Source organism: Lygodium microphyllum, chromosome 7 (genome assembly GCF_053477565.2).
Source record: "Lygodium microphyllum isolate KBCC chromosome 7, Lygodium_microphyllum_v1.1.10, whole genome shotgun sequence".
NCBI lineage: Eukaryota > Viridiplantae > Streptophyta > Polypodiopsida > Schizaeales > Lygodiaceae > Lygodium > Lygodium microphyllum.
In genome coordinates, this window is record NC_141141.1 from 399880 (window position 1) to 471968 (window position 72089).

The 72089-nt window shown below is 41.1% G+C and overlaps 1 protein-coding gene and 2 pseudogenes across 4 annotated transcripts; all 3 read left to right on the forward strand.

Annotated features, from left to right (window-relative positions):
* The first annotated feature begins 17597 nt into the window (after positions 1-17597).
* LOC148033114 (ubiquitin-conjugating enzyme E2 22-like) lies at positions 17598-47715 on the forward strand. Of its 4 annotated transcripts, none has more exons than XR_015691262.1 (8): positions 17598-17746; positions 18189-18399; positions 18582-18726; positions 21104-21181; positions 21288-21400; positions 45917-46020; positions 46105-46760; positions 47448-47715. XR_015691262.1 is itself a non-coding variant. In XM_087680841.1 (7 exons), exons 2-7 carry the CDS (start codon positions 18397-18399, stop codon positions 46394-46396), a joined length of 735 nt encoding a protein of 244 aa, XP_087536967.1. In that variant the 5' UTR covers positions 17598-17746; positions 18189-18396; the 3' UTR covers positions 46397-47084. The 4 variants fall into 4 exon arrangements, 2 of the variants coding, with proteins under 2 accessions (XP_087536967.1, XP_087536968.1); XR_015691263.1 differs by lacking the exon at positions 47448-47715 and adding an exon at positions 47301-47419; XM_087680841.1 differs by lacking the exon at positions 47448-47715 and having other exon boundaries at positions 46105-47084.
* LOC148033115 (uncharacterized) lies at positions 39241-40259 on the forward strand (annotated as a pseudogene).
* On the forward strand, positions 42060-44055 carry LOC148033116 (uncharacterized; annotated as a pseudogene).
* Positions 47716-72089: the final 24374 nt, after the last annotated feature.

The window sequence follows — 72089 nt, forward strand, 5'->3', positions numbered from 1 at the left end:
AATCAAGTTGTATAAATAGGTTTGAAAAAGGAGACTGTAAAGAGATTTGTCTCTAGTATATTAGGCATTGATATAGGAGAGAATGAGGAGAGAACCAAGATTTTAAAAGAAACTATGAATAAAAGAGATATGTTAAGGATTCTTGGATCACTAAAAAATGTGAATTTTGGGAGGTTAAACTCTGAAAGAGTTAGTAAAAGACTTGAAAGGAACCGTAAAACCAAATGAACTAGTTGAGACATGTGACACTATAGGGGCAATAGTTGTATAGGTTATCATGCTCTCTCTAAATTGTGATTCAAAGACCTTAGATGTGATAATATAAGTGTATTTGGTTTTCCCTCGACCTCTTGTAGTTTAAGTTGCTAGGATAGCCATGAATAGTGGGATTTCAAATGTTTTGGGGGAGTATATCCATATTGAAGGGTCTATGGCCTATGAGAAACTAGAAAACAAAAAATATCTTTGGATACAACAAGATTAATAATATTTAGATCGATCTTATAAGAATGCAAATAGCAATGGTCCATATGTATAAATTTTACTATACAAGAATGTGGTAGTATTTTAAAGTTTTTGCTAAAGTTGAACAAAGCACAAATTCAAAAAGGACAAAAGATCAAAAGAGTCTGCATTTGTATCATGAACATGGCACTAGAATATAGTAACAGCAAGGAACACAAACAACATCCTAAGATTTAGTCCAAGATGGACATCTAGTGGGATTGGTGTACCTAAATCACTAGTTGAAAGTCATCAAACCTTGAAATGGTTGTTCTCTCATACATATATTCCTAATATTATTATGTCTCAAGGTGAAGGAGAAACATTAATAGTGGATGGGATTGGTAGCTTCAATGTAGAATGGCATATCAATACTAACTTAAAGGCTATCAAATGTGTGTTGGGGATATGAAATGGGGCCAATGCAAAACACCCTTGTATTTATTGCATGGAAAGCATATTGAAAGCATGGGGTCTACATGTTTGAGTAATTTACAACCAATAAGAAGAGTCCCAACTAGAGAATCTATAGATTTAAGAAAATTCAAAAATAAGAAGGGCACATGAGATCCTATTCTTCCAATCTTTCTTAGGAATGTTTATATTTGTACTTTGCATATAGAGATTAGAAATAATTGATAAGATTCTCAGATGGCATCTTGACTGTGCATATTCAATTAAGCCAATATCCTTATCAAATGAGTACATTGATAAATGTGAGTACTCTCGAGAATGGGGTTTCATGGGAGGCAAGTTCACTTGAGAAAGGATTCATAGCTTTAGGAAAAACAAGACATGACCTATTAGATGTCTCTATGGAAGATACAAAGTCCATAAGATTTCTTGGAAATCATAATGTAAAACAAGTAATCATAGTAAGGGAGTATTGAAGAGAGTTGTCTAAGATTACAACAAATATGATCAACACACCTCGAATTGCATTTCTACAAATGGAGGTTTGGAGACATCTCAACATATTTCTAAAAGTGCTCAAGCAATAATATACATCGCTCAAGTATCCATAAGAGTAAGATCTTCAATTACAAGTCTTATTTGGGCAATAAAGAAAGCATGCAAGAAAAAGGATATTACTTTCTATTTGGTAAACTAGAGAAATAATTCAATCCATGTATTTTTTAAATAAAATATCAAATGATATAAACCAACTCTTGCTTCTTATATGATGCATCACATTCTTCTAATTCGTGTGCCTTATTTTGTGGAAGAGCATAGGCCTTTAGTAACTTATAGTACCAAATGAATGGGAAAATCCCACTATCAAGCATGCATATATTACTTTTGTAGCACAAGACATGATGGAGAAGTAAGAAAAAGCAATGCTCTTCAGGAGATATTCAACTAGTTTTTTTGAAGATAGCTTCAAAAATTAAAGAATACAACAAATGTTTATGAAATCTAAATAGCCAAAGATACAAAGGGCTAGCTAGCTTGAAATAGCCTTTACATCCTCTTAAGAAAATGGTGAGAAGAAAATGTAAATATATCAGGATACTCATGAAAAAAGAAAAGGTATTACCATTTGATTTTCATCATTCTCTAGTTTAGTTGGATTCCATAAAGTAATTGATAATGTTTTTTAAATGTCTTTGAGTTCCTTTATATACTTTGACTCTTCTCTCCCAAAAATAGAAATTCTGAGTCTTTCTTAAAGCTCATGAAATTCCTTATCTGTAGTTTGTAATTCTTCTCAACATCTTTTGCTTTGGTCAAACACATACACAAGGCCTCATGTGCATCAATGAACTTGTCATTGGACATTTGTGTATCTAGTAAAAGAAATTCATCTTTACACTCGTGATCAACACCAGTAATGCCATCATAATTTGTAGTAGATTCCGCAATAACTACCAAACAATAGTTCTCTCTCAAATTGAAGAGAGTTTCCTTAGACAACAACAAGTACTCCTTGTCTTTGATTGGAAAGATCGGAAAAGGGGGTATAATAAGGCTGGAGGATGACTTGGATACTTCAGGGACCTCAATAGTGCTTCCTTTAATAATAGTCTTGACCTTGAAACAAGCAACATCTAGATTCTTTATAACATATACCTCCATTTGAGGGTCAACCTAGTCCTCCATATCCTTGTCATTCTTCATCTCCTTGAGCAGACAATAACTAGAGGATTTCAGTGTCTCTAACTGCTACTTATCAAATTTGACTGGCTACTTTACAAGAGCATGCACAATGAATGCAACATACTTCAACATAAGCCTACATTTCCTTGGGTGGGTGACTTGCCAATGGGTATGTGAATAAAATCCTTTGACTCCACTTGCACAATTGGACCTACTAAATCTTCAAACTCTACGTAGTTCTTGCAAAAATCTTTGTAATAATTTACTACTTGATCCAAATCCCATTCAGGATTGAACATGTCCTTGGCAATCTCTCGTTATCTCACTCTCTTTTTTCATCTCCTTCCTCTCTCTCTCTCTCTCTCTCTCTCTCTCTCTCTCTCTCTCTCTCTCTCTCTCTCTCTCTCTCTCTCTCTCTCTCTCTCTCTCTCTCTCTCTCTCTCTCTCTCTCTCTCTCTCTCTCTCTCTCTCTCTCTCTCTCTCTCTTTGATCAAGGGTTGTGAGTGCATGCATAGTCTCAAAGTTCAAAAGTCCAGGCCTCACATGCTTCACCTTGTTTCTCTTTATATTTCTAAACAATACTTCTACTCTATGACACATGAGAGAGAGAGAGAGAGAGAGAGAGAGAGAGAAGAAGAAGAAGAAGAAGAAGAAGAAGAAGAAGAAGAAGAAAAAGAAAGAGAGAGTGAGAGACAGGTGAGAAAGAGAGAGAGAGAGAGAGAGGAGAAGAAGAAGAAGAAGAGGAAGAAGAAGAAATTAATAACTAACCTATCAACAAAACCAACTAACCTATTAACAAAACTGAGACTAATATGAACAACACACACACACACAAAACTAATAACAAATAAACTAACAAATACAACAAAACAAAATTACAACCTAGAAGAGAGAGAGAGAGATCACTAACCTAGACAATAGTCATCAAATACTGCCCAAAAGACCAATCCTTGCAAACAGAACTTGTATGCTTAAAAACATTCACCAAAACACCAACAAAGAGTAACATACTAAATTAAATTACACCAAGCAAACTAACCTACCATCTCTCTCTCCCTCTCATAACTAATCAATATAACTAACCCACACACTCTCTAACATAAATAACAAAAAAAAAATCAATAAACTAAAGATTAATAAATAAACTAATAACTACGCTATCACAGTGTATAGGTTTGAATGTCACCATAGGGGTTTGGCAAGAAAATTGGACAAGATAGATAGAGATGTGTCTTCAAGAGATAGGTAGATTACAGTGAATGTTTAAAGGTGCAAGAGGTACTTCACGGTCAATCACAAGGGTTTGAGAGAGAAGAATGTATGGGGTTTCAAGACCTTAGACTCCAGAGATGGTAGAGATAAGAGAAGGGTTGAAGGTTTCAAGCCAAGTTCTTGAAGATGTTGATAGAGCTCCCAACTGCATGTTCTTAGCAAAGATCACAAGAATATTATCTCATAAGTTTTAACTCAAATCAAGCTTGTTTTCTTGACTGTAAGAGCAATTCAAAAAAACAAGTACAATATACTATCATGTATTATAAACAACTCTGCATCCCATCATTCACACATGATGCCATAGTATGAATCAACTTTGCATGATTACATTCAATATAGACTGTTAGGGAAAAAAGCTTATGAGTCAATTACAAGGCGTGTAGGGCAAAGAGACTTGCTTCAAGAGAGTTTTAAATTAAATTCCTGATAAGGATAAGTTACCACAGCCAAGAAATAAGAGAAAAAATTCATCTTAATTCAACTCAAAGCATCTATGAATGATCTACAAACTTCGCCCTACCATGGGGGCACATAATACTTGCATATTTTGACAAGATGTCTTCTATAGAGTAAGAAATGAATTAAAAGAACAATGCTGTAGCTAATTCTCTAAATATGGCTGAATATATTAGCCCCAAACTAGCCCAAATATCTTCTGAAATTCACCTCTAATGATAGCATAAACTTCCCCTAACACAGTGTCGATGCGTTTGGTGTCAAGAGTCCACCACGAGATAAGAGACAGCAGGGTGAAGGAAGACTCGGGGAGAGGAGTAGATGGAAGAGAAGGGGTTTGAAGAAATTGAAGACGTAGAAGAATACTCCCAAAAAGAATTAGAAAATGTAGAAGAATACTAATAGAGATGAAGCCTGTCAGTTTATTCATGCATTATGAGAAGATAAAACTCTAACATACAAAAACATGTATAAAATAATACCTTCCCCTATGCTACTCAGATCGCCAATCTAATGCCTCCATTGGCTGCAAAAGGGAGGGTAAAATACTAGCATACCTAGCAAGAATTATGCCAGATCACTCCATCTCCCACTTCGGAGTGCTATTCACTGCCTATAGACAGCAATCACACGTCGCACGATTTCATCAATCTCTCTTTTTACATACAACCCTCTCAAATTGGTTGAAAGCTACATGCTTTCTTTTGCATGTCATCCTAATCTAGAAGTTGTGTTTTATGGATTTTTACAAGAGATAATATCTAGAATATCAAAAATTAACTAAAACTTATCCAAAAATCTAATATTTTTGAACCATGTACACTAACACTAATGTCTAAAATGGAATTGGCTCTCTAAATCAATAAGAAAGCCATACTCTAGATTTTTTTTTACACTGTGTGTGCCTAGCGGCATGACATCCACTCCCTCCTAATCTACACATCCTCTAGCATGTGCCAAAGTCTTACGGATCTGTAGTGTCAGAAGAAGTATCTTCTGCCATGTCAATGTCTTCATCTTCTTCCTCTATGTCTTCATGCTCTTGAATTATACCCAAGTCTTCTAACTCATATGTTGAACTTTCTCTTTGTTTGAAGAGCTTGATTCTTTTTCTAGCTACGGGTATCTTTATGCTGGTCCCATCCAATTCAGCCAATGAATATGTGGCATTGTCATGAATGACCTTTACCACATACGGGCCAAACCAACGCTTTACCATCTTCCTAGAAGCACTGAATTGATTGTCTAGGCTGCTGTCATAGACAAGCACCCACCCATTTTCTTGAATTGCTCTTGGTTGAAGTCGATGTCGCTTATCAAATCTTCTTTTGTTCTTTAGTCTTTATGTCTTTAGCTTCTCAATAGTTGCTTGAACATCTTCAGGCCTTTTTTCTAGCTGCCATATGCACAAAGTCAGCAACTCTTCTCTACTGATTCCTTCCTCCCAAGGTAGAAGACTCCATGTGAGAATAGATTCTTCAATTGGTATAATTGGTTGTTGTCCATGCATAAGTTCAGCTAGCATATAGCCAGTCACTGTACTGTGAGTAGTCCGGTCAACCCATAATACAAAAGGTAGCATTTTAGGCCATTCTTTGATCTTTTCTCTACAAGACTTTGCTAGAGCTTTGAGAATAGGCTGGTGTCCTCTCTCACTTGTCCCATTACCTTCAGGGTTGTAGGTTGATGTTAAAGCCAACTTAATACCCAATCGAGCAAAGAAGTTGCGTGCCTCATCAGCATCCAACTCTCCTCTATCTATAGTTACTTTACCCACACAACCATATCTACAAAACACTTCTTCAAGCAAAAAATGACAAACAGCTTGAGTGGTCTTGGTTGTTAAGGCTTTGCCTTCAACTTGATTGGTTAGATCCTCTTTTGCAAGCACTAAATATCGCATATTTCATATTCCTGTAGACATAGTTACAAGATTAATAACCCATCTATAATGTATAGACAAGGGATAAGTCGGTTGTAACCAATCTTGATGCTTGACCATAGAATACATCTGACACGCATAACAGGTTTCAACAAAATGTGCTATGCCCCAATACATGTTTTGCCACCAATATTTTCCTTTGACTTTACTAAAGGTTTCCCATATGCCTTTATGGCTAGCGCATAGGATTTCATGATATTCCTTCATTACATGTTGTTGCAATCTTTTGTTACCTAAATCTTGGATAGGTACTCCTTTCTTCTTCTTTGCTGCTTCCATAGATGCCCTTCTTTAAGAAAAAAGCCATAAGCTTTCCTCTTAATATGCTTGAACTCTTCATTAGTCCAAGGCTCCTCCTTCGTCATTGTGCTCAAATATTGGCCAATCTTCTTCATAAACTTCTTCAAGGAAATGAACGAGAACTTGAGCAATGCAATGAGCATGCTGGCTTCTAGTTGACCACCCTTCTTCCATAGATAAATCTTTGATCTTTGTTGTTGTATGTTGATTTATAGCAATACCTTTTCCTGTTCTTACTCTACTTAATGCTATACCATTAAAAAGATTAGCTTCACTAGCAAGATTCAGCTTTGGGTTTGTATATACAGCAACTGAAAATGTACCTTTAGTAGCCATGGAATGAAATTCAACAAGTATAGATTCTTCAACTTCATCTTCTTCCATAAGCTCTTATTCATTGTCATATATTGCACGTGATAGCATGTTAGCAACTGGATTCGCCTTTCCTACAATATGCTTTAATTTGGGGTTGAGAGATTTAATATATGCAATCCATCTTAGCATAGCAGTGTCGGGTGTAGAGCAGTTAGCAATCATGCCCAAGAGTGAAAGGCAAACAGTTTCTACCACTACGAAAGCACCTATAAAGTATTCATGATCACATTTTAATGCTGTTACAACTCCCCACAATTCCCTTTTTACTTGAGCATACCTTCTTTGACATGCATTGAGAACCTTTGCTCCAAAACGAATTGCATACATGTTACCTTCAAGGTCTTCTTGCCCAACAGCTGATGCCAGGAGGCATATTCCACGGTGGATTCCGTGAGGATTTACGGTGGATTCTGTAAACTTAGATGACCGGGGCTCATACACAAAGTGGATTCTTTGTGCGAGAAGTTGATGGGGACGCCTGTCCTTTTCGGGCGTTTCATTAATTTAGTGTGTACATGGGTGATTCCATAGCGGGTGATTCCGCAAAATGCATATTAAATTAATAAACGTTTATGAGTTTAGAGTGCGCACTCGTAATAAATTAAGGTTAGGATTTATTTTTAACCAGTTGATTTATTTATGTAGCTGAAGACTGCTAGGTATTCACTTTTGTCGGTTTAATTGTATTATTTTACTAACGATTGTGAATGCTTCAGTTGATGTGTAGAGATAGCAGCAGTGGTGGAGGAAAGCATTGGAGTCTAGCGAGTATTCGACCTATGGATTATATTTTGATAGGCGCCACGCCTATATTTTGTCATGTCTATTGAGGCATTGATTATTGATTATTATTTTGTATGCGCCTATGCGCACAGATATGTTATTTCTATTTGGACATTGAGATTGGGCGTGCCAGACTCTATGGGCACCGTCCATTAGCTTTATTTCCTATTTTTGTAAAAGGCAAACTCAAAAGCTAAAAGCTTGTCATATTTTTGTAAATTGGGCTATTATTGAGCATGAAGATGGAAATATACATAAAATACATGCTTTGTGAAGCGTTCACACAAGGCATGGGGGGAGATTGAACCCAATTGGTCTCTTGCTCTTGTCGTTCATGCTTTTTACATTGTTTTTTATGCAAAAAGGTAGAGTTCATTGTTCTTGGGGACCTTCCGGGATTCACTACGTGAGCATACTGTGACCGATCTGCGCACTAGTGGTATCAGAGCGGAGCTGAGATCAATAGCTTCCAATCGCTACCCATCTCGTGCGAAGGCGGAGCTCCTGGAACGATCGGGCTCTACGGTCAATCTCATCGCGAACTGTCGATACATGCAGACTTCTGGTGATCAAGAACCCCTGTTTCTACTCTCAGATCGCGAAGGACCAGGCTGTACAGGTGGAGGACCACTCCATCATCTCCATAAACAAGTCATGGATATACAGTAAGAAGCTCCATATCTATCTTCTCAAAAAGCTTAGTCTTAAAGCTTAAAGGCTTAAGGAATTTAAGAAGCTTCACAAAAATCCTCATCGAGCTGTAAGAGGACGTCCGAAAAATCCACGACGTCAAAAAACGGCTGCCCACGTCCTCCACGATCTGCGCCGTTTTTCTCAATTACCCCCCCCCCCCCCCTTCCATAAACTTAAGCTATTAAGCTTAAGACATTAAGCTTAATCAAGTCATTCAAAGCTCTTAACTCCAGCAAGTCAACAAACTTCAGGTCCTGCACTCCAGAAATCAAGTCTTGCAAGTCGACTGTGATCAAGTTCTGCAAGTTCACTAAGTCTGCAACTCTGCAAGTCGGCTAAGTCTGCAACTCTACAAGTCACACTAGTCAACTGGAGTCAGAACTAACTAGTGCTCAAAACTCCTAGAAGGGTTGTTCCTACGCAGAAACTCTGAACTGCAAAGTTGTTTGTGGCAAGGTATTCTACCAATACGCAGGTTCGTTGAAGTATTTTCAGCATATGAAGAAGGAATTATCGCAGATTTTCTGAAAATTGAGAAAGAAATACCCAAAAACACATAGCCTTGTAACCCCGAATTTGAGCTACGCTCATCCCGCTAACTTGATTTTGAGTGAGAAAGGTCTTTTGAGTTTTACAGGATGACGGAACCACATATGAATGATCCTATGGCTGAAGACGACCTACCTGAGCCTACATGGAACAAAAGCTGGATCTAATCATGATGCAATTGGACGAAGAACGAAGGGCTATGCAAGCATTGCAAGTACAATTGGCAAAATTACAAAGAGCGTCTACCAACAAAGAAGAACCTCAAGCTGAAGATTTGATTCGACGTACCATTGACGCCACTCTTGAAGCTCAAACCATTCGAAAGGAATCAAAGATAAGTAAACGAAGTTTCAAATTCCGCACTTTCAATGGCATACGAGAAGGAAAGACTGTTTTATCATTCATTAGTCAGTTTGATGCCAGGAGGCATATTCCACGGTGGATTCCGTGAGGATTTACGGTGGATTCCGTAAACTTAGATGACCGGGGCTCATACACAAAGTGGATTCTTTGTGCGAGAAGTTGATGGGGATGCCTGTCCTTTTCGGGCGTTTCATTAATTTAGTGTGTACATGGGTGATTCCATAGCGGGTGATTCCGCAAAATGCATATTAAATTAATAAACGTTTATGAGTTTAGAGTGCGCACTCGTAATAAATTAAGGTTAGGATTTATTTCTAACCAGTTGATTTATTTATGTAGCTGAAGGCTGCTAGGTATTCACTTTTGTCGGTTTAATTGTATTATTTTACTAACGATTGTGAATGCTTCAGTTGATGTGTAGAGATAGCAGCAGTGGCGAAGGAAAGCATTGGAGTCTAGCGAGTATTCGACCTATGGATTATATTTTGATAGGCGCCACACCTATATTTTGTCATGTCTATTGAGGCATTGATTATTGATTATTATTTTGTATGCGCCTATGCGCACGGATATGTTATTTCTATTTGGACATTGAGATTGGGCGTGCCAGACTCTATGGGCACCGTCCATTAGCTTTATTTCCTATTTTTGTAAAAGGCAAACTCAAAAGCTAAAAGCTTGTCTCTTCCCCCCAAGAGAATCTTTGGCCTTCTCTTAATAATCGATAAAGATTTTTGGCTACCTGAGCAAAATGTGGTATCCATATGAGATAGAATACACATGCTCCAAGAAATCTTCTCACATTTGAAATATTTCTGCATTTTTCTTGCATTCTGCTGATGGCATCTATCTTGATTGGTGAAGGTTTACGTCTGTAGGGGCCACGCAGATGCCCGACCATTAGGACTTCTTCTACTCCAAAAATCAACTTAGCTTCAGAAAGGATAAGGTGTACCTCTTCTAGCCTTGTCAAAACCCTGTCACAATCGTGAATATGGTTAACTACAAATGTCCTACAACCATCTTCGTCAAGCTCCTCATTCTTTTCATTGACTTCACATCCCTTGATAGGTACATCATCAAGAAATGGAAGAGTAAGTTGTGGAATAAAGTCCCTTAAGACTTTGTGCATAGCATTCATCATATGGGCTACAGAGTTTGTTGCACCTTCTGGTAGAGTGCACATGCGGACCAATCCAAGAGGTGTCTTCATTGTTGTAATGTCCCAGCTTTCTAATGAAAGTTGAAATTGGTCATATCCTGAATATAGGTCACTCGTAGAATAAATAGTTCTACTTGCAAAAGCTTCAGCAAACTCATCAACAATTGGTCCCGAACCAACATTTCGGATTGTGACACGATTAACACGTTGTAGATCTTGAATGAATCGTAAAGATCCATTTTTCTTGGGCACGATAAACCATCGATTTGGGTAAGGTGCTGAAGAAGGTTCTAAAATCTTCATTCTTATCTTCTCATTTAGAAGTTCCAATAATTTGGACAAATGCGCCCTTGGAACAAGAATGGGCTTGAGGTTCCAATGCACATGTGGGACCGTAAAAATGACCATAGGAGCCACAATATTTGGATCCACGCAGCCTATTTCACTTGGCTGAAATGCAAAAGTTTTTCCATGTTTTTATTAGCATTTGCATAAAAGAGTGTTTTTCAGTGGTGAAAGGAAAGAATTTTCACCTATTTTGAGCTCTTTTATACCTTCAGATATGAACTTGTGACCAATGTTGGAAGGATCACAAAGACTTGGCTAATTTGCTACCCTATCAGCTAGCCCTTCACTTTCAGGAGGCAGTGGGACTGCCACAGGCTTGACTTTCTTATCCACCGTCTTGTATTTTGTTTCTTCTTGCGCTTCTGGCTTATTGAGTAAACCAATGTCTTCCTGCTCAACAAATTCTTGAATTGTTTGATAAAAATCCAATGTACATACTTCTACGGACTGATTTTCAGCCCGATTTTTTGTATGAGCAGCTGCATATATTCCAACCAATGTGTCAGTAGTAATCAGTCCAAAAGAAAAACCCAAAATATCTTCATTTTCAGCCATCATGTCATAGGTTTTCAGCTCCCTTTTTTACATGACATAAATATTTTCTTTCAGCTTTAGTCATAGCTGGAAGAGACTTATAACAGCCTATACTATTAGTTGTAGATACATAACAAATTTGCTAGAGACACAATTTTTATAGCATAAGGAGGTTCAATCTTTTTACATGACGCATTGCCATGGCCTCCTTTATGGCAGTGCAGGCCAAAAACTCTTGAATTCTCGAGCATTAGGAGACACAGGATAATCACACAGTCAATCTCTATTTTGATGATGGTTAATACACACAGTAAGAAATTGAACAACTCATTCATTATCCTTGCTTCGAATTCGAGCATAGGAAGAACCATCATCAAGAGCTTTTGTTTCCAAGCGGGCTTAAAAAATGTAAGGTGGCCCAAGTATGATAGGGTAACTACAAGAGTCTTGAACAAAAAAATGAAAATTGTCTTTTACAACTCCAATAGTTACCTGGACATTAGGACATGCAGCATATAACTCTCCAGAAGAGTTGTTTTCAGCTCTCATTCGCCAACCTAGATCAACATCTACGGGCCATCCACCACTTTCATAGATACTCATTGCCATGGCGTTTATCTCTGAGCCATGGTCTAAGAGTGCAATACATGGTGTTTCTTTTTCTCCAATTTTGACAACTGTCTCCGTAGTTGCTCTTGCCCAATGCGTACAGGAGTAATGACTGCTTGGAATGAACCGAGCCTCTTCCTCCTCATGCATGTGTTGTAGATGGCCTTCTTTTTGAGAGGTGGGCTGCCCAACTGGTTTGGACTAGCCGACCATTACATTTTTAGCCTTCACTTCTTTAATTTTTGCATCCATACTTTCTTTATCTTTAGCTCCAATTGTTGCCATTAACTCTTTAACTGCTTCAAGCTAAATTCCTTGTGCAGTTAGCTTCTCTTCATCCTCACAAAAACTCGAAGAACTTGCAAAAAAGCATGCACTGTTTCTTCAGCTTCATCACCAACATATCGTCTTTTTCTTTTGATTACATTAATAATTACATCATGGAATTCACGTTTGGCAATTTTGAGAATTTTGCCTAAGGTGAATTCAATTTTACTTCCCAGAATTTGTTCTTCTAGGACTCGTTTGAGATCGGTTGCAGATTCTATGTCAGACTGCAATTTGTAGTCTGGCTACTTACCTTTCTTCTTTCCTTCGATCTTCTTTATTTGTGGCGTATCTTCTATCTCTTGATGTTTCAGAGGGCCAGAAGAGGAAGGCCCTGGTTCATATTCTCTTCTTCTCTTTTCTTCAATCAAGACTTCTTTATGATTAACATCAGCCAAATGTGCAAAGGTGGAAAAATAATCTATCGGTTCTTTCCAACCAGTTATTTCTTGAATGCATTGACTGGCGTTAGCTAAATCTTCTTTGGCTACTTTACCACATTCCATTTGATCTAGTGCTTGCATCCATACTTTAGATTGCACATTATCTTTACATGCTTTCAAATTTGATTTAGTTGGTTCAATTTGCAGCCCATAGGTAGTTGCATCAATTGGTGCGTAGGCATTCTTTACAGCTAAATCTTCTAATCTTTTCTTCATTCCACCATTGCCAAAATTTGGCTCCAGTGTGGAAGACCAGTTTCAACTGCATGAATTTTCCATCTTTCCAAAAAACGAGCTTTTGTCCTTCAGCCTCACGGAAGGCAGAATACTCTCTCTTGTCATGTTGTTGGTTGTCACACCAAATACAACGCCTCTTAAAGCCTTCTCTCATGGGTCTTTGAGTTAATGATCGTCCTCGTTCTTCAACTTTGACATCTAGCTTCTCCACCTCGGAACTAATTTTTGTAAGATTCAAATGAAGGTCACACATGCTTTTAATGAGTTCATCCATGAAATCATTTTTAGAAGGAACAGAAGAAGAAAGAGTTGGTTGATTAGTCAAAGGAATAGAGGATTTTGAAGGTGGAACAAGCTCAATCAATGGAGTTGTTGAAGTTGAAGTAGAGCCCAATCTCAGTCGCATCCACTCTCTTCGAGCAATCATGTTAACTGCATCAGTAACATCTATCCATGCAGTCTTGACTCTTGATTCGAAAGTAGCATCTTCTAGGCGATTAAGAAGCTTCTCTTGCATAATGGGATCTGCAATCTTAAGGAATCATTCAATCTTCTAACCTTTCATACTTTGTTGGTCTTCAACATCAAGTTGTCCAAATTTACTCTTAAACTCACGGTATAAGGCTATTGCAGCTAAACCTTTGTTGGGTTTCTCAACCCAATGAGTGAAAATTTCTTCGTCATTAGACCAGAGTCTTCTAAGAAGATTTCTTTGCGTAGGGCTTTTTTGAATGTAGCCCAATCTGCATCTTGCTGAAAAAGACTATGGATTCTTTCTTGAAGACCATGCTTGTCTAGTTTGGCAAAATAGCGACTCCATGCATGTTGTGGTACACCAAAGAAGAGCATTTTCTCAACATACAAGTGAATAAAAACATAGACATTTTGACTATTAAATTGCTTTAATTCCCACCCAACTTCCTCTAGGGCCTTGATAGCTGTGGAATCAATCTTCTCTTCGTCTTGCCTTTATTGTTGTTGTAACATTTGGATTTGTTGTTACTGAGTCTGCTACAGTATGCACACCAACTGTTGTAGAGTATCTCCTGAAGAATCCCCCATCTTGGAGTTCTCTTACACCAACCTTCACGTTGGGTTCACCAATGTCGCATCGCGTAGGATTGAAGGTCACCACAGGGGTTTGGCAAGAAAACTGGACAAGATAGATAGAGATGTGTCTTCAAGAGATGGGTAGATTACAGTGAATGTTTAAAGGTTCAAGAGGTACTTCACGGTCAATCACAGGGGTTTGAGAGAGAAGAATGTATGGGGTTTCAAGACCTTAGACTCCAGAGATGGTAGAGATAAGAGAAGGGTTGAAGGTTTCAAGCCAAGTTCTTGAAGATGTTGATAGAGCTTCCAATTGCATGTTCTTAGCAAAGATCACAAGAGTATTATCTCATAAGTTTTAACTCAAATCAAGCTTGTTTTCTTGACTGTAAGAGCAATTCAAAAAAACAAGTACAATATACTATCATGTATTATAAACAACTCTGTATCCCATCATTCATACATGATGCCATAGCATGAATCAACTTTGCATGATTACATTCAATGTAGACTGTTAGGGAAAAAAGCTTATGAGTCAATTATAAGGTTTGTAGGGCAAAGAGACTTGCTTCAAGAGAGCTTCAAATTGAGTTCCTAATAAGGATAAGTTACCACAGCCAAGAAATAAGAGAAAAAATTCATCTTAATTCAACTCAAAGCATCTATGAATAATCTACAAACTTCGCCCTGCCATAGGGGCACATAATACTTGCATATTTTGATAAGATGTCTTCTATAGAGTAAGAAATGAATTAAAAGAACAATGCTGTAGCTAATTCTTTGAATATGGCCGAAGATATTAGCCCCAAATCAACCCAAATATCTTCTGGAATTCACATCTGATGATAGCATAAACTTCCCCTAACACGGTGTCGATGCGTTTGGTATTGAGAGTCCACCACGAGATAAGAGGAGTAGATGGAAGAGAAGGGGTTTGAAGAAATTGAAGACGTAGAAGAATACTCCCAAAAAGAATTAGAAAATGTAGAAGAATACTAATAGAAATGAAGCCTGTCAATTTATTCTTGCATTATGAGAAGATAAAACTCTAATAGACAAAAACGTGTATAAAATAATACCTTCCTCTATGCTGCTCAAATCGCCAATCTGATGCCTCCATTGGCTTCAAAAGGGAGGGTAAAATACCAACATACCTGGCCAGAATTCTGCCAGATCACCCCTTCTTCATCTCCCATTTTGGAGTGCTTTTCACTACCTGTAGACAGCGATCACACGTCGCATGATTTCACCAATCTCTCTTTTTACATAAAATCCTCTCAAATTGGCTGAAAGCTACATGCTTTCTTTTACATGTCATCCTAATCTAGAAGTTGTCTATAGTTTTATGGATTTTTATAAGAGATAATATCTAGAATATAAAAAATTGACTAAAACTTGTCCAAAAGTCTAATATTTTTGAACTATGGACACTAACACTAATGTCTAAAATAGCATTGGCTCTCTAAATCAATAAGAAAGCCACACTCTAGAATTTTTTTAAAACAGTGTGCACATAGTGGCACGGCAACGCTAAGCTAAAAAATTAAACCAACTAAACTAAAAATTATTATTCTCTCACCACAACTCTCTCTCTCTCTCACTAACCTGCCTACCTAAGTAACTAAGCTACCATTTCTCCCTCCCTCCCTTCACCCCTCTCTCTCCTCAGAGGAGCACATGATTATGACATGTCCACCATATGCACACATATGGGCTGACTTTAATATCCCTTTACAGGGGCCACTTCACCAGTTTCTAACCACTACTCCTATATCGAAGTTAGGGGTTCTCATCACCCACATGTTACACTTTCGGGAGAACCACATTGCAAAGATCGGCCTTTCAGCGTAGCTACCCTTTCCTATCATGGGGGAGGAGAATCGTTATATATTTGGAAAGGTCCCATGGGTCATAATTTGGCCTTCCGTGGGAGACGATAATAAACTACTCTACTCTACTCTCTCTCTCTCTCCAACAACCTAACTAACCTACTAACTAACTATCTAACACAACCAACATAACTAACCTACTCACACACACACTCTCACTCTCACTCACTCTCTCTTTCTCTAACCACCTAACTAACTAACTAATCAACATAAAATAACCTATTACTAACATAACTAATAACAAATAAACATAAATACAAACTAACCTACTCTCTCTCTAATATAACAAAACTCTCTCTCTCTCTCTCTCTCTAACTAACCTACCTAACTATTCAATTAACTAACCTACCATTTCTCTCTCTCCCTCTTCCCCCCTCTCTCTCTCTCCAACCACCTAACTAACCTACTAACTAATGCAACCAACATAACTAACCTTCTCTCTCTCTCTCTCTCTCTCTAACTACCTACCTACCTAACTAACTAACTAACTAACTAATCAACATAAAATAACCTATTACTAACATAAGTAATAACAAATAAACATAAACACAAACTAATCTACTCTCTCTCTAACATAACTAACCTCTCTCTCTCTCTTATATCACCACCTCCCCTATCTCTTTCTAACTAACCTCTCTCTAACACAACTAACCTCTCCCTCTCTCTCACCACCTCCCCCCTCTCTCTATCTCTCTGACCACCTCTCTCTTTAACCTCTCACCGCTCCCCCTCTCTCTAACTAATCTCTCTCCTGGTGGTGGCTCCAACGATGGCCTTTGGGCCCGTAGTGACTTGGCGACTACTGCCTGCGGCTCCTAGCTTGGGAGACTTGGTGGCAACATGGTTGGTGGCTCCTAGCACTCCACCGACTTCCACATCCATGAGCGACTTGGTGTTTGTGAGTGAGTTGGCCGCCAGCCTAGGAATACATTGAGAGAGAGAGAGAGAGAGAGAGAGTCACTTGTCGGCAACCTACCTTTGCTCCTCTACTGCCTTTGTTGCTCATGCCTCTACTCCCTCTACTCCTTGTACATGTGTGCCTCTACTGCCTTTGCCGAAGAGAGAGAGATGACGTACCAATAATGAGCAATCACCACCTTTCCATCTTTTTCATTAATGAGGAGGAGTCGAGCAATTCAAATTTCCATTGGTATATGGTTTGGTATGGGAGCTAGGTTCAAGAGCTCTTTGGTGCTTCGCTGCCTTCTAAACCTGCAACTCAAATAATAAAGTAGTATAGATGCTCCTTTTGCTGCTCGTGCATGCGTGCCTCTGCGAGAGAGAGAGAGAGAGAGAGAGAGAGAGAGAGAGAGAGAGAGAGAGAGAGAATGTACCAATCATGAGCAATCACCACCTTTCCATGTTTTTCAGTAATGAGGAGGAGAGTCAATTCAAATTTGCATCAGTGTATGGTTTGGTATGTAAGCTAGGCTCGGAAGCTCTTCAGTGCCTCCCGAATCTACAACTCAAATAATGCAGTACTATAGATGCCTAGCTATAGTAGCACACTAACTTGTGACCTACTCACGCGTTCTTTAGGCGTTCGTTCTTAGAAATCAATTTAGAAAGGAATTAGGGTGTTAGATAGACTTTAAGAAGTTTTCCAAACGAAGGAAAAGCAACAATAGATCGCTCCAATTTAAATTAACAAGTAACTTATTATCAGTTTTTTATGCCAAGGCAACGCCAAATAAGGGCCCACTAGTCTTGATCTATATAGCGCTGCTCTGCATCTTCTCCCGACTGAATTTAAGCGATACTTTTTCGATTGATCGAGCTCTGCTTCACGGCATTCACTCTGTTTCCTCAGGTGCATTTTGGTTGTTCTTTTTGGGACAAATTTTAAATTGGTAAATTCTGCGCTTGAAAATGGCAAGTAACGCACACCCTCGAAATGGAAATGGTAATGTCTGGGCACTGAAATTTAGTTAGCTGAGTCTCTTAATGACTCTGAGATTACAATTCTGAGTCCTGATTTCCCCTCTAGAAACCAATTCCCTAATTCGGTAGCTATCCCAGTTCAGTGTTAGGCAGACTGGAACACGGTCTGATTGATTGGCATTTGATCTGATTAAGCCTATCGTACAACACGACCGTCATGCTAGACGTAAGGCAAGTTTGTTAGATATCGTTAGCAGTAGGATGGCCAGATTGCAGAATGTAACCTGCAATTTGGCATTTTCTAACATCTTGAACACCCTTCCTTTTGATTCAGTGGGTGATTTCCAGACGATCTTTGTTAAGTGTTGCAGATAAATGGAGCCATTGAACCTAAAACGGGGTCACAGATGCTGCTTATGAAAGTATCACCCGCTGGATGGAAGGAATATATTGTATGGCATGCAACGAGTCTAAGGCCTGAGAGCTGCAGAAAAGTTTTCAGTTTTGGTCATGTTGCAACAACTTGCCAATATTTTGAAATTGGACGACAAAGCCTAGGGTCAAGTTGCATGTCCTAACATGGTATGCTTAGTACTGGGATTCATGTCTTTGTAAACTAAGCATGGTACATGAAGTTTCTTATGCTTGCTTGTGATTTTTGTATGGGAAAAGCGGGTCTCCTCATCACATATTTTGCATTCTGGCCTTGAAAATCTGCATATGTCCTGTAAAGAAGTTGTTAATCTTCTATACTTTACCTGCAGGCATCAAATGAGAATTTACCTCCAAAAGTAATAAAGGAAATTGCAAGGGAGTTAAAGAGTTTTGAGGATTGTCCTTTGGAAGACATTCGGGTATCAATAAATGAAGATAACTTCTCCACAATTCATGCAGATTTGGATGGCCCAAGTATGTATGAATAAACTATCTTTCACTGGCATGTTGGATTTTGGCTTTGTCACTAGGTTATTTCTTAATTGATTTACTCTGTGAAAGCTTTCTTCAAATTCATCCACATAGCATCACTATTGAGTATTTGTAGTCCATCTCCATTTTGGTGCCTAGTCATTAGGCTGGCTGATCAGCTGGTCAGATTATTTACGCCCGACCTTGTCAACCATTTGGTCTGACTGCTGTACACAGCCTATATATGCAGGGCATATGCACAATTCAACATCCACTTCATTTTCGTTTTATTTTCATCATTACATAGAGGCACACATTGCTACTTTTGTGAGCTCTGCACACCGACTTTGCGATTCTTGCAACAGGACTTTTCACATCAGATCATTTTGCTAGAGGCAATGTGCAGCCCTTCCCCAGCTCCAGGTGACTGTTGTTGGCTGGCATGGCTGCGTTTCAACATTTCAAGGTCTGCCCCAGTTTGTGATAGTTTTGGGTCCCCTTTTGTTGATTGCCCTGTCTAGTATGTATTTCGTTAACATGGCTGGAAACCAGTGCAAAATTGCTTCTTTTTAGGAATATGCTTCTGATGAGGTTTCTTTTTGGAAATGTCTGAAGGAGAGGGTTCTCTTTTCTTGGCCTTCTCATCTTTAGAGTTCTTGTCCTGTCTTTCTTTGAAGAAGTGGAAACCAAGGTCCCTTTTTTGGACTTGGTCATGCAATTTATAGAAGGTTGGGAGAGTGAGCATAAAGAGAACTTGGTACATATGATTAAAATATTGGGAGAGCAACTTGTTTGAGAATAGAATAACCCAATCATTGTTTGAATTTGGAAGGCTAGCAATGGCATACTCGGCAAGTAAACAATAATACTTTGATAGCTTGACTTTCAAATCCCCTTCCTTTATGGAAATTGGAGCTCATGGTTAAGATTGATCCATCTAGTATGTTCTCTAGCTAGAGAGCGGTGAGTAAGATGAGCCCAATGAGAGGGTGCATATGGAATACAACTAGAATGGAACTTAAGGAATCCTTGCATAAACTCAACTAAATTTTTAGTGGGTAATATCTAGATCAAGCTGTAGCCAAAACCCTTATACTAAGTTCTAAGATCTTGAGAAGTGAGGATTTGTTGTATTAAATTAGATTGGGCAACATAGTTGTTTGAAAGAGGACTCTTCACACTTGTTTGTCACCCCACAAGCTCTCAAGCTTTCACCTCTAACTATCACTAAAAGTTTCAAGCTCATTCTCTTCCTCTTTATCTACAGCTACCTCTACCTCTTTTATCCTCTAACTCTTCTCTCTCTTCCCTTCATAGTTCATCTACCTCTCTTCCCTTCATAGTTCATCTACCTCTACTTCCTCTTCTTTATCGTCCCCTAGGACTTGCAAACATTGTGGCAAGATCCAAACAATGTGACAAGGCTCCTCATCCACTAATCAAAGTTGGATGGAGAATCTAGCCCATGTCTCAAAAACCCTGGAGTGATGGTCGATGAGACCATCAAGAAGTATTCGCCCATTACCAAGATGATCAGCAAGGTCTCTACAAGCATTGTCCAAGATCAAGAAGATCATCTTTCCCAATAGATGTACCCCTATGGTCATCCTTAGTACTTACATGAAGTGTAGCTTTGGGAGCTCATCTATTGCAGCTACTTGTGCTTGTGAGGATACTCTTGTTCGAGAGCCAAAGCTTTATGATGACGGCAATCTCCTTAGTGATGGCGATTTTGGTGCGATCCATGAAACTCCTCTAGTGATGATCACGAGTCTCTCCATAGTGATGTCCTCAGACTTGTGTGATATGAGCTCATAGGTGATAGGTCTTGGGTCATCATATTGAAAGAAACAAATTTAAAGTTTGTACTTTTTTAATGATAGTGTGAAACATTGTAGTTCATACTTAAAATTTGCATATATTGTACTAAATTCACATATTGGACACATCATTTGAGTCATCAGGTAGTAAAAGGTAGGCCCACTAAAATGAATCATCATTGTACTAGCATGGGTACTGCTTAAAAAGTTGTAGCTTGCATGTATTAGTAAAAGCACTTGTGACAACTGTGCTCCAACTATGTGAAAGGCAAAAACCAGTTTGATGAACAACCAATATACCCATCATGTATGAGAAATTTGGCCGGACACCTTGTTAAGTGAAGTTTGATTTCATAGTCTAAGAGCTGATCTCTTTAAAGCTGGTGAAAGGGACATTTGTAGGTACTCAACCAATTTTGATAATACAATTATTGATAAAGGGGGAACCTATCAAAATCGATTTTATGATTTCCCCAAAACTATGCTCAATCTGAACATTGAAGCATCATGCGTTCATTCCAAAAGAACTGACTATAGTACATTTCTTCTGTTTTTGAAAGCTGGGACACCTTACGAAGGTGGTATTTTCCGGCTAAAGCTTATTTTGAGCCAAGGTTTCCCAGAGATACCTCCCAAAGGTATGTATCTGATGTTTCTATTATTCTACAATCTTCTTCTTAAAACTGCTCCTGACTTGTGTGCATTTGGTGTTTGTAATGCTGGTGATTGATTGCTTTTTAACAGGCTTCTTCCTAACTAGGATATTTCATCCAAACATTTCAAAAGGTGGGGAAATTTGTGTGAACACCTTAAAGAAGGATTGGAAGCCAACTTTTGGCTTGCGGCATGTTCTTCTTGTGAGTGCTGCAGAATTTTGTGCTGTTAAAATCCAATTTTGTTTGTTTATGCCTGAAATTGGCATTTTTTTGGAGGTCAAGGCCATAAAACTGTAGCAGTTAGCAACCGAAAAGTTGGGAATATGACAAATGCTGTAGTAGTTCTACTTGTGATTATTGTAATTCTTGAGGTGATGGTTATATTTTTGTCCTGTGGCAGGCTGAATATTTATGTGGAATTGTCTAGCATGCAAAGAATCATAAATTGTTAAAAATGTTTCATACTGAACTGAAAGATCTGCAGTTTACATATTGGCAGTTGATATAACCAGTTTAGAGTCAAAGAGGGATTATATGCCTATGCTACTTGTGTAATATAGTATGCAGAACCAGTGCAGTTTTTCAATATGAGTTTGCCAATATGATGGAGGGTGTTGGATTGTTAGCTGTTTTTAGCTTTCTACATGGATAGTCAAATCACAAAGTCAAGGGTGTCAATTTCGAAACTTTTGGAATTCAAGGGGTTTAATATGGTCAAATGTTGTATTTTGCAGGGTTGTATGTGTCCAAGCTGTTCCAAGGAAAGGGAATTTTTTGTTGTGTGAGTGATAACATAGAAGAGAGTGCACTATTTGTTGAGCTAAATTATCATTGGCCTTCATTAAACAGCCCCAAAACTCAAGTTAATAAGTGAATTCTAACCATTTCCTTTTAAGCAGGAGCTGTTCAAGAGAGTTTTAGTGTCCCACATGTAAACCCTAATTTGGGAGGCCCCAAACTTTCTATAAAAAGACAGCTTGCCCTCCCACTTAATCCAATCTCTATTTGTAGGTTTCAGGTGCTAGAACTTCAGTGTCCACACCCTGTTTCACGGAGGACATCTCAGCCAAAGCTGCTGCATGCTGTCTACGTCCATTTGGTGTCTGTTTCCAGCCTCCACCACGCTGCCCGCTCCTCCCACTGCTGATTCCAGCTATCGCCTGCCTCTTGTAGGCTGTGTTTGCAGCTGGGGGCAGCATTTGGGCTGCGTTTGCTGCTTCTATCCTTGCCCCAACTGTTGGCAACATCCCCTACTGGGTGCGTTCATCCTTTGAAGGCTGCCTTTGATTATTATGTGCTTTTGCCTGCATCATCTACTGTGTTTTGACCTTCTTAGAGCCACCTAGCCTATTATACACAATTTGATGGCTGCATTTGCAGATTTTCTCTCTCCTATGCCCATTTGAGACTGATTCAGCATCGACATTGGTGTGTTTGTTGTTGCCAAATGTCTTCGGAGAGTGCCTTGCTGTCGGTATCCGTCAAGAGTATGATACACTCTCTAGCTCATTACATTTGCCTTGGTCCTCGAGACATGAGAGTTCGAGGTACAATATTCATTCACTGCATAGGATGTTTGTTGCATGATCATTTATTATTTAGACTCATTCATTTTAGATTATTCACTATGTTCATTGTCTTTGAGTTACCCTAACCCTAACCGTGTTCTATTATTAGTCTGTGCTTTTTTATATGATTGTATTTGTGTTTTTTGCGTTAGGGAATTTCTTTATATGGTATTAGAGCTAGGATCTCTTTGAAGGAACTTAGGCTATTGATTTGAAAACCCTTCGCAAGAAGCAGGAATAATAGAAGGGCAAGATGACTTCGAACACTACATCATAGCTTCATTCTCTTTAGCCAAATCCATCAACAAACGAGCAAAAGTGGGTATCATAGCTTACTCCGCAAAGTTCCGACATGGCCGGAGAGACATTGGACTACCATGGAGTCCAAAGACCCTACAAGATCTCACAAGCTGATTATGACGTTATCCATATGTATTAGACTCAACTTCTTGAAGGTAAATTTGAGTTTTTCCCTTTGGATTTGGTACACTGGTCTAATGATTTTCAAAAAGGATGGAAGTTCCACAAGGGAGTGGCCATCCTGTCGTGGAAATGGACATGGGGGACAAATCATTCATCTCTTTTCCATCTACATCCATGCCATTTCTCCACCTCTTTTATCTTTGTCCTCATTTACTCCTATGCTGATATGTAGTTTCATACTTCTTAATTTTTTGATTCCACTTGCTCTTTTCTGCAAGATTTTGGTGATTCTTATGAATAAGGGACCATGCAATCAAGATATTGGTTCATTAGTCCTGAAGAAGATAGAATTTTGTTTATGAACTCAAAGAAAGATGAATAGTACAATATATTAATTTAACCATCTCTAAGTTTCCCCCCTTCTTTTCCTTTAGTTTCTTCATCTCAAGGTCATTTTGAAGTAGGTGAATCATCTCTTGCTTCATTTTAGTTCAATTCATTAAATGGACAAAAGCAATAAAAAATATTTACAACAATAGTCGGAGTGTGCACCTGCCAAGGAAGGAGGGAAGATGATAATAAAACTGACCGCCAAGTGGGAAATGGCTATAAATAGCCAAAAAACCCAAAAACTAGCCGACCTGAAATTTGAAGCCATAAATATGTCCGACCAGCATTTAATGCTGGTAAAAATGCTAGGAATGCTCAGAAAAATCCCGGAAAGGGTGGACAATGTCCAGTAGGTGAGGCAGGCTGAAGAATGCAGAAGCTGCCCTGGGAAATGCACATAAAATCCCGATTGGAGGAGAAAATGCACTGAAATGAAATAAACTGAGTGCTCTAGAATGAGCTATCTCCTCCGTCAAAACAAGTGATAGACAAGTCAAAGCTCCTAAAGTCCTCGTCTGACTCAGACAGAGGCTCATAGGTAGGAGATGACAAGGCATGATAAACATGACCGCTAACATCCCCTCTCAGATCCTGGATGTGGCGGAAGGCTAAGGGAGAAATGGATCCTAGGGTGGCAAGAGGAATGCCAATGGTGATGAAGTCCGTCGATGAAGATTGCCGATGAAGAAACTTCTCGCGATCCTGGGAAGCCCCCTCTAAAACAGTAGGGGCCAGGAAATCCATAGCTACATCACCGAGATCGTTCCCCTCTGAAAGGGATGGGGGGTACAAGGGAACCACTGGAGAGGGTGGGGGATGGGAAGGAACCTGTGGAAAAGAGGGGGCACAAGCGGGAACGGGTGTAGCAATAGACAACTGCCTTGGAGGACTCTGCATAAGAGAAGGGGAATGGAGCCTATAAAGCCCGCTCTCTTGCCAACCTGTCGCAATAACAACCCTTGTAGAAGAATCCTCAATACAAATGGCCTGCTCGGTGAAGACAACCCGGGTACCAAGCCTAGTAAGGCCATAGACTGAGAGGAGTGGAAAGCCCAAGTCCGGAACATAAAGAGCTTGGGAAAGGAAGCTCGACTCATAGTCGGGAAATAAAGGCAAAGTGCCAACACCACAAATAGGCACCGAAACAATGTCACCAACAGTGATTGAACCCTCAAAAGGGCATAGATCTTGCAACAAATCACCTCGGGGAGTCATATGACTAGAAGCTCCACTATCAACCAGCCAAGGCCTCTCAGAAGATGAGGCAACCACTGAAGAAGGCTCCGCCAAGTTAACAATATGAAGAAACACTGACTCATAGGTAACCGCTAGAGTAGAGGTAGAAGGCTCAGATGTTTTAGCTTCATCCTTTGCTCCTGGACGAAGGTGAGGGTACTTCTTCCAACATTTCTCCTCTGGATGTGTCCCCTTCCCACAGTATGGGCATTTAGGCTTCTCCGAGTCGGAGTCAGAACCTGAAGAACTCTCCAGTCTTTTACCTTGTGACTTCCCTTTCTTTTGTGTCCCCCCTCTCGAACCTGCAACAAAAGCTTTGATGGAGGTGGATCCGTTGGCTACCTCTTTGGCGCACTCATCATGCTCTAAAACAAGCAGGGCAAGCTCCTCCCGTGTCGGAGTGCGCAACGGAAGAAGAAACACGAACACAGAGAAAGAGAGAGGATGGTGACGTGGCAACCATAGAAGGGGTCGCCTACAGCAAACGCAAGGTTGGGGACCTTCAGGGAGGGCCGCTTGACTGATGGTGAAGGTATGGCAGCAGCAGCAGAAGGGGATGGTGTCTCTCTATGGAAGCTCTCCTCCGTGCTCTCAGTTAGGCTTTGATACCATGTCGGAGTGCGCAACGGAAGAAGAAACACGAACACAGAGGAAGAGAGAGAAAGCAAAAAATGAAGGAAGAAAATCTGCACTGATTGAAATGAATGCTGAATACAAAGCTATGGACAGATCAGTCCCTGCATGCAACCCGGAGCATCAGTGAGGGCACCAGATCAGGATGATGATGACGGCATCACCGAAGACGGAGGAAGATGACGGAGTCGGAGTGTGCACCTGCCAAGGAAGGAGGGAAGATGACAATACAACTGACCGCCAAGTGGGAAATGGCTATAAATAGCCAAAAAACCCAAAAACTGGCCGACCTGAAATTTGAAGCCATAAATATGTCCGACCAGCATTTAATGCTGATCCGACCAGCATTTAATGCTGGTAAAAATGCCAGGAATGCGCAGAAAAATCTTGGAAAGGGTGGACAATGTCTAGTAGGTGAGGCAGGCTGAAGAATGCAGAAACTGCCCCGGGAAATGCACATAAAATCCTGACTGGAGAAGAAAATGCACTGAAATGCAATAAACTGAGTGCTCTAGAATGAGCCACCTCCTCCGTCAAAACAAGTGATAGACAAGTCAGAGCTCCTAAAGTCCTCGTTTGATTCAGATTGAGGCTCATAGGCAAGAGATGACAAGGCATGATAAACATGACCGCTAACAGTAACCACTAGTCGGAGATGAGAGAGTGCTGAATCATGAAGGGCAGCAGGTTGCTCACCAAAACACACCAGTTAGAGGCTGAAATTTGGTAAATGTAGCAGTGTACCACTAGAGAAGTCTAAAAATTGGTCACTCAAGGCAAAGAACCTCCAAGCGACAATAGGAGAGGTATTTGTTGATGTAGACGGTGTGCTAGGCAGTAAAATCGTAGGTATTGCAGCAATTGCTTGGTGGGAGAGATGGCAGCAGGCTATCGCCTGGCACCAAATGCTGAAAACGCATGTCGATTAGGTGCTATGATGATGTAGTAGATGGAGACCTCCAAACAATAGGGTGATGGCTGAAAACAGGCCCTCTAGGGTTGAATAGTGAAGGGCTGTAGTCGGTGATGGCTGGATAGTAGATGGTAGGTGGTTGATGGCTGAAATCTGCACGATAGAGTGAGAAGCGTGCACAAAAAGATAGGTTGAATGGTGGGCAGGGTGCTCTCAAAAATTAGGGTTTGGGGGGGACCATTGAAACTCTCTTGAACCGCGCACCACTTTTTTGTTTTTCATGAATTAAGCATGTTTTGGGATTGTTCAAAGATGCTAATCAAAGGTATGTTTTAGCTCAATAGTCACATTGTTTAAAGATGCTAATCAGCTGTAAAGTATGTTTTAGCTCAATAGTCACATTGTTCCTTAATAAGTTGCTACGAAAATACTTCCATTTTGTGCAGCAAGTGCATAGCCTACTATTTCCACATTGTATGAATTTCGGCGTCAGTTGTTGTGTTACACTTGGTTGTTCAATCAAATTCATAGTATGATCTCCACAGAGGGCTCTCGTTGCTTGTTCTTAAAAGGGGCTTAGTTGTTGTCTGATTGCATTTGTCCCTTAGAGGACTTCACATGAGGCATTCCTTGGCTCTCGGCCTGTAGTTTTTCACTTTGGAGTCTTTGGGAGTCGTTCATACACATACACGCTTGATGATATGATAGGAAAGCTCACTCCTCGAGCTGATGTCCTTATTTTTGTAGGATACTCCTTTCAAGCGAAGGGCTATCAAATCGGACAAACATGGCGATCATTAGGAAACATGTAGTTTTTGATGAGAGGGATATTGTGCAATCTTTTGCACTGAACTCTGTGTCAAATCCTCCACATATTCCATTGGAGATAGTGCCTTGTGAGCTAGGTCTATTGCCTGGTCCTAAGACACTCACAGATTCTTTGGGCTGTTTGCGAGACCTGTTACCTTGCTGGTACTACTAGTAGACCTTGCGGGATTCGGAGATCCTTCCACCGAATTCCATTTCAGAGAGCACTAGTAGATATGCTTGGTTTTATGTTTCTCGACATCCAAATAAGTGCTAGTGGTTTTGGTCACGGTGATTATAAAGTGACTTAGTGTAAATGCACTAAGGACACTTTGGGCTTAGGGTAGTCCAGTTCTATTTATAGGACTCAAGGCCCTATTGTGCACATTCATTGTGCGATCACCACTCTTGGACTCTTGGCCCATTGGCCACTGAGATGGTGTGGATTGGTGGTATGGGACACCAACCCTTGGGATGTGGTCGTGGCCTGGAGTGCTACCAGCTCTCCCAGGCTCGCAGGTGATCCCGTTTAGCTTTATGGTTGGGAGTCAAGTTTGACATCCAGTCCCTTTTATTGTTAGTTTGGCTTGTATTGTGTCTCGTGTGCAAGTTGGATCCTGTGGACATTTCATTGGTATTAGAGCGTCAACCTGCAATTGGAAGCGAAATCTGATGACGTGCATAAAACCACTTTTGCTTACGGAACCATGATGTCTCGCATGTGCTAGGTACATCTTTATCTTGTTAAGGGTTGTATGGGACACTACTGGTGGGGAGGGGCGTGCACGGGGGCATTAATGTTAATGTCATTATTAATTTTAATACTAATGTAATCTTAAATGCTATAGGTACCTTAACATTTAATGTTTAATTTAATAATAGCATTGATTTTAATCTTAAAATTATGTTTAAATGTTGTAGGTATTGGGGAGAGAGAGAGACTGTGATACTGATGAAAGAAAGAAACATATATTAAGGTCTTCTTGTGAGAGTGCGGAACGGAAGAAGGAACTCCAACACAGAGGAAGAGAAAGAGAGAATCTGCAAGAGAAGAAGAAAAGAAATCTGCACTAAACAAGGAACAAATGCTGAATACAGGAGAAGGACTGATCAGTCCCTACACGCAACTCGCGGTGTCAATGAGGGCACTAGATTAGGTTGATGATGATAGTAGCATTGGAGACAGAGGAAGATGATGTTAGCCTGCTCTTTATCATTCTCAGTCTGTCATCTCCTGGTTGTGAGCTCCTGTCAGAGTCTGACAGGAGACAGAGGAGCTCTGTCAGTCATTTTAGTGGCTGTCCTGGTTAGTCAGCAGCCTGTGGGTGTCATGCAGCCCAAACTGGGCTGTTTTTCTGCAGTCGGCCCATTTTCTGGGCAGGTCGGCCAGATCTGGCCAAAGTCGGCCAGATCTGGCTGGTCGGCCAAATCTGGCCAGGTCGGCCAGATTTGGCAGGTGGGCCAGTTTTCTGGCCTGGGGGCTATATATAGCAGCCCCCCCAGTCATTCCAGCATTGTGCTCTGCAGGTTCAGCACTGCTTCCGTCATCTCCGTCTCCGGCATTGGTGCTGCCATTGCTTCCAGTTTGTCCTGGTCCCCTCACTGACGCTCCGGGCTGTGTGCAGGGACTGCTCTGTCCATTTCAGTGTATTCAGCATTCATCTCAGTCAGTGCAGACTTTCTTCCTTCATTCTCTGCTTTCTCTCTCCTCTCCTCTGTATTCGTGTTCTTCTTCCGTTGCGCACTCTCACAGATGATGGAGTTGGGAGTGTGCACTTGCCAAGGAAGGAAGGAAGATGATGATTTGTATGACTGTCAAGTGGGGAATGGCTATAAATAGCCATTCCCCACTTGCCAAGGAAGGAAGGAAGATGATGATTTGTATGACTGTCAAGTGGGGAATGGCTATAAATAGCCACAAAACCCCAAAACTAGCCGATGAAAATCTGAAAATACCATAAATGCTGACCGTCTAGCATTTAATCCTGGTCATGGCATAATAAATACCTAGAAAAGGCCAGATAGCCACCAAAAGATCTGACTGGCAAGGACAATGTTTGTCGGCAGGTGTGGACAGCTTGGGGAATGCAGAAACTGCTTATGGAAAACACATTGAAACTTGACAAACAAAAGAAATGCACTCAGTTAGCCACTCTAGAATGAGTAGCCTCTCCCATCAAAACACATGATAGGACCTTTCGGAGCTCCAATTCTCCTTTGAGTCAAATTGAGGCTCACAAGCAAGAGATGACAAGGCATGACAAACATGATTGTTAACACCTCCTCTCAAATCTTGGATGTGATGAAAGGCCAGGGAAGAAACGGATTCTAGGGTGGCAAGAGGAATGCAATGTCAATGAAGTCTATCGATGAAGATTGTTGATGAAGAAGCTCCTCACGATCCTGGGAAACTGAAACCAGCCTTCCTTCCATGGGTGGGTGGTAATTCCTTGATTACAACTTAATTACAGCAACAATATTTATTACAAAATGGAGAAATGTAAATAAACTTACAACCTTGAACAATGGACACCTTGTTGGCTCCAAAACTAGCGCCCCCTTTCAGCATTTCTTTAACTTAATTGAAGAAAAAGTTGATGTACAATGGGATTCTCCCAATCCCTTTTGGTATTCCAACTCCCCTTGCTATCCAAAATGACCAGCAAGTCTCCAATTTGATTTGCTCTTTGATTCGGGCAGTCAATCGACCTTCACCAGCTTTAATGGAGATGGAAAATGCCCTAAATTCATTGATTTGCTAGTCCCTCCACTTGAATTTGATTGAAAACAGCTTCAGCCCTATTGAATCGAAGTCTTGGAGCTTCCAATTTTTGGCACTCTTCTCGAGGCTGTTGCTAAACTCTAATTTTTGCTGCACATTAGGGTTTACAATAGAGAAATCTGAAATTTCTCAGCCGTTGGTGATCTCAATGCTATAATCTTCGAAGCAAGGCTATAGAAAGGTAAGGAGATGAGAGAGAATGTTGAGGAGAGAGAAAATTTAGACTTTATTTGCAAAGAACTAAAGTAAATCAGTCATAAACTGTTGTTGCCCTATCTCAACAGCTTGTAGATGCTGTCACCTGTTGTTGATTGGTCTTTTTCTGCCCCTGGCTGCCCCAGAAGGTTCTCCAATGGCTGAGATTAGACCAACAATATCTCCTCCCTCTTTGTTGCAGGCTAAATGCACTAAAAATGTCTCTCTCTAGCCTCTAAAGACGTTTTTCAGTCTCGCATGGACATTTTTGACAAGTGGCACCCTTTCCAAATGGTTTTTTCATCATTATCCATAATTAAATATTAATTTTTAGTATTTAAATATTGAAAATTAATCTAATAATTATTTCGGTGCCTTAAAAAAAATACTACTGGCCAATAATTAAATTGATTAGGCAACTTCCATTCTCGAATATCTCTGCGCCATCTTTGACCATCAGATTGGTGGTAGGTACCATTAAACGCTACTTCTCTAGTGTCATTAAGTAACACTTATAGCCACATGAATGACCTAGGCTAACAATTTGCACCAGATACTACCAAGTACCTGTGCAGCATAACTTATAGTAACTTTTGCCTTTGACATCCTTTGATTTCCTCTGGTCTCGGGCTTGTAAATTTACTCTAATCTCAGTTACACCTCACATGAGCGACATTTACTTAACCATGTGATTAAAAATTAATCCACATGTTAAGTGAAGTTTCAAAAATATATATCCTCATGATAGAAACCCCCTCTAAAACACTAGGGGCTAGGAAATCCAAAGCTGTATCATCGAGATCATCCCCCTCTAAAAGGGATAGGGGGTATGAGAAAATCACCGGAGGAGGGGTTAGGGGATGGGAAGGAACCCGTGGAATAGATGGTGCACAAGCGGGAATGGGTGTAGCAATAGACAACTGCCTCAGAGGACATTGTATAAGAGAAGTGGAATGGAGCCTACGAAGCCCACTCTGTTGCCAACTAGTCGCCGATAACAACCCTTGTAGAAGAATTCTCAATACAAACAGCCTGCTCGGTGAAAACAACCCGGATACCAAGCCTAGTAAAACCATAAATTGAGAGGAGTGGAAAGCCCAAGTTCGGAACATAAAGGGCGTGTGAAAGGGAGCTCGACGTGTGGTCGGGAAACAAGGGCAAAGTGCCAACACCACAAATAGGCACTGATACAATGTCACCAACAGTGACTGAATCCTTAGAGGGGCATAGATCCTGTAACAAATTACCTTGTGGAGTCATATGATAGGAGCTCTGCTATCCCTCTCAGAAGACAAAGAAACCACGGAAGAAGGCTCCTTCAACTCAACAATATGAAGGAACATTGACTCATGGGTAATAGCTGGAGTAGAGGTAGAAGGCTCGGATGTTTTAGCTCCATTCTTTGCTCCTAGACAAAGGTGAGGATACTTCCTTCAACATATCTCCTCTGGATGTGTCCCCTTCCCATAGTATGGGCATTTAGGCTTCTTCGAGTTGGAGTTAGAGCGTGAAGAACTCTCCTATATTTTAGCCTTTGTCTTCCCTTTCTGTTTCTTCCCCTCTTCCGAACGTGCAACAAAAGCTTTGGTGGAGGTGGATCCATTGGCTACCTCTTTGGCATGCTCGTTATGCTCCAAAACAAGTTGGGCAAGCTCCTCCCATAGAAGCTTCTCATGGCTCCTCGATGTAAGACGGATGGTGTAAAAGACGTAAGACATCAAGCTGGGGAGATGGCATCTATTGGGGGTAAAGGCGCCTGTGCCTAGCCACCCTTGTATTACTACACTGACAGTACTTGCACACCTGTAGACTACAGGTGGTGGGGGCCCATCACTATCACTTCATTCTTTACTCTTTCAATGACATTTGAATAAAGGGAAGGCCAGTCACACATTGTGACTGTTGGAGTTTCCACATCTTGTGTGTCTCTCTCTTGCGCTTACTCTTTCCACCATAGCTCTTACTTCCGCTTGCGTGTTTCCGCTCCGGGCTCACTCCCTTCAATTGGTATTAGAGTCTTCTTCCCTAAGAGGTTGAACCCGACTTGGCATTGCTTCAGTTTCCATTTGATATACCTACACAGTTGCTAAATATGGCATAAAAAGGCACCTCACATGCAGTTACACACCTCAGCAGAACGGTGTGGCAGAGAGAAAAAATCGGGTGCTTATGGAAGTTGCTAGGGCAATGCTTAATGAAAAGAATTTGCCAAATGCTTATTGGACTGAAGCAGTGATTATTGTAGTTTATGTGTTGAACCGAATACCTACAGTTGGGATTCATGATTTGACTTCTTATGAGAAACTGTATGGGCACAAGTCCGACATTAGTCACCTAAAAGCATTTGGTTGCATTGCCTGATTTACCTTACTATTACCCGTCCTGACTTGAGTTGAAGGGTATTGCTGATTATGGGCTGTTTTATGAGCATGGGAAATCATTCGACTTGACAGGTTATATGGATGTTGAATGGGCTGGTTGTCTCTATGATAGGAGGTCAACCAGTGGTTATGCTTTTAGTTTGGGCAGCAATATGATTAGTTGTAGTAGTAAGAAACAGCTGACCGTTGCTTATCTAGTACAAAGGCAGAATATAGGGGTGTAGCCTTAGCGGCATGCGAAGCAGTTTGGCTTGTGAAATTGCTACATGACTTGGATATACAGTTGGACAGCAAAGTCACATTGCATTGTGACAATCTTAGTAGTTTGATGTTGGCTAATGACCCTGTCTATCATGCTAGATCCAAACACATAGAAGTTCATTGCCATTTTATTAGGGAGATGGTACTTGTTGGAAAGATTAATCTACTCCATGTGAAGACAGAAGACTAGGTAGCAGATATCTTTACCAAATCACTTGGTAAAGAGAAGTTTGTGCATTTCAGGGAGCTACTTGGAGTACAGCAGTTAGCTTGAGCTTGAGGGGGAGTGTTGAGAATCAAGCTCGTGATTAGTATCACCGACATGACCGATCTTATCTAGACAACCATCGTCTTAGCTGTCACTCTACATGTGTGTTGTAATAACTGAGTCGGTCAGACTTAACCACAATTAGTGGTATGATCAGTTAGTGACCTAGTGTGTTTATTAGCTACGTGTGATTAGACTTTAGTAAGCATTATGGAAGAATGAGAAGAAGAGAAGAATGCGAGTTCACTACTCTCTGTTATAGCTCCATATCTTTGTCTCTCTCTCCCCCTCTGAATCTTGAATATCCATCTCTTTGAGGAAGAAATAGAGATCTCATCCTTTGAGTCAGCAACGAATTGGTGATAAGACATCTTTGTATATACCTGCAAACACCCACAAAAAATTTTGTTTGGCTATGGACAGTCCCGAAACAAGAGGAATCGGCTCTATATGATGCAAAGATCTTGATGTAGAAGGTCCACTTGAGGGAGAAATATTGTCGACTACTCACGAAGGATGCAGAAACACCAAAATGCAGATGTGAATGCTGTCGCTTGCTCAAGGAAGGTTGTGTTTGATTGCAGAACGCAATCACCTAGCCAATAGATAGCTACCACCACCCAGTAGGCTGTGTTTTGTGCAAAATGGTGATGACTTGATGTCACTTGATGCCAAATGTTGACGTATGGTGACACTTAATGCCTAATGATGACACCTGATGTTTAGAAGCAGTTGCCTACCTCCATATGATGACACCTTTGTACTAGATGCAGTCGCCAGTTAGCAGGAGCTTGCATTTTCAGCAAACACAGATGTAGATGGCCTCCTCTACAACATTGACGAACTCTGTGTTGCTCTCAGATACCATGCTCTGATACCATGTGTGAGTGCGCAATGGAAGAAGAAAGTCGAACATAGAGGAAGAGAGAGAGACAATCTGCAAGAGAAGAATAAAAGAAATCTGCACTGAACAAGGAACAAATGTGGAATGCAGCAAAAGGAGGACTGATTAGTCCCTGCACGCAACTTACATGTCAATGAGGGCACTAGATCAAGTTGATGATGATAGTAGCATTGGAGATAGAAGAAAATGATGGAGTCGAAGTGCGCACCTGCCAAGGAAGGAAGGAAGATGATGATTTGTATGACTGTCAAGTGGGGAATGGCTATAAAATAGCCACAAAACCCCTAAACTAGCCGACTGAAATTTGGAAATACCATAAATGCTGGCCGTCTAGCATTTAATGCTAGTCATGGCATAATAAATGCCTACAAAAGGCCAGATGGCCACCAAAAGATCCGATTGGCAATGATGTCCGTCGGCAGGTGTGGACAACTTGGGAAATGCAGAAACTGCTCATGGAAAACACACTGGAACTCGACAAACAAAAGATATGCATTTGGATAGCCACTCTAGAACGAGTAGCCTGCCCCATCAAAACACATGACAGACCTGACCTGGGCCCTCAACTCAGTCAACTTGCTGCTCATGTCATTGGTAGATCTCCCTTATCTCTATCTGATGTATCATGTGTGTTTGGTACCCATGTATCGACCTATGAGGCCAAAATTGGTCTATGGAACAAAATCATGTACAATGTGGATCGTCAATGATATATTGTAAAAGAATCCAAGGTGCTATACAAGACAAAATAGTGCTCATATAGGGATAGAATGGGAGGATGAGATAGCACATGTATAGTTGTGTGGGTGAATGATACTCGAATATCTAGTTCCATGCATTTAGTATTGGCGGGTCACTAGGCAAAGTATGTCATACATCGTGGATGAAATAGTATGAGGGTAGCATCTGGCTTGGGCCCTCAACTTTGGCAGTTGCTGCTCAAGTCGCTAGTGGATCTCCCTTATCTCTATTTGATGTATCATTGTGTTTGGTACCCCTATATCCATGGATGGCATGTTACTTTGATCTCCTCTGCTCTCTGGACTCACCTCTCTCTGTGTAGGTGCTGTGTGTGTGGTCATTGTTTGGAAGAAATCAGTAAGTTGTGACTGGTGCTCCTCTCTCTGTGTAGTGTCAACTTGTAGTAGTGATGTGTGGAGCCTCTAGATCTCAATTAGGAACTGGGCTAAGTGGCGTTGGTGTGGGGACATCATGTTGAGCTAAGAAATGCATTCTGTACTGATTAGCTTCTTAAACAACCCCAAAACATGTCCTAATTCAAGCAAGATCCATTACCCAAGAGTTGTAGTCAAAGCCCAAAAGTGGCAAGTTCTAGGGCGAGAATTACCAGAACAAAGGTGGATCACAAGGTTATGCCAAGAGAGCCCAAGGACAACAACAAATTGTCCAGAGGAGGGCCAAAACTAACGCAGTCAAAAACTTCATATCTACAAGGGGCAACAAGGAAGCTCTTAGGTGTTTTCATTGCAATGAGCCAAGCCACTTCAAGAGGTAGTGTCCAAAGCTTGGCTAGAATTTTTGCCAAGGAAAGTAATGTGGCCAGAATTGAGCAATTGTGACCAGAGGGAGAATTGCTAGTGTGACCCTTAAAGAAATAGAAGGGGAAGATCCAACCTTGGAGGTAGATATGGAAAGGGCAATAGTATATGCCACCCTCCATAAAAAAAAGGGTTGAATTGCTATTTTTCGGTGATTCAAATGCCAACAACCTTGGAGGTAGATCTGAAAAGGGCAATAGTATATGCCACCCTCCATAAAAAGGGCTGAATTGCTATTTTTCGGTGATTCAAATGCCAATAACCTAGTAAGGTAAACTTGTTAAGATGTGGAAGCATCCACTCGTTCATCTCACCGAAGTGTGCATGCATTAAAGTTTCTTGTGGAATTGGCAAATGTAAAAGAAGTCCTCTTTACTCAGCACACTAGCAAAGTGGAATTTAACTTAGGAGACAATCTTTCCAACATGGGATTCAAAGTAATGAACTTGGGAGCCTATGAATGCAAAGTCACATTCTAGGATAAAAAGGGCGAACAAGTAACTACTTAGAGGGATGTAGGGAAGCCAAAAGTCCAGCTAGGAAAAGGTTCTCGCCTAGTGAAAGGATTAAGAAACGGATTGCATGTCTACTTGATCAAACTTAATAAAGTTGAACAGAGTGGTGAGACTTAGGAAGAGCCATCTTGGTTGAAGGAATATGTAGATGTATTCCCAAAAGAGCTGACTAAACTTTCACCTTAGAGGGAAGTTGATCATGAAGTCAAGATTGTGTTAAAAGACCCTACCAAATGTCTATTGTAGAAGTTATTGAGTTGAATGGGCAACTCAAATAGCTATTGGATCATGGTTACATCAAGCCAAGTAATTCATCATGGGGAGTCCCAGTCCTATTTCAGAAGTAGAAGGATGGAACTCTTCGTCTTTGTATTGATTATCAGAGGCTAAACTAGGTGATAGTCAAGAATAAGTACTCGGGCAAGTATCTTCTCCAAGATTGATCTCAGATCAGATTACTATCAGATAAGGATCAAGGATGAAAACATTACTATCAGATAAGGATCAAGGATGAAGACATTCCAAAGACCGATTTCAACGAGATATGGCCATTTTGAGTTCATTGTGATATCTTTTGGATTGACCAATGCTCTTGCCACCTTCAACAAGTTAATGCAAGATATTTTCCAGCCCTCTCTTGATGACTTTGTCCTTCTTTTCTTTGATGACATTTTGACATAATTCAAGAACGATGGGATCATGAGCTGTAGCTTCGCATCATCCTTGAAACAATGAGGATGCATAAGCTCTATGTGAAGAAGAAGAAATGTGCCTTTTTCAAGAGGCAGATTGAGTATCTTAGATTCATAGTATCCACAGAGGGAATCTAAGTGGATCCAACCAAAGTCGGAGATATTTAGGAATGGCCATGTCCAACGTCAGTTAAAGAAATGTAGAGCTTTTTAGGGCTAACTGGATGATACAAGATTTTTATCAAGGATTATGCCTTGATTGTTGCACCCCTCTTGGGTTATCCATAAAGCCTAAAGATCTCTTTAATAAAGAGTCTTGCAATGTCTAAAGACTTGTAGTTAGTCTTAACTAGGATAAGGTAAGCAATTTTTGTCAACACATCTATAATCACCATGATTGAATTATACCCTTGAATAGGAGATAACCCAACCACAAAATCCATGTTGATAAATTTCAATTTTATCTAAGGAATGTCAAGTAGCTAGAGTTTGCTTGGCATCTTGACGCGCTCAGCCTTTACTCTCGCTGGCAGCTTAGACACTCAGTCACATATTTAAGTATATCACCCTTGAGTTTCTCCCAATTGTAGCTTTTACCGACAACATCGAAGAGTTTTAATATAGCTAGGGTATCTTGAGAAAGGCGAGTTGTGAGCTTCCCGTGATAGCATCTTAAGTACATGTCCTTCATCAACAGAGAAGTGATGATACTTAATCCAATCTTGAATTTAGGGTCTGTCTCTTTGGCTAGGATTTCCCTTAGCATATGTTGGTATTTTGAATCCTTCTTGCCTCTTCCCTTGCTAGCTTGATAATTGGGTTGATAATTGGGTTGCTATGCTATCGGAGTGTTTGGGGTCGAAAGTCTAACACGGGGATAAGAGATAGAGGGGTGAAGGGAGATTCAGGGAGAGGAGTAGTAGACGGAAGAGAAGGGGTTTAAAGAAATAGAAGATGTAGAAGAATACTCATAGAGGTAAAGCTTATCAATTTATTTTTGCATCCTGAGAAGAAAAATCTCTTGTAGACAAAAAACGTTCATAAAACAATAGCTTTCTCTCTGTTGCTCAGACCGCCAATTTGATTCTTCCATTGGCTCCAAAAGGGGGGTAAAATATTGGGACACTTGGCCAGAATTCTCCCAGATCACTCCTCCCAATTGACAGTGCTGTTCACTGCTTGAAAATTATGATTGCGCATCGCGCGATTTCGCCAATCCTTCTTTTTGTATAAACCCCCCCCAAAAATGGTTGAAAGCACTTGCTTTCTTTTACATGTCAACCTATTCTAGAAGTTGTCTACAAATTTTGGATATTTACAAGAGATAATATCTAAAATATCAAACATTGGCTAAACTTCTCCAAAAATCTAGTATTTTTGAACCATCCACACTACAGACACTGACATTAATGACTAATATGGCATTGGCTCTCTAGATCAATAAGAAAGCTGAATGACGATGCACTCTAGAGTTTTTCACAGTGACCGTGTAGCGGCATGACAACGCATTGATACCATGGCAGCTAGAGATTCTGCTTTAGAAGGTTCCTCTAGTATGAGGGCATTGAGAAACGCATTATGGCTTAATGTGTCTGCAACAACATTCTCCTTTCCTGGTCCGTACTGAATCTCAAAGTCAAATTCTTATGAGATCTCAATCCACCAACCTTGCCTCATATTAAGATCCAACTGAGTGAAGATCCATTTGAGGCTTTTTGTGGTTAATAGTTAGAGAAAACTTATTTCCAAGTAGGTAATGTCTCCACAACTTGAGAGCATGAATCACATCTAATAGCTCCAAATCATAGGTAGCATAATTTTTCTCAAGAGTTTTTAACTTCCTTGAACAATATGCTATAGGATGACCTTCTTGCATAAGCATGCAACCCAATGCAAGAGAGCTCGCATCTATTATAACCTCAAATTCTTTACTTAAGTCGGATAGCTTTAGGATGGGCGCTATTACCAAGCTATGTTTGAGCTTCTCGAAGCTAACTTGCTTAATGGGAGTCCACACAATAACGACTTGTTTCTTGAGCAAATCAATAATTGTTAGTAATTGAGATTCACTTTTCACTTCTCACTTTTGGAGAGCTTGTTTGAGGCCATTAGGACTCAGTTTTGTTTCAGTATGGTGTACCGCCGACAAATTGATGGACAAACAATTTGGGTAAATCAAGTGTCCTCAGCTGATCTTTACACTAGTCATCCAATTCCTCTGATAGGATGTTGGTGTGACGGCTCTCTCTCTCTCTCTCTCTCTCTCTCTCTCTCTCTCTCAGGCCACGTCAACTGGACGTGTGACAGGACAGGTTGTTTTCGCCCGATAGCTCCATGTCAGGTCGTGATTCCGTTCCGCTGACGGCGTCTGCTAGCTAGCTCCTACCCGTTGGCCCTGCCGTCAGATCCCTCGCCATCCCACAACCCCTCATCACCTACGCCACCTCAGCCCTTTGTCGCCTGCTTTATTTGCGCCACCTAACGCCAGCCTCTCCCGCCATCCATCAGCTCCCCACCCACCACCTCTGCAGCCCCCATTTCCTTGCTGCCATCTCCTAGTCGCACAGTCCCTCCTGTTGCAGACAGTAAACGTATCATGAAATGGCTGTTCCTCACATACACTGAAATGGTTATTCTCTATTCTGAACTCTGAATCGAGCTCCCCCACAGGCCCAACACAACAAGACAGATTTTTCCCCCAAAATGGAGAAGGTCCAGTTAGAGGAGATGATTACCAATGCCATCAACAAAGTCAAGAAGGAGCATGACAATGGACTGAGCATAGTGAACAGGCAGCTGAACGATAAGATTAAAAAGTTGGAATTCAAGATAGAAGCCCAAGATGGGGAGATTCAATCACTTAGGCAGCTACTGATTGACATTCAGCTCAGCGCTAAGCTAGAGGAAGGAGAAATTCAACCTAGCATGATCGAGGAGCTCACTGCATCAAAGAGGAAGTACAACAACTCCAAAAAAAGGAGGAGACGACGAAGGAGGTTGTTTCTTGGGCAGAGATACTCAAGAAAACCCAACAGCAAGTAGAGGAGGCGGAGTAATGGATTCAAATTGCAAAGAAGGGGAAACACCTAGCACATGCACCTACAACAACCATAATCAATGACATATTGGAGGAGGAACAAAAAAGGAAAATGAGAGCACTCCATGTTCAGGTGACGAGGCTGAAGATGCATGAAAAAGTGGATGAGGACACCAAGGTGCTATACACGTTAATGAATATTAAGAAAGACATGCATGTCTCTGCTTGGAGAGTGGGCAAGAAAAGCATAAAAGGGGAGAGCTCAAAAGAGCGTACACTCATTCTCCGCTTCCCCACCATGGAGGCTAGGAGAGATTTCCTAGCTCAACGCTGTACATTGAAGGGGACCGGTGTGTTTTTGGGTGACGATCTCACACCAACCCAACTAGCCCACATGAGTGAGTGCATGCCAAAAATTAAGGCAGCCAGGGAGGAGGGCAAACTCACCTTCTACGGAGGAGGGAGAGTGGTAGTCATGGAGAGGCGCCACAAATGACGGTGTGAGACCTATGGGACTAGCCTTGCAGTGGGAGTTTGGAACTGTAATGGAGCCCTCCGATTGGATGTGGGGGCTTTTGAGGAGACATTCAAAGGGAGAGATATAGTGCTATACTTAGAGACACATTAGGGACCACATACTACACTTCCACGGGTGACAGGCTATAGGTGGGAGTCAGCTTGCAGGAAGGAGACACGCACAGACCACAGTAATTGCGGGTCGGGAGGAGTTGCAGTGTTATTCAAGGAGGAGCTACAGCAGACGATCCAGGTAGTCCGTAGAGATGAGCAAGCCAGATACATGTGGATGAGAGTGCGTGGTGAGGAACGCACTTTGTATGTTGCCATATGCTATTTCCCCCCTATGATGTTCCGATATGCTCCACCCAAGGGGCAATCACCATATGTGGCTTTGGATGAGGATATTTGGGAGTTCTCGAAGGAGGGAGAGGTTATCTTACTAGGAGAATTTAATGCCAGGACAGCCTTCCATCAGGTGTCTTTCTTTGATGCATGTGAGAAGATGCTACAGGAGCAGGATGTGTCAGAGCTACAGCTGGAGAGGACATCTCAAGATATGGGGAAAGTCACCGAATATGGCAGATATCTTGTGGAGATGGGCACACCACACAGGTTGGCCATTCTTAATGGCATGGCTAGTTACCCCCTATCCGACGCCTTCACATGTTATTCTCACTGACACGGTGCCAGCACAATAGACTATGTTCTTTCCCCATCGATGCTGATATCTCATATCGAGGACCTCTCAGTATCCCCACGCCTTCTCGGAGTTGCAGTGGATTATGCCTACCTATCATTCACCATCAATCTCCAATTCACTGACACGCAGACCCATCATGCAGCTCACCAATACCCAAGATACCTCTTTTCCAAAGAGAAAGAGGATATCTATGAGACGGAGATCCTTAGATTGTTACATGATGTAGACCTCGACGTTCCATTACAGGAGTTGACTCAACAGTTCAGTGAGGCTCTACACATCGTTGCAGGTGTAGCCTTCCCACACTGACGACCCACACAGAGAGCCTCTACCGGGGTGACACCTCGAAACACTGGTATGATGATGAGTGCCGTGAGACTAGAGCACGGCTACAAAGAGAGATAGCACTAGGGTCCACTACCCATAGACATGCACAGATACTCTTTAGACGCCTCACTTTGGAAGAAGATAACATTCTTGGCCCAGCTGGAGCGAGACCTATATCGGTTATTCTTGAGCCAAGACTCTAGAGAGGCTTGGAGGCTTTTCAGAGAGCATTGCTCGACCACACCAATTGTGCCCACTGCTGTATGGGAGGAGTATGCAGCTAGTCTTTATACTGTGGAGGGTCAGCCACCTCTTCTTGACCCACTTGAGCCTTGTCCAGAGACCACCACTTTCTTTATAGAAAGTAGGGTCCGAGAGGCCATTGACAAACTTTGCAGAGGAAAGGCACAAGATCATGATGGATTAGTAGCCGAGCACTTGATCCATGCTAGAGATTTGGTGGTAGGATTCCTAGCTTATATGTTTAACAGACCCATGTGTGAAGGCCTATCAAAAAGCTGGAGCACGAACACTATTGTGCCTATTCTCAAGTCAGGGGACCCTACTCTACCGAGTAACTATCGGACTATTATGGTTGGGCATACATTGGCTAAGCTATATGCTTCCATCCTTGAGTATGAGTTAAGTAGGTGGGTAGAGATGTGGGGTCTTAGAGCATAAGGACAAGCCGGCTTTAGGAGAGGCTTCTCCACATTGGATCACATCCTTACACTCAAGAGTGATCATTGAGGAGGGAAGGGCCCATGGCCGACGGATCTACTGCTGCTTTGTGGACTTCTGCAAAGCCTTTGACACAGTACCGAGAGACAGACTGATACATAGATTGCATGCCATGGGAGTACCGAAAGAGTTCAGTTGGGATATTTTGGCACTATATGAGAGAGTTGTGGGCAGAGTCCAGACACCTGAGGGCCTTTCGACACCTATTTACTCCACCATTGGGGTGAAGTAGGGATGTCCTCTCTCTCCGATATTATTTGGCCTGTACATTGATGGGATTGCTGATTATATTTCATAGGAAGGAGATAGAGGAGCTCCACTAGCTGGCACTTGGATACCTCTCCTATTGTATGTAGATGACATTGTATTGATAGTTGAATCTCCAGAGGGTCTATAGAGACACTTGGTATTTACACTCCTATACTTTGGACAGTGGGCTTTCAGTGAACCTTGGTAAAACCAAGGTGATGGTATTTAATACTAAACCACAGTGGGTCAGGAGATCAACACCTAAATTCACATATGGATCTGAGGAGCTGGAGTATGTGGATTCTTATACATACCTAGGAGTCTTATTCACAGGGCCCACCTTTTCTATGCGAGAGGCAGCAGACACTAGACTGACTCGCGGATACACCGGATACACAACACTAGGTGGTTTGGAGAGGATGTGCTCATAGGTGCAATTCCAAGAACCCCGCACCAAGCTATGGCTCTTCGATACACTGATCACATCCACACTACTTTATGGAGTATAGATATGGGGGCCCAGTCTTGACCACCGTAGCAGATCAGGGCACACTTATGACAGATGGAGGTCAATGGAGAAACGCCTAGTGTCCATGATATCCAGGATGATTAGATGTAAGGCCTCAGTGCCATATGAGATCATCAGAGCCGAGCTAGCAGCTACACTGATTGTGGTAGAGGCCCTCACCCGATCGGTCGCATACATACATAGCCTATGGGACTTACCCAGACACAGATATGCATGGTTGGCCCTTGAGTCCTCCAGGCAGCTTGCCAGAGAGGGTGATACTTCATGTTGGTATGCACAGATGTCGGCCTGGTTTGAGCTGCATGGCTTTAGCATGGACAAGTTACCCCCCTTCCAGTACTCCCTTGATGCGCCATCTCTTGATCTGAGCAGGTTAGAGATTCACAAGATCATCAGGATGAATCTTATCCAGTTGGATATCAGGCGGATATGGTTGATGCCAGGGCAGGAGCTAGGGACAAAGATGGCTTTCTACTGCGAGCATTTCCTTCATACTACAGATGATGGATTTATTGTTCGCCCGAGATACATGGACACCCACCTCTCCCATGGGATCGGATGTACTATTGGCTAGTTGCGCACCTCCTCACATCAGCTAGAGATTGAGGCTGGCAGATATAGATCCATTCCACCAAAGGAGCGCATATGCCAGATATGCCAATTAGAGCCAGAGACAGAGGAGCATTATATCTGCCGCTGTGCCCAGCGTATTATGAGGTCCGTGGTTGTTTCCACTGTCTCTTTAGAGATGGATTTGGACCACTATCCAGAGTCATGGATTTTACCAATCAGCGATGCCTTGGTCTCTTTCTTCTTGAGATACGATGGCTTCGTGACATGTGCCTCAGGAGTATAGCTGCTCCAGGACATCGAGGCCCTTCACAGAGGCAGCTCACAGACTTCTTTCCAAAGGAGACTCAGAAGACTTCAATACAGTTACAACCATAGTCCACACGAGAGCCTCTCTCACCGCCACAGTCCACACACAGACAAGGAGTATTGATTGATCGAGCCGTTCAGCTTAGCTGATCCAAACGTCCTAGGCCTCGACATAGACACCGATGATACCTTCATAGGCGGATACAGGGGATTATTGCTCGGGCTAGAGCTAGGCCCTCCATACCCACATGAGATTGTACCATTTGGAGCTTATTGTTACTAGATAGAGCTCTATGTTTTACACATAGCCATAGTTAGTTTCCTTTCTTATTTTTGCTTTGTGCTACATATTTTACCCAGACAGTTGTACCATGATACACATGATTGTAACTCATAGTCTCATAAGTTATTTTGGCCTTTTGTAGACGTTAATATATTATTTCATTTCATCTCTTGCTGATCATCAGCTTCTAAAGGCCTAGAAGGATCCACATTTCGGTCTAAACCAACATTATCAGCTTGTTGTCCATGCTATAAGCTTAGACATTGCATTTTTCCCTTCATTATGTGCATTTTTAGAATGAGATGCATCATTATTGCTTGATCCCATCTCACTGCAAGATGACATACTTGCTGTAAATGCTGAGCTGAAATACAATCAACACTTAAGTGATGCTTCTAACCTTTAATTAGGTATCTCGGGCCCACCACTTTGAGAGAATTGATGGTATATCGGAGATGGAACTTTGAAACCAGCCTTCCTCCTTGGATAGGGTGATAAATAACCTAATTAAGCACTTAATTACATCAATTAACAAATTTACAAAATTGAAATGCACACTTCACGATATAATCTTGGACATTGGACAGCTTGTTGGCCCCAAAAGTGGCGCCCCTTGTGGTATTTCTTTAACTTTTATTGCAAATGGATAGAGTATAATTGAGATCCCCTCATCTCCTTTCCTAATCCAAGTGCCTCTTGTTAAAACTAATTAGCAAGCCTTTAAACCAATGTGCCCCTTGGTTTACTTGGGATTGGCCTTGACCTTGCTCCTTCGAAGAAAAATTCAGCCCCAGATCTGATATTGATTGGCTGGCCTATTGAATTTCCTTGAAATTCCTCAATTTCAATTGTTGGAATTCGAGTCCTGGTTCCTCAATTTTGAGCATTCATCCGGAGGTGGTTGTCAAACCTTAGGGTTTACAGTAGAGATTGATTGAAATCACTTCCTCTGATGGCTCAAATTGTTGGAAAATGTTGAGATAATTTGAGAGATGGTTAGGGGATGAGGGAGAATGTTGTAGAGAGAGATTTCAGAGCATCATTGCGAGAAATGGTGAAAAGCTACTGCTGCCCTGCTCAAATAGCTTCTATGTTGAGTGTCACAATCCTCATCATCGTGTTATCATGATAACAGCAGGTTGTACCTAGCCTCTTCCTCTTGCATGGTGGCCTTGGAGGCTCCCATCGACCAATTGGTGATGTCCTAGGAGAAGACGTGGAGTGAAAGAGGGCGGAGGGTTCCCCCAGCCTATAAAAGGCTACGTTTTGGACGAAGAGGATATAAAGCACTGATACGCTACTCCAAAAGAGGGAAACTGTGAAGAGAAAGATCTGATATTGTGCATGACGGTTTAGAATTAGTAGCCAACACTCAATCTTAGGGGAAGAGAAGGAAATGTGCATCAATTAGGTGAAAGTTCTTTGTAAGTCATATCTTATGGATAGTCCAATAAGTATGCATCTTTTTGGATCTATCATACGAAATGTAAATCTTTCAAGGTGGCACCCTATTAGAGTTACTCATGGCTGAACTTGAAACTCTATCTGTCTCCTGAGAACCTGATGTCCTTTGCTAATGTTTCTTTATTCAGGAAACATGTGACCTGTAATAGTATGTTCTTGTACCAGATTATAATGTATGCTTCATGCCCATGTGGTAGTCTTGAAATTGAAATTGAAGATCGTACATGACATTCATAATGCCCTAAAATTTGGGAGAGCTTCAAAATCCATGGGCCTTTCATGGCTTGTCCTAATTGATCAATCGCACTTTTATATGTTAATAGACTTTGCCTTGCGCATTGCTTTCCTGATTTAAGCATGGAGCAAATGCACTTCTGTCTTATTGGTGCTTTAGTAGCATACTTAGCAGCTGTGGCTCCTCATGTTGGTTGTCGTTCTCTGAATCTTTTGCTTTCTCTACAGGCTATCAGATGCTTGCTGATTGAGCCCTTCCCAGAGTCTGCTCTGAATGAAGAAGCAGGTAAAATGCTTATGGAAGATTATGAAGGCTATGCTAGACATGCCAGGTAATCAACCTTTGTAAGACACTGCTAACTAAATACAAACTTTGATGTTGCTGAATGGCTGATTGAAACACTGGTCGAGTGCAGGTTAATGACCAGCATACATGCAATGAAGTCGAAGACAAAGATAGGGATCACAGGTTCTAGGGCAGTGAATACGTTGCCAGCAGATTCTTACTCAGCTGGTTCAGCACCTCTTGCACAGAATAAGGTGAATATAGACATTGGCCTCGAGGGTATGCTGCCTGCCTCCAGTGCAGAAGCAACTTCTCTCTGTCCCCCTAATGCAAAGAAGCCTAAAGGGGAAAATGAGGCAGTAAAAGTGCTGGTAGAAAGGAAGAAAATTGACACGAGAAAAAAAATGCTGAAGCGACTCTAAATAGAGCAGTGGTACAACTTTGGGTTGTGTGTTTCAGGGGAAGCTTCTTAGGAAATGCAGTAGTAAGAAAGGATCACGGGATGCATGTAGGATCTCAAATCACTGCAGTGAAATGCGTGATTTTGCTGCTGCTGCAAAACGTTTCTTATTGATGTACCCCACATGCTGAGTGAGCATGCTGTTGAACTGACTTTGGGCTGTGCCTGTGGAGCTTGTTCGGAGCTTGACAGCTTCACATTTTCATCAACAGACTTGTCTGAAGATGGAAAAATGTTTTGTCCATTATACACTTCGTGATCTGTTCAAGGGGGAGCGTAGCCAGAGATCATGTCGAGCTCTTTTGTCCATCTCCAGTGATCCCAGGGTATGCCCTGCTTGCACATGGCATATGAAAAGCACGACACATTTTCAAATCTCTTGCATTCGCAATTAGTTTCTAGTGATGCTTTTGAAGCCATGCGCATAGTAAGAATAATGTTCAGGTGCATGCATTGATTCTAATCCTCAGTTGGTACGACAAGTTGCTATACTGAACATCTTGGTTATATCACCATGTTCATAAATGTAAATGCCATTACTGTGAAGAGTTTTTGGCATGTGTACATTGCGGAACAGTTCTTATCAAGCTTCTGCCTTTCCTTTAACTTTTGTGACATTTATTGTAATGTTTTCAAGTAGTTTTGAAAGCCATCCTTTTCAGCATAGTATTATAGTATTTGATGATGCGAAATTCTAGCTAAAAAGACATGCATTTCAAAGAATTTCACCTAATTTTAGAAGCCATCAGACAAATCACCTAGTGTTGCATTGGCTTCCAGTGCCATGGTACCTCATCTGAACAATCACAAAAAGGTTGCCGTCACTCTTGTTCTAAACTAAACATTCGTTTTTGTGTACTTGATAGATTCAAAGACACTTCAAGGGAGCCACATTGAAGTGTTGCTTTCAGGGATTTCTTCGGTTAAATCATTTGCTTATGGACAACTAAGTAATGATTGTTATTAACTAACGTCGTTGTAATTTGACCATGTTTGACTTGCTTTTTGTACAGTCTTGTAGCTGAGGTGGATTGATGGGTGAAAAAGCGTAAATAGGATAATGACGAGACGTAATAGAGGTGGCCGGTTATGCAGGCAGGGGACCACTGGCAGGTTTTCAACTAGACAATCTATTCCATAGCCTTGTCTACACCTCAAGTGTGGTAGATATAGTGGCATTGCTGCTGCTACATTTTTTGAAACACACAGTCTTAGAATGGTCCATTGTGGATAGAATATAAGGCTGTCCTCGCTTCGTATGGAGCAGTTATTAATTTACAAAGCTTGTTCAAAAACTAGCATGTGTGAAGTTGTGTTTTGCTTATAGGATGAAGGTAACAAAAGCATCTAGGTGACAACCACAATCGCTTATTTTTAAGGCTTCTACGATCACGCTTCAATCCATGATCTTTGTGCACATATTTGGTTGAAATTTGAATTTGAGGAGAATGGAGATGATGAAATGAACATGATAGCGCTTGACCTCTCCACCATCATGTGTGTATGTAAATGTCACTAACTATGTAATGGTTTAATGAATGATGGCAAGGTAAGGAATTGTACTCTAGTATCAAAACCTCCAAGAAGGTCACAAGGATTAGCTTACATAAGATCATACCAAGTACATATTTTATTTGTCGAATTTGGCAATGCATCTCATACATTGTTGACTATTGGTTGCTAGTGTGTCTATAGGGTTTATAAATATGGTGCCATAATAGCTATCATTGTTGATGGCATTTTTTATCAGACTATGAAAGTAATAGATGAGTAAGAGATGTTAATGACATTATAGACACTTTTATAGCCTTGTATCATCATCATCCAAATCAAGGAATGGGACTTGGTCTTAAAGTATGACAAATGTGGCATAGTAGTATAGTATTTGAGGGCTATTTGCACATCAGTATGGCAAGCATAAAAACTCTTATGCATGTTGCGAGGCATTTTGGGATGATTGAAATGAGATAAGAACACAATGTCTCTAGTGTATAGATACTTAGATGGAAGTTTTATTGCTTCTCGAAACCCCATGCCATCCTTAGATGCAAAGCTTTTTAAACTTGAATTGGTCATAGAGCTTTGAACATTGATCCTTTGTACTATGTAATTCAAGTTAGTGATGATATATTTGCTTCCATTCTTAAGATACCATGCTTGAACCTCCATATAAACCTTAGACTTCTTACCATAAACAAAACCCTAGATCACTTGTATAGATAGCTGCATTTCTAGGTAAAACTCTGCTAGCAAAAGGAAAAGCCTTTTCCTATGAAAACAAGAAACAACTAGTTGGTAGGACTTTCTAGATCATAACTTTTGTAAGGGACAAAACGTGCACTTTCCTTCATCATCATACCTTTGATTAAGTTCCATTGCATTTTTCATAGGATATTTTTGGTTTATTGAAAATGCTCCACAACATAAGTGCAATGAAAGGTTAGGCAAGCAAAACAAGAAAGACAATCATGAAGAACAGTCTATTAGAGTGGAAATATATCATAGAGCTTCAACGTATTATTACATGTTTGAAGATTGAGTGCTTTCTATATGAATATGAACATAGTTTAGTGCTTTTTGCATCGAGGAGTACCTTTTGGCATACCAGATGTTAAATCTTTGCAGAAGACTAATTGTGGAAGGTGAAAGAATAGAAGTGGTTGTGCAACAGGAGGAGCAATGGCACAAGGTGTTGAGGCTCAAGTAATCTTCCTCTTCATCTTCATTCTTCTCTTTATCCATTGTCAATTGAGTACACACAAAGTATTCCCAAAAGTGAGAGATATCTTTTGATCTGTTAAGTTACTTCACACATAGCTTCTACTTTATTTATGCATACATAGGATATAGACTTGGCCTATTGTCTTATTTCTCAACACTCTTTCTCAAGCTCAAAATGAGCTTGCAAATACAATACTCCAAGTGCATTTTTGAAGTACTCAAATCGATCTTTATCTAATGCTTTGGTAAAGATATTTACGACTTGGTTGTTGGTTTTAACATGTACCAAGTCTCTCTCTCCATCAATAAACTTCTCTTTGATGAAATGATAGTGCAATTCAATGTGCTTTGTCCTTGAATGGTAGACGAGGTTCTTTGTCAACATAATGTTGCTAATGTTATTATAGTATATAATAACTCCACCACCTATATGAATCCCCATATCACATAATAGTAATCTTAGCCATGTTTGCTCACATGTTGTCAATGCTATACCACTATACTTAGCTTATATACTAGATAAAGCAACTATGGGTTGCTTATTGTTGCTCAAACTCACCATGGCTGAACCAAATGAAAATGCATAACCATTGGTGGATCTCCTATCCATGATAGTTCTTGCCTAGTCTGCATCTTTGTATCCAAATAATGTAGGCTTGATCCCTTTCTCATAAAACAAGCCAAAGCTAAATTGTCTTCTTTATATATCTCAAGACTCTCCTCATTGTATTTAAATGTGACTTGTATGGTTTTAAATGAACTGGCTTATCACTCCCATTGAATAACTCAAGTCTAGTCTTGTTATGGTTAGGTAGATTGGGCTATCAACACTCTTTTTGAATGTAGTAACATCGTGCACATATTGTACATCATCCACCATCTTAGTGTTTTGATCCAATGGCGTGTCCATTGGCTTACATAATGTCATTCCATACTTCTCTAGCATCTCCAATGAATATTGCCTCTGCGCACTAACCAAACTCCATGTGGAGTATCAATCACCTCAATGTCAATAAAGTACCTTAATAAACTAAGGTCCTTGATGTCAAACTCCTTATGCAGCCCATGCTTTGCTTTAGCAATTTCTCTCTCTAGAGTATTTGTAATGATAAGATTATCAACATAGATGACCACAACAACCATTCCATCCTTTGTTATATTTGACATAAAGTGAATAATTAGCCATGCATTGCTGAAATCCTATGCTATATATGAACTTGTTGATCCTCTCACACCAAGCTCTAAGTGCTTGCTTCAATCCATACAATACCTTCCTCAATTTGTATACGTAATGTGGATATTTTGGATGTACATACCCTTCTGGATGTTCCAGGTATATTTACTCTTTCAATGTATCATCCAAGAAAGTATTCTTCACATCCATTTGGTATAATTTCCAGCCATAGATAGAAGCTAATGCAATCACTGATCTCATTATAGTCATCTTAGCCAATGGACTAAACGTCTCTTAATAGTCCAAATCATATGTTTGTGCATAACCCTTTACAATTAACCTTGCTTTGTATCTCTCCAATAATAAGCCATCTGATTTGCACTTGACTTTGTACACCCACTTTCAACCAATTGCCTTCTTGCCATAAGGTAACTCAACTAGATCCCATGTCTTCTTCTTTGATAGTGCATTCATTTCCTTATTTGTAGCATTTTTTCAATCTTTATTTTCAACGATCTCTTCAAAATGAGTAGGCTCTACATGCTATCATATATGCATAATGCATCTTCATGAAGCCATTATATATCAATCTATTCGTTGGATGCCCCACTCTATCTTATCTCCTCAATTGAGGTGCACTAGATGGTGTCTCGACCGTTCTTGCATGTAGTGGAATATACTTTATGCACTCTTTATCCTTGGAGTTCTAACTTGTAGTATGCTAAACTCATTATTCACAGACTCATCCTCAGAACTTTCACCCATAGATTTGTTGAGATGGCAAGCTTAATACGTGCGGACATTGATGATGGACCGCCTAGCTAGATGGATCCACACGTCTACACTTAGCACGTTGGTGGTCATTATGATACTCACATGGCCATTGACTTATCATATTTAGTTTGTTACACCTACCTACAACTGACAAAGACATAGCGCCAGTCGATTAGTGTAGTCGGTTATGCACTGTTTGACTTAGTAGGCCACTTTCCTTTATGTTGTATCTTATCTATACTTTGTGTACATTGTATATTGGGTGGAAGAAAAAGAAAAATCAGCAAGAAAACGTTTTGGCCTCCATCTCTCTTCTTGTGTTCTTGAGTGAGCTTCCTTTTGTGTATACAATGTGTGTTTGGTGCAGCAGCTCAAGCAAGTCTCCCCACCACGCGATTCTTGACATGGTATCAGAGTTGCGCCACTGAGAGAGGCTGATTTTGAATGCTGAAGTGAAGGAGAAGAACCAAGATTCGAGCAAGCAAGCAACGGGTAAGAAGCTCTCCCATTCTTCCACTCTCTCTCTTGGATAGTGCCTGTGGAGGCACCGGAAGCAGGGTCGAGTAAAAATCTCAGATTGCTGTGAGATTTGGTGTGCGAGCAGACCACTGTATATTCTGTAAATAAGTCCTTTAAGGCTTGCCCATAGTTATTTTGGGCGTTTGATGCCATTTCAGGCCTTGTTTTAGAGCCGCAAGGTTGCGGACGACAGTTTCAGGGTACATTGTGATTTCGGCTATATTGACCGAAAGTGGGTGCACAGGTTACAAATTGCGAATATGTAATTTTTGAGGTATTTGCAGGAAGCAAACATAAGGTTTATTTGCAAACAAGTTACAGATTACATAGACTGTTGAGCAATCAGTGAAAAAGGTTGCTTGGTGTATTACTATGCACGTGTTGTGGAAGATTGCAGAAGACTAGCTTGCTGTGTTATATCCTTGTTTGTGATAACGGCAGAGAACAGTGGAAATCCCATTATTGAGAAGCTCGACAAGAACAACTCCCCTTCATGGAAGTTTCGTGTGACGAACTTCCTCATTGGAAAGGGCCTTTATGAGTTTGTCTCAGGTGAAGAAAAGGAGCCAGAGCTGGGTATCCCTCTGACTGCAGATGAGTTAAAAGCATGGAAAGAGTGGAATGAGAAAGACAAAAAGATGATGTACTGGCTATCTGGAGTAATTGATAATACTATGCTGGGACATATCAGGAATGCAGAAACTTCACATGCAGCTTGGACAATTTTTGAGAGCATGTTTTCAGTAAATACAAAGGCACGAAAGATTCAACTCAAGCAAGAGTTGAATGCCTTGAAGAAAGGAAAAATGTCTGTCAATGAGTATGTGTTAAAGGTGAGGAGCATCGCAGATGCTTTAGCAGCGATTGATGCAATGTCGGATGATGATGATTTGGTTTCATCCACTCTGAGTGGCCTTAGCAATGAGAAGGCATGGAAATCATTTGTTACTTCAGTATATGTACGTAAGCTATTTTTGATGAGCCGATCTCTCTCATGATTACTAAAGAGATCAATATGCAAGATGATTCGTCTGAAAGAAATGATGAACAGGTCCAAGCATTTTACTCGAGTTCAGGAAGGGGACGTGGTAGATCCTCTTCGAGAGGCCGTGGTATGGGACATGCTGGCGATAACCAGCAAAACAGGTTCAATCAACAGTTTGGTGAAATGCAGGTTTCTGGAGGCAGAGGAAACTTTAGAGGCAGGGGGAGCTCTAGAGGAAGAGGTGGATGGTAGAATAGAGATTCTGAAAATTCTGCTATTGTTTGCCATTATTGTGGCAAAACAGGCCATATTGCAGCCCATTGTAATGCAAAGAAGGATGATATTCGCAGTGGTAAATGCAGCAAGGAAACTATGCATCGTCTTCACGATAGAATGAAGAAAAAAATGAGCGTCTGTTTGTTATGCAGCATATGATGAATGCAGTTACAGGAAAGGGGACACATGATGATGTGTGGTATGCTGATTCAGGTGCATCTAATCATATCACCAGTCATGTTGAATGGCTTGGAGAGATGCAGGACTTACAAAACCCAGGTTATGTGTAGACGGGTGATGATTTCGCCACCCAATTTCACACATTGGAAAGGTTCCCTTGTCCTTGTATGATGGCCAGACAAAGAGTCTGACAGATGTATCAGGTTAAAGAAGGCGCTCTACGGGCTCAAGCAAGCACCTAGAGCATGGTTTGACAAGATTGGAGAGTATCTTTTCAATATTGGATTTTGTATTTCTGATGCTGATCACTCACTTTATGTGAGAAAGGGAGATGTATGTTTGGTCATCATAGTCATCTATGTGGATGACTTGATTATTATAGGTGGCAGTGACAATGGGATTGCTGAAGTTAAGGACTTCTTGAAGAAGTTTGAGATGAAAGATTTGGGTGAGTTGAGATACTTTCTTGGTATTGAGGTGATCAGATGTGATGATGGTATATGGTTGTCCCAAAGGCAATATGGCTTGGATATGTTATCCAAGTATGGTATGACAGCATATAAGCCTCTTTTAGTACCACTAGAGCAAAATGTGAAGTTGAGTGGTGATGTTGGGGATGAGATAGAAAACCCTACTATGTTTAGGAGGATAGTAGGGAGTTTGATTTACGTGACTATCACAAGGCCAGACTTGAGCTATGCTGTTGGCCTTGTTAGTCAGTTTATGCAGATGCTTAGAGAGTCTCATTTGGATGTAGTTAGACATATATTGAGGTATGTGAAGTCCACTTTACATTATGGACTTTTTTATGAGGCAGGTAAGGACGTACAGATCTTTGGATACAGAGATGCAGATTGGGCTGGTAGCATGTCTGATAGAAGATCTATAAGTGGATTCATGTTTTCCCTTGGTAGTGCAGCAGTTACATGGAGCAACAAAAAGCAACCTACAGTTTCTTTATCGAGTACAGAGGCTGAGTATAGAGGTGGTGCTATGGCATCATGTGAGGTGGTATGACTGCAAAAGTTATTAGGTGATTTGGATGTGTAGAGAGATGGTCCAGTTGTCATTCATTGTGACAACATGAGCAGCATACAACTAGCTAAGAATCTAGTGTTCCATGCTAGGACAAAACACATTGAGGTGCACTACCACTTTGTGAGAGAGAAGGTACTTGCAGGAGAAATTGACTTGGTATATGTTAGCACACAGGATCAGATAGCTGACATTTTCACAAAGGCATTGGGTGCAAAGAAGCTTCGAAAGTTCTGAAGCTTACTTGGAGTTGCAGAGATAGAGTTGAGCTTGAGGGGGCGTGTTGAGATGGCAAGCTCAACAAGTGCGGACATTGATGATGGACCGCCTGGCTAAATGGATCCACACGTCTACACTTAGCACGTTGGTGGTCATTATGATACTCACATGGCCACTGACTTATCCCTTATTATATTTAGTTTGTTACACCTACCTACAGCTGGCAAAGACATAGCGCTAGTCGATTAGTGTGGTCGGTTATGCACTGTTTGACTTAGTAGGCCACTTTCCTTTATGTTGTATCTTATCTATACTTTGTGTACATTGTATATTGGGTGGAAGAAGAAGAAAAAATCAGCAAGAAAACGTTTTGGCCTCCATCTCTCTTCTTGTGTTCTTGAGTGAGCTTTCTCTTGTGTATACAGTGTGTGTTTGGCGCATCAGCTCAAGCAAGTCCCCCCACCACACGATTCTTGACAAGACTTCTTTCTTTACACAATTCTGTTGAGATGTCGAGCTCTACATGAGTTGGCATCCACTATACATCTCGATGATGTGACGATATATTATTCACTGCCATATTAGGTAAATAATATGAAGATACACAAGTGATTCTATAGTTGGACTACACACATGTAGTCCATCCTTCATTATGGCACATTTATTGTACCACCTCTTCTTTCCTTAGCAGGTTTACACTTAGTGATTATGTGTAGTTATGTTGTGGTACTTTCATATTAGTCTTTTATCGTATTTTGAAATTAGTTCTTTTGTATGGAAGAAGAAGAAATAAGAGGAAGAAGATCTTAGCTCTATCTCTTTGTGTGTGCTCAAGTTTCCATTGCCTTTGTGTGTAGGCTCTTGGTTTTTCACCTCTTTTCCTTCTTGTCTGTTTTCATGGTATTAGAGCCATCCCACGATTACATAGAGCTTGATTGAAGGTTGAGGTGAAGACGTCGAAGTATGAAAGTAAGCAAGCAAGTAATGTGTAAGAAGCTCTTCCACCTTACTCGATTTGACTTAGATTATATCCACAAGAGGCTTCTGAGGTTGGCAGGGCCACAATCTTGGATTGAAATGAAACTTAGCAAGTAGAAAGAATAGTGTATATACTATTCTTTAGCCATTTAGGAAATTTTTGCTGTGCTTTTTTGCATCTATGGTCATTCTGGTCTTCGTTCTAGACCTACAAGTGGTCATGATAGTAGGTTTTGGGTATACTGCAGATTCGGTTATGTCGACCGTTTACAAATGCACATCTTACAGATTTCAAATATGTGAGGTTTCAAGTGTTTGCTAGGTTGTAGAAACAAAAAGCATCTACATATAGATTGCAAATTGCAGTTATCATTGTATAGTTAGTAAAAAAGGGTGAATGTCTAGTTGTGGTACAGTTGGTATAAGCTTGCTTGCAAATTATAGTTTTTTGCAAGGTTGTTAGTTTTGTCAAAATATATAACAACTTTAATTAGGTTGTTAGTGAGACGCTTGATAAGAATAATTATCACGTATGGAAGTTTAGGATGAAAAATTTCTTGAAGAGCAAAGGTGTTTTGAATTACATTGAAAGAGACATGTCAGTAGCACTCGAAGTTCCTACATGAAATGGTACTGCAGAATAGGTAAAGACTAGGAAAGATTGGGAATAGACATGGAGTAAAGTCATGTATTGATTGTCTGTTAGTTTCATTGATAGCATGATGGACTATTTGCAGGAATTTGATACCCTTGCTATTGCATAGAAGAATTTGACAAGGTTATTCAAACTAAACACAAAGGCCAGAAAGCTATAACTACTCAAGTTAGAGTTGAACTGAGTAAAAAGAGGAAACTTGTCCATTAATAATTATGCCTTGAAGATCAAGAGTACTACGGAAGTTCTTGGATCTATTAGTGTGGTAGTTGATGATAATGATGTTGTGCATGTATGCTTAGATGGACTTGGAGATAAATACAAGAGCTTCAGGTCATCTATAAATATAAGGGATGATATCCATGATATGCAGATGTTGATACTTCATGAGAAGAACCTTTTATCTTGGATGCCTCTTCTTCTCAAAGCAAGAACAAGTATGAATATATATTTTACTCTACTAGTAGAGGTATAAATTGCAGCAGAGGCCAAGGTGGTGGTCTTTATCAAAGTTATGATGCATAGAACAATAGAAGAGGACAATCATGAGGAAAGGGGATACAAAGAGGCCAAGTTGTAGATCCTAATAGGCAATAGAATTCTAGTGATAGTAGGGAGCACTGACATTGTGGTCAGAAAGGCCACATTTCTAAAAATTACTTTAAAAAGAATATTGAAATTAGAAATGGAAAAAAGCAGTAAGGTAATTATTGTTGAGATATCGAGCTCCACCGGTGATATGCCAGGGTGACCGTTGTGCATTTATGCCACCGACTTGTTAGCTGCAGATGCGGTTGGTACACCGCCCATGAATAATAGCTAGATGACAGCTATCCTTATCTACTCTAGTTCATGGCTCAGTTAGTATGCCACCTTAGTTAGTTGAGTTTGTTTTGAGACCCATACATAGGGTTCTTCTATTTCTCTGTACTAGAGTTCTTTTGGCTTACACAACTAAGAAGAGAAAAACTGGTTTCAGTCTCCACCTTTGTGTGTATTCCCCCATTGTGTAAGTGACAAAGCTACAAGTGAGACTCCTTCCTTCTCTCCCACAATCTTGACATGGTATTAGAGCCTGGTTCGTGGTAAGGAGCTCAAGAAATTAAACCAAGTTCGCGGCATTTTGGTAAGAGAACCAGTGTTGCTTTCATTTTTCGAGTTTGGGAGCAAGTCTCTGCAGGTAGCACAGCCGGAAAGTGCAAGAGTGCATTGTCTCAGATTGAGATGCCCTTCGCGATGTAGCAAGAGGGCAATATATACTGCGGGTCAGGGCTTTAGCCCTAGGTTGCCCTGGTTTTTTTGATTCGAGGCCATTTCGGGGCCTATTTTGGAGGCAGAAGTTTTCTACACGCACTCAGGAAAAGGCCTTGTTTTTTGTTGTGCGACCACTGTTCTATAGGTTGGTGAAAAGTTACCGTAGAAATTGCATCGTATGCTTGTGCGCAGAGACATTGGGAGTTACAGAATCATCCTCGTTGCATGTTAATGCAAAATCGTCATTAGGAAGTGACTGTGTGGTCAAATACCACTTTCGTCAGTTTTGTAGATTTGCCCTTTTGAGGTTGAAGCTGTGTTTTTTGCAGTGACAGAATTTTTTGCAGTGTTCTGTAATGGCGTCTGATTCTCTTTCACAGATTGTCACTAAAAAGCTTGACAAGAACAACTTCCAAGCATGGAAGTTTAGAATGACGAATTTCCTTATGGGAAAATGATATTGGGAATTCGTTGTAGGAAACGAAGAAGAACTAGTTCTTTCTGATGTTCCCAATCAACAACAAATGCAGGCATTTAAAGGATGGCATGAGAGAGCCAGAAAAGTTATGTACTGGTTGTCTATCAGTATTTCAGACTCTATAATTATGCATATTCACGATGCAAGTACACCAAAGGAGGCATGGGATACTTTGTCAAAAATGTATAGCACAAATACGCAAGCCAGGAAAATGCAGCTCAAGCAAGAGTTGCACAATGTGCAAAGAGAAAGTATGAGCATCAATGACTACCACATGACGGTGAAGAAGATTGCAAATACACTTGCTTTCATTGGGTCGCCAGTGGAAGACGATGATTTAGTTTCTGTGACCTTGAATGGTCTAGGAAAGGATTATGCACAGTTTGGAACATCGATTTCCGTCCGTGAAAGATTTCCTGATTTTGAGGAGTTGATTGCTTTTCTAATTTCTGAGGAGCAGAGAAATGGTGGTGTATCTTCTTCAGGAGGAACTTCAAAAGAAGCTGTCTTCTACTCAAATGCTGAAAGAGGTAGAGGAGGCCGATCTGGAGGCTGTGGTAGAAATCAGAATATGCAACAAACTCAAGAAAACCAGTCCTATGGAGGAGGACATGGTAACTCTAGAGGCAAGGGGAGCCAAAGAGGTTGTGGTGGATGGCAAAGAGGCCAAAATGCAAACAACAATGTTGAATGCTACTACTATGGTAAAATGGGTCATATGGCTAAAGATTGCTATAAAAAGTAGAATGACATCATGAATGAAAAATTGCAACAAGGGAATTATGCATCTTCTAGTAGATAGGGTGATGACAGAAATGAGCATTTGTTTATGGTGCAGCACATGACCAATACTGTGACAAGTGCATAAGAAAGCAATGATGTGTGGTATGTTGACTTAGGTGCATCAAACCACATGACAGGTCATGTAGAATGGATGCAGGATGCAAGGAAAATGGAAAAACCAGGATTTGTGGACACTGATGAAGATACTGCATATCCTATTGTGCAGATTGGAAAAATTCATTTGTCTATGCAGGATGGGAAAAAGAAATACCTGTCGGATGTATTTCATGTCCCAAATATCACCAAGAACCTGGTTTTTGTTGGTCAAATGGTTGAGCAGGGCTTGCAGGTCAGATTTAATTCTCATGGATGCTTTGTTGAGGATATGAAAAATGAAGGTCGCTTGATAGCAAAAGGAAAGAAGAAGGACAGAATGTTTACGTTGGATGCAGACATGCCTGAATTGAGTGCAACAATGTTTGCACATGGGATCGGTGTAGTTGCAAATATTGATATCTGGCATAAACACATTGGTCATGTTAATGTACAATGCAAGCCCAAAATATTGTTGCAGGATTGCCTAAATTCAAGGTTGCAGAAATGCATAAGGTATGTGAAGCCTGTCAATTTGGAAAACAGGCAAGGAAACCATTTCCTAGACATGTTCAAGAGAGTAAGAAGCCACTGGAATTAATCCACTCTGATGTGTGGACTACTAAGGCTGCATCTATTGGAGGCTGTCATTATTTTGTCACTTTTATTGATGACTATAGCAGAAAAGTTTAGGCATATTTTATGAAAAAGAAAAGTGAAGTGTTTGGGCATTTCAAAACTCTTAAAGCTATGGTTGAAAAAGAAACAGGCTTGCAAATAAAATGCCTAAGGTCAGATGGAGGGGGAGAGTACCTCTCAAATGAGTTTGCAAGGTTCCTGCAGGAGCATGGCATAAAGCAGCAATATTCATGCAGTCATACCCCACAACAAAATGGAATTGCAAAAAGGAAAAACAGGCATATTGGAGAGGTATCTCGTGCCATGCTCAACGAAAAAGACTTGCCAGATTGTTATTGGGCCGAAGCAGTTGCTACAGCAGTCTACACAATGAACAGGACTCCCACTGCAGCAATACATGGGATGACTCCAGAGGAGAGGTATACTGGTAGGAAACGAGATATTTCTCATTTGAAGATTTTTGGTTGCATTGCCTATGTTCATGTGCCAGATGAGTTGAGATCCAAGTTGGATCCAAAAGCTGAGAAGTGCATCTTTATTGGTTACTCTCTGTAGTAGCAAAAAGGGTATAGATGCTATAACCCTTCTACTCGTAAGTTTACAGTGAGCAGAGATATTGTTTTTGATGAGATGAGTAGCTGGTATAAACCAGTAAATGTGATTGATGATGTAGATGCACAAAATGGTAATGCTGCACAGAATTCACATCAGTATTCACAAAATATTAGTGGACCTGGAGTGTCCTCTAGCAGTGGTTCACATTGTTCGCCATGGACAGGCAGATTGAGATGAGGATAATCTCTTCAAAACAATGCAGATAGTGGTATGCAAGTTTCACGAAAAGGAAAAGAGAAGGTAGATCAGCCCATGTTTGATGTGAATGCAAGTTACTCTTATGTGGATGGTGAATCCAGTGGCTTAGAACAGAGCATTAATGATGAGTTGGGTATTCCTTCTATTGTTACACCTAGAGTAAGGAAGACCAGGGATGTTTTGAGAGCACCTGGGAGTGAGCTACTTTGCGCAGGTCTACCAGAGCTAGATATCCTGTGGATAGGCTGAAATATGATGGATTTACAGCCATTCACTATGCCTATATGGTCAAAGTGATACAAGAACCAGAATCCACTTCTTTTGAGCAAGCCATGGGAAAAGAAAAATGGGACAAAGCCATGGATGAAGAAATGGATGCCTTGGAAGCAAATGCTACATGGGCATTGGTACCTTTGCCTAAAGATAAGAATGCAATTGGTTGTAAGTGGGTTTATAAGGTGAAGCACAATGCAGATGGTTTTGTGAATAGATACATGGCAAGATTAGTAGTCAAGGGGTATGCATAAACATATGGCATTGATTATGAAGAAACATTCAGTCCGGTTGCAAGGATGGCAACCGTAAGAGCAGTCATTGCTATGGCTGCATCAAAGGGATGGTCTTTACATCAGATGGATGTAAAGAATGCCTTCTTGCATGGTGATTTGCAAGAAGAGGTCTATATGATGCAGCCACCAGGTTATGTGCATGCTGTTCATCCTGAGTTTGTTTGCAGGTTGAAGAAAGCCTTGTATGGCTTGAAGCAAGCACCTAGAGCATGGTCTGACAAGATAGGACAGAACCTTGTCACTATTGGCTTTTAGATTTCCAAGGTAGATTTCTCACTTTATGTGAGAAAAACAGAGAAAGGTATTATGCTACTTGTCATTTATGTTGATGATTTGATTATGACAGGTGATAGTGATGAAGATATCCTTCATGTGAAAATGCTATTGAAGCAGAAGTTTGAGATGAAGGATTTGGGAGAGCTGCGTTATTTCTTGGGCATTGAGGTGATTAGATCACCAAGTAGGATATGACTCTTGCAGAGGCAGTATGGATTGGACATGCTGTCCAAATATGGGATGACAAGCTGTAAGCCTATTTGAGTTCCTTTGGAGCAGAATGTCAAGCTGAGCACAGATGTAGGTGAGCTTCTCGAAGACCCTACTATGTACAGATACACAGTAGGAAGTTTGATTTATATGACTATTACCCGGGCAGATTTGAGCTATGCTGTTGGATTGGTAAGTCAGTTTATGCAGGCTCCAAGGAAACTACATTTGGATGCGGCTAGACGCATACTCAAGTATGTGAAGTCCACATTGCAGTATCAACTATTTTATGAGACTAGGGTTCAGATACAGTTGCATGGATACACTGATGCTGATTGGGCTGGTAGTATTTCTGATAGACGATCTACCAATGGATAGGTGTTCTCTTTTGGGAGTACTGCAGTCACTTGGAGCAGCAAGAAACATCCTATAGTTGCCTTGTCGAGCACAGAGGTTGAGTATAGGGATACATCAATGGCTGCATGTGAGGTAGCTTGGTTGCATAAGCTACTTTATGATATGCATCAGCCTACAGATGGGCCAGTTGTCATTTATTGTGACAATATGAGTAGTATACACTTGGCAAATAACCCAATCTATCATGGTAGAACAAAGCACATTGAGGTGCATTATCACTATGTGCGGGAGAGGGTTTTATTAGGTCTTATTGATCTAGTTTATGTCAGCACAGAGGATTAGGTAGTTGACATATTCACGAAGGCATTGGGCACATAGAAGCTGTGCAAGTTCAGAGACCTGCTTGGTGTGCAGGAATTGGGATTGAGCTCGAGGGGGAGTGTTGAGATATTGAGCTCCACTCGTGATATGCCAGGGTGACCGTTGTGCATTTATGTCACCGACTTGTTAGCTGCAGATGCGGTTGGTACACCGCCCATGAATAATAGCTGGATGACATCTATCCTTATCTACTCTAGTTCATGGCTTAGTTAGTATGCCACCTTAGTTAGTTGAGTTTGGTTTGAGACCCATATATAGGGTTCTTCTATTTCTCTGTACTACAATTCTTTTGGCTTACACAACTAAGAAGAGAAAAACAGGTTTCAGCCTCCACCTTTGTGTGTATTCCCCCATTGTGTAAGTGAGAAAGCTACAAGTGAGACTCCTTCCTTCTCTCCCACAATCTTGACAATTATGCATCTAATAGAGTAGAAACAATGATGAAAAAGCTGAATATTTGTTTGTTATATAGCACTTTATGAATACTTGGTTTATCAAAGAATGATGTATGCCATGTAGAATCATGTGCCTCCAACCACATGACTTCTCACTGAGAGTGGTTTAGAGAGATACACAGTGTAGAGTCTTTGGGGTATGTGGAGACAAGGGATGATACAACTCACCCCATCACTCATATTGGAAATGTTCCTTTGAGTATACGTGCTTGTAAAACTAAGTACTTAGCTGATATGCTATATGTACCAAATATTGAAAAAAATTTGATTTCTACAGGTCAAATGGTAGAACATGGATTGTAGGTTTGGTTCACATGATGGTTCTTATGTAAAAGATACTAAAATTAATTGCACATTGATTGTAAAAGGGAAACATGTTGGTAGATTGTTAACTCTTGACTTAAGTCTTCTTGAAATGGATGATACCATGTTTGTACAAGGTTCATGTGTGTTGTAGTTGATATTGACATTTGACACAAGAGAATATGTGTGAATGTGTAGTGGCTGAAAGACTTGTAGTCAAAACAGATTGTGGATGGTTTGCCCAAGTTTAGAGTTGATGGGATGTATAAAGTATGTGAAGAAGCATGTCAGTTTGAAAAGCAAGCAAGACATGCATTTCCACATGAAAAGCATGTATGCAAAAAGCCACTTGCATTGAGACATTATGATGTGTGGGGTCCTACAAATATTGCAACTTTGAGTGGTTGCAAGTATTAAGTTTCCTTCATTGATGATTATACTCACAAATGTGTGAGAAAAGTGAGGTGTTCACTCTCTTTAAAAGCTTTAAGGCTTTTGTTGAAAAGGAGATAGGGTTGCATATTAAATGCCTAAGGTCGGATGGAGAGGAAGAATATCTCTCCAATGAGTTTTTGATTTTTGCAAAAAAAGGTATATAAAGATAGTATATATGTAGATATACTCTAGAACAAAATGGAGTTGCTAAGTAAAAAAACATGCATTTTGTAGAGGTGGCTAGTGCATTGATGTAAAAAAGAAACTATCTCATTACTATTGACTATTGGGCTGAAGCAGTTGCTATTGCTGCATACATAATGAATATGATACCCACTACTAATGTACATGGTATGACACTGAAAAGAAGTTTACGAGTAGACAACCACACTCATCCCATTTGAAAGTATTTGGATGCATTACTTATGTTCTTTTTCTTGATGAGTTGCACATTAAATTGGATCCCAAAGTAGAAAAATATGTATTTTTGGAATATTCTCTTGAGTAGAAGGAATATAGATGTTATACCTATGTTACATGTGAGCTGAGAGTTAGCAAAGATGTTGTTTTTGATGAATGAGTAGCTGGTATAGTAATGTACATAATGCAATTGCGACTCATGGTATTGATTATGAGGAGTCTTTTTTTCCAATGACTAAAATGGCCACTGTAAGGGTTGTTATACCAGTGGCCGTATCAAAGGGTTGTATCATGTACCAAATGGATGTTAAAAATGCATTCTTACAAGGGGAGTTGCAAGAGAAAGTTTATGTGGAGCAGCCACTTGGTTATGTGGATGAGAATTATCTAGATTATGTATGCAAGCTTTGTAAGACCTTGTATGGATTTAAGCAAGAACCTAGGGCATGGCTTTAGGGCAAAAAATGCTTCAAAAAATACACTTTTTAAAATCACGAGATTAAGAAAAGGGGGACCAAAGAGAGTTTGCCACATATGAAAGAATATGGTATTATTGTCTTCTCTTTTTTGGAGATAGTAGAGTCCACTTTGTGATTCTCTCCTTCTTTTTAGCCAAATCTCCAAAGTCTAGCATGTTTTGGTAGTCTTGAAGTCCTTATTTACTTATAAAATTTGACAAAGGACATGATAAAGATGCTATAAAGTTAATAATGACTTTTTTGAAAGTTGAGAGAACATCATATTAGAGAATTTGGGAATCTCTCAAGTTCCACTTTCAAATAAGGGTTAAACATTTGGCCATGTGGCTAAATCTTAACCCATGCTTCAAAGTGAGACTTATGTAGAGGCGAAGAGCTCATACTCAACCGCCAAGATTCATAGACCGCTTATTGTTTCAAGCATTTCAAGCTGAAGCACTAATAGGTACCTCTCACATAGCTGGCACACCATCTCTCTCTATGAGTGTAGTGAGATTACCTCCATGCTTGATCAAGTTACCTCCTTTCTCGAGCACTTTGGTAGCTCCACGGTCCAAGTGCAATCTTTGAGTGAGCTCGATCCTCAAGCTCCACAATCCAAGCTTCGTTTCCGCGAGCAAGAAAATGGAGGAGAAGAGAAGAGAGAAGAGAGGAGAAGATGGAGAGCTTCTCTACTACAGTCCCTCACCCTCACTCACTCACTCCCTCACCCTCTCACACTCCCTCTCTCAAGCACAAGGACAAGCAAGCAAGAAGAAGAAGAAGAAGAAGAAGAAGAAGAAGAAGAGGAGAGCTACTTTTGGCCACACACAAGAATGAGCTCCTCATTCACTTTTCAATCTTATATACAAAACCCTAGTCCTAATTCCCTTTGGGCGGTCATCTCCTTTTTGGTCCTAGCTTGGTCCATTCCTCTGATCCTTCTCCTCCTCTTCCCTATTGGCATGGCCTCAACCCATGCCTCTAACCATTTACAATTTACACGGGTGAGAGCTCGGCACTCTTTTACAAAATAAATCATGGTGCACCTTGCGCTCTTTTAAAAAAGTATTGACTTGCGCTTTTTCTTGTGCGCCTCTCTCCTTGATTTAGGACTTTTTTGTACTTCTTGTGTTTCTAGATTTTTGTTGGCGTGCATTCGTCTTCCGTTTCACTTTTGTATTGGCCTTGTATTCTACTTTACATTTTTCAGATTTTTCACTTTGTTTGTTTGAGGGTTAACATTACTCCTCTCCTATATGAGTGCCAGTCCCATGGCATTGGAGCCCCAAGAGGAACACCAAGGAAAATGGAATTCTCTTGCAAGAAAACCTATCTTGTAACATCAACAAGCTTTTTTATTAGGGTTTATATGATCACAATGAAGAAAAGAACACTAGGCACAACAAATCTTCATGCAGCATCACGTAGATCTCACACGGATTTGATAGAATCAACCATATTCTTCAATATATTCACAAAATCCATCAATATAACAAAGAAAGCAAAGGAATACACCATCTTTGAATGGAAATACATCACATAGTATTCATCTTCAATATCTTCATAGTCTTCTCTCTCAATCTCTCATATACAATCACTCTGTTTTGATAGATTTGGCTATCTCTGACTCTCTCTCTCTCTCTCTCCATCAATAATACATCATATCCTCACTACAATATCTCATAATCACCCACAATAATCCTTCTTAGGTCGTGGATACCCCTCCCAAGAGGTATGTCTGATATGAAGAGGCACCAGAGCCACTACAGTGTCTTTTCATAGCTCACCACTGTCACTTCACTCCAGTCTTTACTTGAGTCTTCAGCAGCTACTTCTTTCACTTCTTTTAGCTCTTTTGCACTTGTATTCACCTCTTTCCAAGGCTAGAAAACTTTCCCAAGCTACACTCTCATCCATTAGAACACATACAGAAGCATACAGAAGGTCTACAGAAGCTCATCATAAGCTCATCAGAGAGTTACAGAAGGTCAACATGGCAAAGGTATCAATGAAGATGATCCCTCTTGAAAGATTGGCGATTTCGGAAATGATCCATGGATAAGGATTTTCATCTACAAATGTCTTGGAAGGATTCTAAAAAAACTGAAGGCAACACATCCTTTCCAACAGGACAAGGTATCTGCTAGGCAAACAAAGGGCATGAAAGTACAATACATCCAGTTGCTGGGAATCAATGCTCACATTGATATTCATACACAACTTTGGAATAGGCTTTGAATCATTATGAGAATGCCTATGCATATACGCTAGGTACCAAGTAAAATGAGCAGTTAAGCGCACAGAAGGATCTGCAGACTGAGAATACTACTGAGCAAAATGCAGATAATTCTGATAAGCCTGACTAGCACTTATCCATTCTCTTGGGATCAATGGCCAATTGATTTGAGGTCCAGTAAGGGAATCATTGGAACTCTAGCATCTTCTTCGAAGAATCTTCTGATCAAATCCGGGATACCCACTAACCAACTGAGGAGGATTAGGAATAGAAGTGTTAGGAGACGGAAGGGGGACTAATGAAAGAGGATGAAGTGATGGATAGGCAAAATCATAAAATGAGGAATGGATTAAAGATGGATTGGCTGAAAATTGAGGAGATTCTATTAAGAAAGGTGTTAAAAGATAAGGAGGAAAAGTTGATAGAATATCAGGGGATGGGGAAGGGCAAGGATCAGAAGGTAGAAAAACTCTATCTTCAATAAAAGAACAATGGGTAAAGATAGGAATTTGAGGAGATCCTTGAGGTTGGAAAAGAAGGGGTAAAAGGACTTTTGGGTTAGATTGAAAAAGGGAAATATAAGCATCATACCTATGAGCCATTTGTTGATAATAAGTTAGGCATGGTAAGGAGGGACCTAAAGCTGATCTACGATGATAGGCTTCAAAGAAAGAAGTATAAAATGGAGGTTGGTTGGAAAGATAGGCTAAAAGATCCACCCTCAGTTGGTTAGTGTTCTGAGCATGAGCTGAAGCTTTGACCTGTCAGTGATTCAAAATGACAGCATCAACCATAGTGTGCCATGAAGACTCAGGACACTCAGCCACCTTTGAAAAATATCCTTGGAACATCTCATCAATCCTCAACTCCAAATGTTGGATATACAAAGAAGCTTGCAATACCACATCTCCGACATACCAAGCCAGATCTTCCTCATCTGGAATCAGTAAATCACCCCTCAAATACATGTAGGACAGAAGCATCGTATCTGGAGTGACAGAGTCTTCAAAAACCATCCTTACAACTTCAATCAGCAAATCTGATGACCAGGCCCCACTCCATCCATCCTCTGGAATAGGTAAATCCATCGTGGAAAGCTTGATATAGAAGGCCAACTTCTGTTGTTGATAATTGACAAAAAAGAAATGATCTGGTGGAACATATTCTTGATATTGCTCAAAAGAAGACCATAACAAATCCATACGAGATTGCAATCTTTCCACCTTGGCCTGGAATAAGGGACATAAGGTAGCCTGTCTTTGAAGAGCTCCCAAGTTTGTAGGGGATAAAAGAGGAACTGGCTGCACATGACTCTGTGTATTAGACCGAGACTGAGCCAACTGATCTTTGAGTTGCTGGATTTGAGCATTGCTCTAGTCTAAGATAGCTGTGGTGGATTTCAACTTCTCGGCTTAGGCAGCTATCATCTCCGTCACCTCTTGACTCTCCTTCTGTAACTTATCCCTCTCCTCTGTTACATCAACCACTTGAGACCTAGCTTCTGCCAACTCAGCTTTCAACTTAGAGATTTCATCTTTCTGAGTATCTACTAGCTTAGTCTGCTGCTCCATTTGCATACAAAGGTCAGAAAATTTCTCCTGAGCAGAGGCTAACTCTAGTGGTCTTATTCAGTTCCTCCTTAGATTGCTGAACTTCTTCATAAAATGAAGAATATAATTGCTAGATACAGGCAGTTATCGAAACTTCAATAGAACTCTGGATATCCTTGCATAGGAACGGAATAGCATCTCCTGTTACCAGGCGGTGAATAGAAGGAATATTAAGGTCGAGCATCCCATCTCTATGGGCTCTGAAAAGGTTTGGCATCTGAAGGAATGCAGGCAAGCTGCTGCAAGACTGGGCAGAAATTGTCACTGGAACTGGAGGAATAGGCATTGAATCAGCCACCCTCTTGAGGCGTTTTCTCTGAATGACCAGGGGAGGAGGAGAATCATTATCCTCAATTATCACTTCATCATCTTCATTATGAGGCAGAGGAGGAACTTTTGGAGGATCAACTGGAGGTAAAGGAACTTCCTTTGCAAGGGCAGCATGTAGCAAGAAGACATAGAGGAAGGACCCAAATGTAACATTAGTCACATTTCCTCGAGTAGCTCGGATAAAATGGTGATCCATCTTGGAGAGGAGGTAGGTACTCCAGTCAATGGTTATGCCTTCCAAAATCATTCGGGAAGCTGTAAACAACTCCTTGGAAAGATAATGAGATGGGGATTTGGTAGGCATGAGCCTGTCCTGAAGGAATTGGTATATCTGTTTCCATAAGGGATTGGAAATCATGAAAACACCCACTCCTAACATGGTAATGACCTTCTTTGGATCAAGAATATTTGGAGTCTGCTTCTGCAACAGCTTCAAAATATCATCATTGGTAAACAATTGTCTGGCAACAGGGACAGATTCCCCACGATATGGCAGACCAAGAGCCTTGCCTAGACTCTTCGGTGTCAAAAGAACAGTTGTGCCACGGACTGGACCAGACCTCTTGCTGTAAGAGGTTAGAAACTCGTCACAAAGGGAAGGATCATCTGGAACTAGGGGGAAAGACAGGCTGACAAACTTGGGCAAGCCCACTTTAACGACAACGTCCGAATCCAGTAACAAAGAATAATCATGGGACAGCCAAAGGAACATACTGAATCGGGGGAGGAGTACGAGAGGGCGCCATTCAGATGGTTACACACACACCACAAACACAGATAAACAAAGAGAATGCCTACAAAGCAATAGACAAAAACCAAGGATAAGATATCAATCAAAGCGGTAAAATGTGACTCGACCAACTATCCCCAAGCAAACCACAGCCTAGAAAAAATTCGACATGACCTCTAGACATATGCGACTGAAAGCTTCATGCTATGCAACATGCAAACACCCAAATCCCCGTATTAGGAAATAATAAAAAAACTACACACCGTACCCTTAACCGTAACAAAGAAACTGAACCAAAACAAAACAACAACCCACACACATCAAGACCACAACTTTGATAATCAGGTTTGACCATGGAGACAACTCCGAAGACTTCGCGTACCCATCCCACGAAGCGAGTTCATTAAAAAGGGGAAATAAGTGCAGTGAGGGGGAAATTAATGAAAGGTTAATTTTAATAAATTATTAAGAAATGGGTGAATTTTTATTAAGTGATAAACCTTATCAAGACAATGATGGTTCCTTCTGAAAATTTTAATTACCAATTATTAGGTTGAAGCGGTACTTTAATTCGAATCCCGGACTTCGATACCCAGACTGGGTCTCTAAATGCAAATTTATTTATTAAAAATTAAGGTGATGTGGAGCAATTTTTTGCCAGCGCGTGCTCTTGTGACGACTGGTTCATTTTTAATTAAAAATATTAAAGTACCTCTTAAGCGCACTTAGCGCATGCTAAGTGAATGGCGGGTTAATTTTTATTATAAAATGGTGTGTTTAGCACGAGTGCGCGTGCCATGGTGGTGTTTAGGGTTCATTTTAAAAATTAACTGTGAAGTTTTGGGATAGTAGAAAAAAAATAAAAATATAAAAGGGAAAATACCTGGTAGTGGGTGTATGTGAATGCAATGAATAGCTTAGAAAATAGTCCAAAAATAAGTAAAAAAGTTAATGGAATTTTAAGGAATTTTTTTGCAATTAAATTGGAATTTTAAAGCATTTTTAATGAATTATTTTTATTTTTTGGATATTTTTAAAAGAATTTTTAATTTTAAAGTGTCTCTGATTTTTTTTTCCTGAAATTTGCAGTTCAGAAAAATATAGCAAGTTACTGTAGAAAGATTGAGATTTTTTCAAGATTTTTCTGTAATTTTTTTTTGAGTTTTAAGTGTTGTTTAATGATTTTTGTTTAATTTTTCAATCTATTTTGAGGGTTTTCGGTATTGGAAGTAAAAATCTAGGAATATACCCAGAAATAGACTGCATGTCAGCTGCGTGTGAACATCCGGCTGCACACCACCTCACGGACCCGCTAACGCGCGTCCCCGCATGTGAACATCTGCGAACGGACTTCTTCACACGAACACGAATAACCACAATCACACGAACAGCCACGTGTGCGTACGCACACCTTTGCGGGTGATAGTGGACTAAGAATGGGGCCTGCAAGGTGCTGCGTGTGTCGGCGGATGACAAGGGGGCTTATGGGGGGTTTTCTGCGGTTGTTGCGGGTGTCTACGGTTGGCTTGAGGGGGAACAGGGGCTTGGAGGGTGGTTTTTGTGGTTCTGCGGGGTGTGAGCAGTGCTTGGGAAGGGGTGGTTTTCTGCTGTTCTGCGGGTGTGCGGGTGTGAACAGTGCTTGGAAAGGGGTGGGGGGGTGTGGTGGTGGAGTGTGTGCCTGTGGGGGGGAAAGGGGGCTTGTGTGGGGGTAGAATGGGTTTGATGGTGGGACTGGGGGCTTGGGTGGGGGTGGTGGGTGTGGGGGTGCCTTGGGGGGGAAGGGGGGCTTGGTGGTGGGTTGTGACTATGGGGGGGGAAAAGGGGTTACAGGTGGGCACGTGGAGGTCAGGAGCCGGCAGCGGGCAGACAGGGTCAGAGGGGTGGCCACGTGGCAGGCACATGGTGGGCAGGCGGGTGTCACAGAGGGCGCAACGAGGAGGGAGTGACGGCGCGTCGTCAAAGGCGCGCGGCGGCAGGAGGCATGGGGCGAAGGCACGGCCCACGAGGAGGCGCAGTGGCGGCGGCCAGAGGCGTGAAGAGGGCAGGCGCATAGCAGAGCTCGACGAGGAGAAGAGGGAGGGGCATCGCGGCAGGGAGGAGGCCACGAGGCCACAGGCGGTGGCGGGCAGGGCTGGCGGACAAGAAGGGGGCGTCACCGGGCGGCCACAGGGCTCAGGAGGCGGCTGCAGAGGCTTCACGGCAGCCACAGAGCGCACGCTGCAGAAGGAGATGGCGGCTTCATGACGTCCACCAGGCGGCCACAGGGCGGGCAGGGGCGAAGGAGGTGGCGGGCGGCGTTGTGGAGGAGGTGGCGCCAGGCGAGGAGAAGAGGGAGGGGAATGAGGGGAAGGAGAGGAGGAGGAGGGGAGAGAAGGAGATGGAGGTGAAGGAGATGGAGGGGGGAGCAGAAACACAGGGAGAGGGAGATAGAGAGAGGGAGGGAGGTGGTTGGGGGGGGAAGGGTCGGCGAGAGAGAAAGGTGGGGGGGTGGGATGAAAGGGTGGGGGGGTGCCCATGGGGTGTGGGTGGGGGCCATGAATGGGGGGGGGGGGGGGTGGAGAAGGGTGCCCATGGGGGGTGCCCAGGGGTGGGAATGGGATGGGCGGGGGGGGGGGGGGGCCCATGGGAAAGAAGGGTACCCAAGGGAGGGGGTAGGGAGATGCCCGCCATAAAGGAAAGGCGTACCCCCGTCCCGCGCACGTGCGTGAGGCGGGGTAAAAAAATTTGCCGTGACGGGATCGAAATAGTGCCGGGATGGTGGTACGGGTCACGCGGACGCGATCGGGGCGCGTGGAGGCGCGGGAAATTGAAAACGGGCGCGTTCACGCGCAGGATGAGTCGCACGAAAACACGTAAAAATAAAGAAAAATGAATAACTTCCAATCCGGTCATCAAAATGAAATGTCGTAAAAACAAAAATTGGGCAGAACGGCAGGGGGAAGACAGGGGAAACATGCAATGGGAGTTCCGGGGGAAAGACAGGGTGTTCACATGCAAAAAATGGAAAAAAGGATCCAAAAATGCAATTAAAAATTAATATCAAAAGATCCATGCATCGGAATGAGGTGCAGGAAAAAGAAAAAATGTGCAAAAAGATGTGCCTGACAATCCTATCACGTCAAAACATAGTTCCGACTGAGATAAGACGCGTTCACGTGGAAAAAATCCAAAAAACAAACCCGAAAATGGAATCGAAAATTAATATTGGACGAACCGCTCATCGGAATGTCCTGCAGTAAAAAGAAAAAATGTCCGCAGGAAGGGGGGTACAGGATGGTCATGTCAAAACACAGTTCCGACAGAAGT

What these genes read in the sequence shown, in the direction of transcription:
- LOC148033114 (XM_087680841.1), top strand. An exon ending in GCTTGCGGCATGTTCTTCTT is followed by an intron (nt 21,401 to 45,916) that starts GTGAGTGCTGCA and finishes CTTTCTCTACAG; the next exon opens with GCTATCAGATGCTTGCTGAT. An exon ending in GGCTATGCTAGACATGCCAG is followed by an intron (nt 46,021 to 46,104) that starts GTAATCAACCTT and finishes GGTCGAGTGCAG; the next exon opens with GTTAATGACCAGCATACATG.